Source organism: Hordeum vulgare, chromosome 3H, assembly GCF_904849725.1.
Source record: "Hordeum vulgare subsp. vulgare chromosome 3H, MorexV3_pseudomolecules_assembly, whole genome shotgun sequence".
NCBI classification, from domain to species: domain Eukaryota; kingdom Viridiplantae; phylum Streptophyta; class Magnoliopsida; order Poales; family Poaceae; genus Hordeum; species Hordeum vulgare.
The window spans coordinates 77559318-77631406 of record NC_058520.1 but is presented as its reverse complement, the minus strand read 5'-3'; the positions used below and the strand labels follow the sequence as shown (position 1 = coordinate 77631406).

The window sequence follows — 72089 nt, the reverse complement described above, 5'->3', positions numbered from 1 at the left end:
TTATTGAGAGATCACCTCATAATGCTACCGTCGTTCTAAGCAAAATAAGGTGCATAAAAGGATTAACATCACATGCAATTCATAAGTGACATGATATGGCCATCATCACGTGCTTCTTGATCTCCATCACCAAAGCACCGGCATGATATTCTTTGTCACCGGCGCCACACCATGATCTCCATCAACGTGTCGCCATCGGGGTTGTCGTGCTACTCATGCTATTACTACTAAAGCTACATCCTAGCAATATAGTAAACGCATCTGCAAGCACAAACGTTAGTTTAAAGACAACCCTATGGCTCCTGCCGGTTGCCGTACCATCAACGTGCAAGTCGATATTATCTATTACAACATGATCATCTCATACATCCAATATATCACATCACATCGTTGGCCATATCACATCACAAGCATACCCTGCAAAAACAAGTTAGACGTCCTCTAATTTGTTGTTGCATGTTTTACGTGGTGACCATGGGTATCTAGTAGGATCGCATCTTACTTACGCAAACACCACAATGGATATATATGAATTGCTATTTAACCTTATCCAAGGACCTCCTCGGTCAAATCCGATTCAACTAAAGTTGGAGAAACCGACACTTGCCAGTCATCTTTGAGGAACGCAGTTACTCGTAGAGATGAAACCAGTCTCTCGTAAGCGTACGAGTAATGTCGGTCCAAGCCGCTTCAATCCAACAATACCGCGGAATCAAGAAAAGACTAAGGAGGGCAGCAAGACGCACATCACCGCCCACAAAAACTTTTGTGTTCTACTCGAGATTACATCTATGCATGAACCTAGCTCATGATTCCACTGTTGGGGAACGTCGTATGGGAAAGAAAAAATTTCCTACGCGCACGAAGACCTATCATGGTGATGTCCATCTACGAGAAGGGATTTCCGATCTATGTACCCTTGTAGATCGCACATCAGAAGGGTTAGTGAACGCGGTTGATGTAGTGGAACATCCTCACGTCCCTCGATCCGCCCCGCGAACCGTCCCACGAACCGTCCCGCGATCCGTCCCACGATCTAGTGCCGAACGGACGGCACCTCCGCGTTCAGCACACGTACAGCTCGATGATGATCTCGGCCTTCTTGATCTAGCAAGAGAGACGGAGAGGTAGATGAGTTCTCCGGCAGCGTGACGGTGCTCCGGAGGTTGGTGGTGATCTAATCTCAGCAGGGCTCCGCCCGACCTCCGCAGAAACGCGATCTAGAGGTAAAACCGTGGAGGTAAGTGGTCGGGCTGCCTTGAAAAAGTTGTCTCAAATCAGCCCTAATAGCTCCATATATATAGGAGGAGGGAGGGGAGGCTTGCCTTGAGGCTCAAGGAGCCCCAAGGGCTGCGCACCAAGGGGAGGAGGAGTCCTCCTCCAATCCTAGTCCAACTAGGATTGGAAGGTGGAGTCCTTCTCTCCCTTCCCACCACATTTTTTTATTTTCTCTTTGATTTTCTATCTATGGCGCATAGGGCCTTCTTGGGCTGTCCCACCAGCCCACCAAGGGCTGGTGCGCCACCCCCAAGGCCTATGGGCTTCCCCGGGGTGGGCTGCCCCCCCCGGTGAACACCCGGAACCCATTCGTCATTCCCGATACATTCCCGATAACTCCAAAAACCTTCCGGTAATCAAATGAGGTCATCCTATATATCAATCTTTGTTTCGGGACCATTCCGGAAACCCTCGTGACGTCCGTGATCTCATCTGGGACTCCGAACAACATTCGTAACCAACCATATAACTCAAATACGCATAAAACAACGTCGAACCTTAAGTGTGCAGACCCTGCGGATTCAAGAACTATGTAGACATGACCCGAGTGACTCCTCGGTCAATATCCAATAGCGGGACCTGGATGCCCATATTGGATCCCACATATTCTACGAAGATCTTATCGTTTGAATCTCAGTGCCAGGGATTCATACAATCCCGTATGTCATTCCCTTTGTCCTTCGGTATGTTACTTGCCCGAGATTCGATCGTCAGTATCCGCATACCTATTTCAATCTCGTTTACCGGCAAGTCTCTTTACTCGTTCCGTAATACAAGATCCCGCAACTTACACTAAGTTAGATTGCTTGCAAGGCTTGTGTGTGATGTTGTATTACCGAGTGGGCCCCAAGATACCTCTCCGTCACACGGAGTGACAAATCCCAGTCTCGATCCATACTTACTCAACGAACACCTTCGGAGATACCTGTAGAGCATCTTTATAGTCACCCAGTTACGTTGTGACGTTTGATACACACAAAGCATTCCTCCGGTGTCAGTGAGTTATATGATCTCATGGTCATAGGAACAAATACTTGACACGCAGAAAACAGTAGCAACAAAATGACACGATCAACATGCTACGTCTATTAGTTTGGGTCTAGTCCATCACGTGATTCTCCTAATGACGTGATCCAGATATCAAGCAACAACACCTTGTACATAGTCAGAAGAACCTGACTATCTTTGATCAACTGGCTAGCCAACTAGAGGCTTGCTAGGGACAGTGTTTTGTCTATGTATCCACACATGTATATATGTCTTCATTCAATACAATTATAGCACGGATAATAAACAATTATCTTGATACAGGAATTATAATAATAACTATATTTATTATTGCCTCTAGGGCATAATTCCAACACTACCATGGAGTGAACGGAATGGAGCGGTCTGGCTTTGAATCATGCTTCGAGGTGTGAGCATCAATTCCCCTATGAAAATTTTGTGGCATTTCAATCGGTTGATATTGGTAGGAGGTTTCTAGGTTGTCCAAAAAGTCAATGAGTAGTGTAATTAGGTATTATAGTATACAAATTATATTGCTTTGTTTTTTGGGTGATTTTGTGAAATCTATGATTTTTTTAGTACTTACTTGTCTGTAGAATTATTCTGCTCTCGTATAATGCTCTAGCATAACCATAAGTCTTGATATAAATTAGTGGTCATTGTAGTAATTGTCAAAAAGTTATTATTTATCACTATTATTTCTCTGTATTTTTATGTTTTTGGTATTATAATAGTAGTAGCCAATGTAGTATTGTTGCTATGTTCCAATTATTTACAAAAAAATTGTATAAATATAATAGTAGCACAATTAAATTGGTTAAGTGGGTTTTCATATTTTTCATTTAAGCGGTTATGGATTGGTTTGAATGCAATTTGTTCCACTTTGTTTGTTATGCATTGGTTTGAATGTAATTTTCTTATTTTGTTGTCTTCATAGGATGGACCCAGGTGTAACTATGTGGAGTGGGTTGACCTTGAGTGGCCAATCCCATTGAAGCAACGTCTAGATATGATCTAGACTATGTATGAGGAGGAGGTCGCCATGTGGTTGAGACAGAATGTAGTTAATGCTAACAGGAGCGGAATCAGGATTTCACCATGGGGGCGAAGAATACGTTGAAACACACAAGAGACATAACACAAAAATATTTGAAGTCTTCAATATTGTAGCGATATCAAACATGTAATGGTATAAAATTTACAAAAAACTACATTTCTACTAGTTTGAATGAAGATCTACGCCCCCAGCTGGTTGATCGAACAAATCAATAATATCATTAATATTGAACTTTGCAGCTATTTCCTTCCTGATGTATACAACCATGTTATTAGAGCATATTTCTCCATATGTCGTTTTGGTAATTGATGACAATCCCTATGAACTAATGGTTGCCTTAAGTTATATTCGAAGGATTTGTCCATAGGCACTTCTGGAAGTCCATCTGTTGGTTTCAAGGAGTTTATATGATGACCAAAGTGGTATTCAAAGTATTATCCAAAGATTGGTCATAAATACACAAGGTTGATCAAGACTAAGCAGAGAGTAAATCAAGATGATCAACACACAAAGTGTACAAGATGTACCGAGAAGGATCAAGTGATCCCATGGTATGGTAAGCATTGTCCATAACGCTTTTGTGTACTAACACATGGTCTTCATGAGAGTTCTATGTGGGGTCAGGTATGTTTCCATAGGTTTGGGTCAAGAGGGAGATCTCATTCAATCCATGAAGGATGAAATCAAGTGGTGATCGCCATCAAGATTGCGGTGTGCAAGTTCAAGTGGAGCATCACGAAGATATCATGCTTAAAGCTTGCCGTCCATTGTGGTGGCAATGGACTTGTGAAGATGTGTTGAAGAGTGGCTCATCCATAGTGAGTATGGGGAGCAATCAACTAGTCTTCATCAAACCAACGCAATCAAGAAAGGTGATCCATCTTGAGTAAGCCAAGATCATCGTCATCTAGCTCAAGAGGACTAGGTGCAAGGTACACGTTTTCCCTTGATAAGTTTCTCTATTTTAGGATAGATTATCGTACTGTCAAGGGGGGTCTCAAGTGAGTAGCTTGATCGTATCATTCATTGAGAGCTCAAACCATTTTCATCCTTGCATCATATTTCTTCGTTCTTGTTTGGTGTTTCTCTTTGTGACTTTTAGAGCTTATGGTCATCTTCATGACAAGCTCGAGTTCATCGAAAACCGAGTCCATATGCATCTCCTATGATGTTTTTGATGTTGGAAGTTTTTGTCGGTTCCTCATTCATAGAGTTCTCACATCTCTATATCATTGGCATTTTCACAGCTGCATTGATAGCTCTTGTCGTCGTGAATCCAACAAGCTTGAGTTTGCTCGATTCGGAGCTCGTATGCGAAAGTTATGGCACTTTTAGTGTCCAGCGGTAGTACCGCTCCTAGAGCGGTAGTAGTTTTTTTTACTACCGCTCTCTGGCGGTAGTAACTTTTTACTACCGCTCCCTCGGACTTTCTTCGCATCTATAGCCTCAGCGGTGGTAGTCACGGTAGTAACTTTTTACTACCATGGTTGGTGAGCCTACCGTGTGGTAGCACCGCTCCTAGCAGCGGTAGTACCACTCCTCACAGCGGTAGTACCGCTCCGCTTGGGCTATGAGTGGGGGTAATGGTTGTATTCTTTCCCCCACTATATGAAGGGGGCCTTCTTCCCCATTGGATCTAATCCATCCGTTGAGCTTGTGTTCTTCCCCCATTGTTGACCTTCTTAGAGCTTCCTAACTCTCCATCCCTCCAATGATTCTTGCTAGTTCTTTCGGGAAAAGAGAGAGGAGATCAAGATCCACATCTCCACTAATCACTTTCTCCTCTATGTGAGGGGAACCCCTTGGATCTTGATCTTGGAGTTCTTTGTGAGCTCCTTGTTCTTCCTCTCATATTTCTCCATAGCTTTTGTTGTTGTGGAGGGATTTCAGTGTGAGGGACTTGACCACTTCGTGTGTTCTTTCCATTGCATTAGTTGCATCGGTTTGAGTTCCCCATGGTGATACGTGGAAGTGAGAAGTTGAGAAGCTTATTACCCTTGGATTGTTGGTACCCCTAGAGATTGTTCTACGTGGATGCTTTGGCATCCTAGAAGCTTGGTGGTGCCTTGGAGCTTGCTACTGCAACAAAAGACCTTCCAACGGCGCCAGAAACAGGTGTGTTGACGGCACCAGGAATCCTTCTGCTACGGCTACGCCTTAAGGGACTTCCTAGGCAAATATGCAAAGGATTTCCCCCGTGGCCTTGGAGCCTTGTGTTGGTGTTCCCTCGAAGCGGAAAGGATGATGTAGCGCAGCGGTGGTAAGTATTTCCCTCAGTTTGAGAGCCAAGGTATCGATCCAGTGAAGGAGTATCTCAAGTGCGTGCACAAACACAAAAAGCTTGCTCCCAACGCAATAAAGGGGTTGTCAATCCCTTATAGATTGTTCGCCAAGTGAGAACTGAAAGCAACAAAGTAACAAAGCAAAGTAAAAGCGAAAGTGGAAACGATAGGTGTGAATAGACCCGGGGGCCGTAGTGTTTACTAGTGGCTTCTCTCATGAAAGCAAGTAGACGGTGGGTGAACAAATTACTGTCGAGCAATTGATAGAACCGCGCAAAGTCATGACGTCATCTATGGCAATGATTATATCTATAGGCATCACGTCCAAAACAACTAGACCGACACTTTCTGCATCTACTACTATTACTCCACACGTCGACCGCTATCCAGCATGCATCTAGTGTATTAAGTCCAAAAGAACAAAGTAACGCCTTAAGCAAGATGACATGATGTAGATGGACAATCTCATATCTACGACAGATCCCACCTTGTTACCCTTGATGGCAACTACACGATGTGTGCCTTGCTGCCCCTACTCTCACCGAGGAAGGTCACCACACGGTAAGAACCCAAAACCAAGCACTTCTCCCATTGCAAGAATCATAGATCTAGTTGGCCAAACAAAACCCAAGACTCAGAGAGACTTACAAGGATATCAAATCATGCATATAAGAAATCAGCAAAGACTCAAATATAAATCATAGATAATCTGATCACAAATCCACAATTCATCGGATCTCGACAAACACACCGCCAAAGAGAATTACATCGGATAGATCTCCATGAAGATCATGGAGAACTTTGTATTGAAGATCCAAAAGAGAGAAGAAGCCATCTAGCTACTAACTACGGACCCGTAGGTCTGAAGTGAACTACTCACGAGTCATTGGAGGGGCGATGATGTTGATGTAGAAGCCCTCCAACTCCAAAGTCCCCTCCGACAGGGCACCGGGAAGGGTCTCGAGATGAGATCTCGCAGAAACGGAAGCTTGCGGCGGCGGAAAAGTATTGTCGTGGATCCCTTGATTTTTTTTCTGTATTTTAGGGAATATATAGGCGAAAGATCTAGGCCAGGGGGGCGCCAGGGAGGCCACAAGCCTGCCCACCGCCCCCCTGGTGGCGGATGTGTGGCTTGTGGGCTCCCTGTAGCCCTCCTGGCTTGGCCCACAAGCCCCCTGATCTTCTTCCGTTCGGGAAAAATCATTTCGGGGATTTTATTCTGTTTGGACTTCGTTCCAAAAGCAGATCTGAACAGATCCAAAAACACAGAAAAAACAGGAACTGGCACTTGGCACTGAATTAATAAGTTAGTCCCAAAAAAGATATAAAAGGTACATAAAACATCCAAATATGACAAGATAACAGCATGAAACCATCAAAAATTATAGATATGTTTGAGACGTATCAAGCATCCCCAAGCTTAAATCCTGCTCGTCCTCGAGTAGGGAAGTGATAAAGAATGAATTTTTGATGCTTTCATGCTACCTAGCATAGATGTCCTTTGTAACTCCTCTTATGTGACGTGAATGTTCAGATCCATTAGATTCAAAACAATAGTTTTCTATTGACGTGGAAACAATAATAATTCAAGCAAACTAGCAAGGTAATCATGAACTTTCAAAATAACAAGGCCAAAAGAAAGTTATCCCTACAAAAGCGTATAGTCTGGCTATGCTCTATCATCATTGCACAACGAATTTAAATCATGCACAACCCCGGTATTGGCCAAGTAATTGTTTCACACTTTTACTTTCTCAATCCTTTTCAACTCTCACGCAATACATGAGCATGAGCCATGGTTTTAGCACTATAAGTGGTGTGGAGTGTGGTGGAGGTTGCAATACAAAATAAGGAGAAGATGATCACATTAACTAGGCATATCAATGAGCTATGGAGATGCTCCTCAATAGATATCAATGTGAATGAGTAGGGATTGCCATACAAATGATGCACTAGAGCTAAGAGTATGTGAATGCTCTTAAAGAAAACTAGTGGGTGTGCATCCAACTTGCTTGCTCACGAAGACCTAAGGAAATTTTGAGGAAGCCTATCATTGGAATATACAAGCCAAGTTATATAATGAAATTTTCCCACTAGCTATATGGTGGTGAAGATCATGGTGCTTAATATGCACAAGTGTGGAAAAGTGGTAGCATTGTCCCTTCTCTCTTTTTCTCTCATAATTTTTTTGGTGGGCTCTTTGTCCTCTTTTTTTTGGTGGGCATCTTTGGCATCTTTTATCTCCTCACATGGGACAATGCTCCATCAATGATTATCATCACACTTTCAACTAAAAACTTAGAACAACGATGACTCTATATGGAATGCCTTCGGTAGTGTACCGTGGCAATGATCTAGCATGGCATAGACATTAATGGAAACATCATGCTAGCTATCTTACGATCATACAATGGCAATGTAGACGTGGTGTCACATGTCATGGTGGTAGTTGCATGGCAATATATCTCGGAATGACTTTGAAAAAGCCATAGTAGGTAGGTATGGTGACTGTTTTGAGGGAGGCTAATGGTGGGTTTTGTGCACCGGCGAAAGTTGCACGGCACTAAGAAGATAGTGATGGTGGAAGGTGAAAGTGTGTCTAAACCATGGACTCAACATTAGTCATGAAGAACTCATATACTTGTTGCAAAAGTTTTATTAGTAATCGAAACAAAGCATTCAACGCATACTCCTAGGGGAAGGGTTGGTAGGTATAAACCATCGCGTGATCCCGACCGCCACGCAAAGGATGACAATCAATAGACTAATCATGCTCAGATTTCATCACATAGCGGTTCACCATACGTGCATGCTACGGGAATCACTAACTTCAACACAAGTATTTCTAGATCCACAACACCTTACTAGCATAACTTCAATATTACCATAACCACAACTCAAAACTAATTGAGATGAATCAAACTTCTCTAACTATTCAATGCACATGAAGGTGGAAGTTTTCGTATCCCTTTGGATAACTACCCCTTTTGAGACTACTTTCAAGGCATAGATCAACTACCGAGCCACGCACCGGTGCGCTCTAAAAGATATAAGTGAAGTACATAGAGGAAAAGTATATAGCTCAAAAGATATAAGTGAAGCACATGTGAGCTGAACTGTCTACCAAAGGATATAAGTGAAGCTCGACAAAATCACGGTGAGTGCATGTCTCTCTCTCTAGGTGTGAAGCAAGGATGATTGTGACACAACAACAAAAAAGACTCCTACGATACAAGACGCTCCAAGCAAAAACACATAACATGTGGTGAATAAAAATATAGCCCCAAGTAACGTTACCGATGGATTGAAGACGAGAGAGGGGATGCCTTCCCGGGGCATCCCCAAGCTTAGGCTTTTACGTCATCCTTGAATCTCTTGGGGTGCCTTGGGCAAACCCAATCTTGAGATCTTGCCACTCTTTATCTCTTTGTCCATAAGACCTTCACCCAAAACTTGAAAACTTCACAACACGAAACTTAAACAGAAACTCGTGATAACATTAGTATGAGAAAGCAAACCACCACTTCCTTAGGTACTGTAGCAAACTGAAATTCTACTTACGCTGATGTTGGGTTACTGTAATTTCAATCTTCCATGGCTAATACCCCCCGATACTATCCATAGTTTCATCAAAATAAGCAACCAACACAACAAAAACAGAATCTGTTAACAGCAGACCAGTCTGTAGCAATTTGTATACTTCGTATACTTCTGGTACTTCAAAAAATCTGAAAAATTACGACAGTCTGAAGAATTTTCGTAACAATCAGCAGCAAAAAGAATCAACTCAAAAGCTCTTTACATAAAAAAAATGTAAATTCTTTTCGTGAGTAGAAAGTTTATGTCTTTTCCAGCATGACCAAACATCCAAAGATGACAAGATAACAGCATGAAACCATCAAAAAATTTAGATACATTTGAGACGTATCAGAGATCAATCATTGTGGTGTAAAGCTCCGAGCAAGCGTCAGGGTCTCCAATTAAGTTGTGGAGATTGCCCCGAGAATTTCTGGTCACCTCGAAGCCCTATGTCATTGTGGTGAAGCTTCGTGGTGTTGTTAGGAGCCTCCAATTAAGTTGTGGAGATTTCCCCAACCTTGTTTGTACGGGTTCGGTGACCGCCCTCAAGGGTCCCTTAGTGGAATCACGACATCTTGCATTGTGCGAGGGCGTGAGGAGATTACGGTGGCCTTAGTGGCATCTTGGGGAGCATTGTGCCTCCACACCACTCCAAACGGAGATTAGCATCCACAAGGGTGTGAACTTCGGGATACATCGTCATCTCAGCGTGCCTCGGTTATCTCTTATCCGAACCCTTTACTTATGCACTTTACTTTGTGATAGCCATATTGTTTCTTGTTATATATCTTGTAATCACTTAGTTGGTTATCTTGCTTAGCATAAGTTGTTGGTGCACATAGGTGAGCCTACTTCGGAGACGCGTCTTGATAACATTAATTGCTAAAAAATCTCTCTTTGCAGGTGCAGTTGACACCGGGAGAGTGATGACCAATCGCAATAATCTATCAACCATTGGATACATAGAAGCTTTACCTATTTTATGTAATGCAATAGTCAAATCAACAAGTGATGATGAAGATTTCAATTCTGGATGGTTGCGAACGCCTAACTGATAGTGTGGAAGTTGGGACTCGAGGTGAGCCTACTCTTAACTACAAAAAATCGCTGGATAGAATTTGTCCACAAGCCTGCAAATCTTTGGCATATCAAATTACTCATCCATTGGATCTAAGGATGCGCAAAGTGTCATAAGCTTTGTAGTCCGAATGCTAAAACTATCATTTATCTCAACCAATTATTGATTGATTGCCACACTAAAAACATCTGCTTTGTAGTGGTGAAGCACTGTGATGTTATTATGTTTATTCCAAGACTTGGTCACATTAACGTACCTGCAAATTACAAATAGAATATATGTGTTAGAGTAAATTCTTTGTGATTAGCATATTATTCTATTATACAAATAGAGGAAAGGGACATACTTGCGACTATTATCGGGGATCTCAACTTCGTGCTTCATACAAAAGATCTTAACCCCCTCTATGAAAGGTTCCCATCCTTTTTATCTTAGATAAGTGATGAGCGCCATAGTGTTCGATAGTGTATCTAATGCATTCAAAATTTCCAAAGATTTATTTTGGAGTGTTTAGCACAAGACATCTTTAATTTTGATAATCATCTCCATGAGGTGCAAAATGAACACAAAATCATAAGAAAAAATTATCATCAGGGCGCCTCCAGCATCTCCACTGGAATATTGTGTGACTGAATGATCATTCGCTATACTTCGTAGGACTGTAACTATAGCACCAAACATCTTCCTTAAGCTCTGAATAGACTTGAAGTGTGAACTCCATCTAGTGTCTGCTGGTCTCTGCAAAGAGCCTATATGAATTGCTCCTTTTCCCGTATCAAGATCCCCCAGTTGAGTTTCACATGCAATCTCGGCGGCTTGATTTTCTAGTAACTCGTCATTGCATTTATATGAAGCACTAACATCATTTATTACAAAATTGACATGTTGAAAAAAATTATGCACTTCATGTACCTCTCGAGATGCTGCAACAAGGGCTAGTTGAAGTTGATGCACCATACGATGAATGTAATGTGCATAAGGGCACACCTTCATAATTAAAGCCTTCAATCCATTCCACTCCCCTGGCATATTTCTAGCCCCATCATAGGCTTGACCTCTGATATCTTCCACATTTAAATTGTTATCTACTAGGATAGTGCAAGTTGTCTCCTTGAGAGTCAATGCAAGAGTGTCATTCACATGAATGACATCAACGGAATGCTCAAACGATGTGCTTCTAATGTATACCCAAAAACCGATGAATCTAAGAGTGTCATTCACTATTCCATATAATGCCATACATGAGAGAGTATCCATATAATGACATCACTAGAAAAACCAATGATGTTTAGGTGAATAATCATTATATGGATACTCTCTCATGTATGGCATGTATCAATCTTCAGAATTGTCGAAATGTCTTGCTTCATTTTGCTTCTCAAGAGGGAGTTCCCAAATATGTTCGCGCTTTCTAGGATCTTGCTCAAACGATGTGCTTCTAATTCTTTGTTGTTCTAGAACTTCCACAGATGCCTCAATATTTTATTCAAGGGTGGCATATCAACTGAACTCTGATTGGGGGCATTATGACCAGTGGGTTGCTCTGTGACATCTACCTCTGCAGTTGCATTTGCATTTGCATTTTCAACAATAGAGTTAGAGTTTGTAGCAATTGGCTTGAAAAAATTACTTATCGATGGTTTCTTCCTCTTCCTCATGGCCTATGCGGCTCTTACATTAGTAATTGATCTCACAAGTGCCAAAATATACTAACTACTAAGTACTAAGAGTTGATTAATTGATTTGTTGAATCAAACCGACGAGTGACAACTACAAAACTGCAATAGTATGAACATGTAGACATACTATACATTATACATTAAGTACCTACTTATCTGATCATAGGACATGATCGGTTAGTTGGGAATTAGATGTGGGGTTGTGATGGAGTCGTCCGGCTACCTGTACTCGATTAATGTGTGGTCGACGGCTGCTTCATGAATCACCAATCGATGATGGGCGGAGCACGGTGGCGCGATGTTCAGTAGCTGGCATCAAGTAAACCCTAGCCGCTAGCACGTCATAGAGGAAATAGTCGAGAAGGTAAGTCACATCAACTGTGTTAGTGCATGCGTAACGTTGAATCGTTGATCCTGATTCATGGATTTGTGGATCGATTGCCAAGTATGAGTGGATCGATGTGTACGTGGTGAGAACATGCAGCCTTGGCAGCTTGGCCCTTGTTGAGTTTTGGGCTTGACAGTCATTAAGCCCATACATATATTATTGGGTTCTATCGTAGGTCCATCGCATGCAAATTAAAAAAATCCAACGCGCAGAACAACCAAGAACATCCTACGGAGATGGATCATAGATCGTTACCACTAGACGCGCAGTGTCGTGCAGAGGAAGTAGAGTTGTGGCAGCGCGTCCGCGTGGTCCATCTCCTTCTCTTCCGATCTCCCTCGAACAGTCGGTAGCCGGATCCTCTCCCTCGATTAACCGGTCGCCGGATCCCACGTACAGGTTCGCTGGAGCGACACAAGTGCACCGCCTCGAATGGTATCCGCATGTGTAGGAGGAACACCGTGCGGCGGAATGGTAGGTCTGGATCACAGAGTCGGAAACAAGTGGAGGTCGCTAGTTGCAACACATGCAAAGCCCTAATGACGGCGCCGAAGCGACCAACTCAATAAGTGTGCTACACCTCCACTATATATAAGCATCCGTCACGGGCTAAACTCTTGGGCTTCGCATGGATCCTAAAGCCCATGTGTTCCTTCCCTTAATCGTGTGACCCCTTAGGTTCTCGTTCACTTAGTCGTGAGTGAGATAACATCTAACTTGGCTAGTCCGTAGCGACCTCTAGCAATGGGTGGACTCCAAGTGTTTGATGAGGCTGGTTAGGCAAACCTGTACTTCATACTTATGTCCCCTTTACCACAGGATATATGTTGTCATGCACAAGGCGACATGGTCATCCTTGTTGTAGCATGACCTTTTTCGTGTTCCGGTGAATCTGGCCAACATTTTGGATTATCTCATAATCCTTGTCGCATAGCCATGCTTATCCACGTAAGATCACCCGAGGGGGCCAGAGTATATCTCTCCTGATCGGAGGGGAAAATCCCATCTTGCTCGACTATGTCTTGGAGCATGGGTCTGGACAAGCCCGAAACCTACCTTTGTAACTACCCAGTCATGGAGTAGCGTTTGGTCGGTCCAAGGCAAGTTTGTCACCACCCCGAGTAAATGCGCCAGCTCACGTCTTAGGACATAGAACGTATGATGTACTAGAGACTCACAGATGACCTATCGTTGCGTCTCATAGTTGGTTCTGTCCAACTCAGACCTTATCTCGACTCGGATCCGACAAGATCTTTCTGAGTCCATATTATTTGGGTCGCATCCAATGCTACATGCTCAGTGAGACGAACCATTTGTCGAGTCATACGTTAATATGAATAGTTGCGCATCCACATAATCCTTTCGATTAGGGACCATTTAGGACAGTCATTATACAACGCATAGTCTACAAACAAGTCACGTACTTGTTGATACACATCATTGACAATGTCCAAGGACTATCGTTATTCATAAACACATAGGAACTATCATCATACATGGTTGCCTCTAGGGAATGTCTCCAACATATATTTTGTCCATATAATTAAGCATGTATTATTACTACTAGCCCCCATTGAAGTTTGTTGGGGGGGTGGGGATCTGGCCCTCGCTCCCCCACTGCCTCTGCCTCTAGAGTCCAAGGCTACATCAATGATATGAGCAACCCCACTGAGTCCCTTCGAGACATGTTGCCTACATGAGTTCAAGCTTCTCCAAGTGGAGCCAAGGATGGGCTACTGACCAACCACCCCCAAAGATCCTGCCGGTTTGGGCTTGCAAAAGCTTAAGCTTGGGGGAGGTCACCACCACGTCTCCATCAAGATGTGGCAGTATTTGAATAAATTGTAATGAGGTTGTACTTCAGCTCAAGGATCTTCAAAACACTCGTGTTGGTTTGTTCCAACACTTTTCTTTTTATTTGATTTCATTTTTTTCCTTTATGATTTTTCATTTGCAAGTTAGTTTTCAAAAACCAAAATAAAGAATAAGATTTGATTTGTTCTTATCCTTTTACCCCTTGGAGTTCGGTTGCATTTTGTTTTTAGATGATTTTATCTATGCTAGACAACAAGGAATGCATGAATAAGGAAGAGAATTGTGTAAATTCACAATCTTGAATGTATGTCCTACAACTCCTATCTTTTGCACTTGAAATACTTAGATTAGATGTAGTAGTAGTATGTGTGATGCGTGTAAGGGGGAGTAAGTCTTAATAATTAAAACAAAGGTTTTGTTCTAGTAGTTGAAATAATTTTCTAGTCTTTGTTCTGTTTAATCTAGATAACCGAGACTTACGTGAGACTATTTTTAAATGAAATGATTTTAACTAAGAATAATCATTCACAAGAGAAAGTCTTCAAAGACTTGAGAGTTGAGATAATTGTAGAGAAGATGATGTTTGAAATGCTCAGCCCCATGTTGTTAATTTTAGTAGACTTAATAACACATGTGGATTAAGTTGTCTAGAGGAACTTAGTTGAAGGGTGAATGAGATTATGCTAAAAATCTGTGTTTTATCTCTTACATGGCGTTACACCTTCTCGTTGGTACCATGGCTCTCTCTATTACATGCACGTGTGTGTGTAAATGTGGCTTCGTCACCTTTCTTGATTTTATGTTGATTACTCTGCTAGGCAATGAACGGTCCACCATAGCTACAATTGTAATTTATGTTCTGATTTTATTACCATATGTGGTGGTAACACTACAAACGAATGTTATTTTAATTTCTCATGAATATGTATGTATGCGATAAATACCCAGAACTAATCATAAGAGTTCGAAAGAGACATTTATCAAAGATCCATAGTTTCTAATATTAAGCCATAATGAATCTCTATTCTTGATCATTTATTTGGCATAACCCCCTTCACATGACAACCAAGGTTCCAGAAAACAATGATTGAAATGAAGTGCTTGATAGCCTTGAGGAGGAGATAATTGTGGGTATGTCTATGAGCACTAAAGCATCATGTTTTCTACATTCCTTTTACTCCCTAACCTATATTTTTATGGTTCTATCAAAGAAAACTCTTTCGTGCATTCCCGACAAGTAAGTGTTGTCTAAAACAAATAGAACTGAGTATTGAAAAGTCATTTATCTATTTGATCAAGAGCTTCGTGTTGATTTTTTTCCTTCACTAACACTTGCATAATAAACCATGCCACTGCTACAACTATGCTAACTTTTTAAGTCAAGGAACACAAGGCTATGTGTGACATCCTCAGCTTTTGCTACAGTGTTGAATGTAATTAAGCTACAGTGATCCCACACTAATGATGCCACGTCACCGATTTCTATCGTTGTTCTCGTGTTAGTTCGAAACCGACTCAAATTCGAAATTTAAAAATAAGTCGAACGAGAAAAGTTTTCGAATCTTAAAATAAAAATGTCGGAGGAGTTATAAAAATTCCCTAATAAATTATAAAAGTGAATCAGGCATTTTTGAAGTTATTTAAAACCCCTATATATAAAACAGAAACTATATAAAAAAAACAAACAAATAAAAAAACAAAAGGCCTGGAACTTTTCCATCATTTTCAGTCTGACCGGTAGTAGGCATAGACCCGAAAAATACCGTCAGATATTCTTCCGACCCGTCTATGACGGATGTTACTACGTTAGCTCATGCCTAGCCCGCATATTGCCATGTCATGCTTAGTGTTGCATCTGTGCTTGGTATTTATTGTTTCTTCCCCCTCTTCTTACCTGTAGACCCCGAGACTGACACTGCTACCGGGTACATCTACCCTCCCGACGACGAGCCCTTTGCCGCAGAGTGATACGTCTCCAACGTATCTATAATTTTTGATGGTTTCATGCTATTATCTTGTCAAACTTTGGATGTTTTGCATGCCTTTTATATATTTTTTGGGACTAACTTATTAACTCAGTGCCAAGTGTCAGTTCCTGTTTTTTCCATGTTTTTGACAACTTTCAGAGGAGATTTTGAAACGGAGTCCAAACGGAAGAAAATCCCCGAAAAGATTTTTTCCGGAACGGAAGAAGATCGGGAAGCTTGGGATCCAAGGCAGGGGAGCCCCAGGGGCCCCATAAGCCCCCACCCCATGGCCAAGGGGTAGGCCGCGCCACCTAGGCTTGTGGGCCCCCTGAGCGCCCCATGACCTAGGGGTTGCGCCTATAAATTCCCGAAAAATCCCAAAAAAATCAGGAGATCATCGAAATCACTTTTCCGCCGCCGCAAGCTTCTGTATCTGGAAGATCCCATCTGGGGCACGTTCTGGTGCCCTGCCGGAGGGGGCATTCGGACACGGAGGGCTTCTCCATCAACACCATGACCTCTCCGATGATGCGTGAGTAGTTCACCATAGACCTACGGGTCCATAGCTAGTAACTAGATGGCTTCTTCTCTCTCTTGGATCTTCAATACAAAGTTCTCCATGATCTTCATGGAGATCTATCCGATGTAATCTTCTTTTGCGGTGTGTTTGTCGAGACCCGATGAATTGTGGATTTATGATCAGATTATCTATGAATCTTATTTCAGTTTCTTCTGATCTCTCTTATGCATGATTTCATATCCTTGAATTCTCTTCGAGTTGTGGGTTTTGTTTGGCCAACAAGATCTATGATTCTTGCAATGGGAGAAGTGCTTGGTTTTGGGTTCATACCGTCCGGTGACCTCACCTAGTGACAGAAGGGGTAGCGAGGCACGCATCGTGTTGTTGCCATCAAGGGTAAAAAGATGGAGTTTTCATCATTGGTTTGAGATTATCGCTCTACATCATGTCATCTTGCTTAAGGCGTTACTCTGTTCGTCATGAACTCAATACACTAGATGCATGCTGGATAGCGGTCGATGTGTGGAGTAATAGTAGTAGATGTAGAAAGTATCGGTCTACTTGTCTCGGACGTGATGCCTATATGTATGATCATTGCCTTACATATCGTCATGACTTTGCGCGGTTCTATCAATTGCTCGACAGTAATTTGTTCACCCACCGTGATATTTGCTATTATGAGAGAAGCCTCTAGTGAACACTATGGCCCTGAGGGTCTACTCCACACCATATTTTCAGCCTTAAACTTTTTACTTCGTTGCACTTTCCGCCTTCAGATCTCACTTTGCAAACAATCTTGAAGGGATTTACAACCCCTTTGAAGCGTTGGGTGCAAGCATGTTTTTGTTTGCGGAGGTACTCTGGACTTAACGAGTCCCTCCTTATGGATCGATACCTTGGTTCTCAAACTGAGGGAAATACTTACTGCTCGTGTGCTGCATCACCCTTTCCTCTTCAAGGTAAAAACCGACGCAAACCAGAGAAGTAACAAGAAGAATTCCTAGCGCCAAGGAAGGACTTTTGTTGCCGCAGCAGAAGAATTTCTGGCGCCGTTGCCGGGGATGAAGATCAAGTCAAGAACTCATCCAAGTAGGTGTCGCAAACTCATCTCTTGCATTTACTTTGTTTGCCAGTTGCCTCTTGTTTTCCTCTCCCCCACTTCACCAATTCGCCCTTTTTCTCGCCTGCTCTTTGTTTGCTCGTGTGCTTGCTTGCTTGTTGAAGTCACCATGAACAAAAGCACCAAACTTTGTGACTTCTCGAATACTAATAATAATGATTTTATTAGTACTCCGATTGCTCTGGCCACTAGTGCGGAGTCATACGAAATCAATGCCGCTTTGCTGAATCTTGTTATGAAAGAGCAATTCTTTGGCCTCCCTAGTGAAGATGTCGCATCCCATCTCAATACCTTCATTGAGCTTTGCGATATGCAAAATAAAAAAGATGTGGATAATGACGTGATTAAATTAAAGCTTTTTCCTTTCTAGTTGCGAGATCGTGCAAAAACTTGGTTTTCTTCTTTGCCCAAAAATAGTATCGATTCTTGGGATAAGTGCAAAGATGCTTATATATCCAAGTATTTTCCGCTGGCTAAGATCATCTCTCTCCGTAATGATATCATGAATTTCAAGCAACTTGATCATGAACATGTTGCACAAGCTTGGGAGAGAATGAAATTAATGATTATAAATTGTCCCGCTCATGGCTTGAGCCTTTGGATGATTATTCAAATCTTTTACGCTGGCTTGAATTTCGCTTCTAGAAATATCTTGGACTCCGCCTCAGGTGGAACGTTCATGGAAATCACGTTAGGAGAAGCCACAAAGCTATTAGACAACATCATGACGAACTACTCTCAGTGGCACACTGAAAGGTCACCTACTAGTAAGAAGGTACGCGCTATAGAGGAAATTAACTCGTTGAGTGCTAAGATGGACGAGTTAATGAATTTGGTTTCTAGTAGAAGTGCTCCTTTGGATCCTAATGATATGCCTTTCTCTTCTTTGATTGAGAGTAGCAACGCTAGCTTGGACGTTAATTTTGTTGGTAGGAATAACTTTGGCAACAACAATGCTTTTGGAGGAAACTATGTTCCTAGGCCTTTTCCTGGTAACTCCTCTAATAACTTTGGCAACTCCTACAACAATACCCATGGGAATTACAATAGATTACCCTCTGATCTAGAGAGTAATATAAAAGAGTTCATCAACTCTCAAAAGATTTTCAATGCGTCCATAGAGGAAAAGCTACTCAAAATTGACGATTTAGCTAAGAGCATTGATAGAATGTCTAGTGATGTTGATGCTTTGAAAGTTAGATGTGCTCCTCCAAAATCAACATGGATGAAACTTTGAAAGCTGTGCGTGTTTCCATGATTGAGAGCCAAGAAAGAACCGCCAAAATTCGTGTTTAAAGCTATGCACTTTCCGCCTTCAGATCTCACTTTGCAAACAATCTTGAAGGGATTGACAACCCCTTTGAAGCGTCTGGTGCAAGCTTGTTTGTGTTTGCGCAGGTACTCTGGACTTGACGAGGCCCTCCTTCCGGATCGATACCCTGGTTCTCAAACTGAGGGAAATACTTACTACTCTTGTGCTGCATCACCCTTTCCTCTTCAAGGGAAAAACCGACGCAAACCAGATAAGTAACAAGAAGAATTCCTAGCGCCAAGGAAGGACTTTTGTTGCCGTAGCACAGAGCAACAAGGCAAGCAACCCCCCCTTGATCATTCCTATATCACCTATTCTTTCTCCCTCAGGCTTGCATTAGAATTTTGCTACTGTTGTAGTTAACTCCTATATCTGATGCATAGCCTAATTTTGATGAACTGCTATTTTTAGTACTGTACTTTTAATCTGCTTAGTATAGGTGGAGCAGTCATCCCTCTGACCCCTTAGTCCAGTTGCCCCGCTTAAATGTTAACTCTTGATTCCTGATCGACGAGCCAGATCTGACACAGCACTCACACCCCCTTAGTTGTGCGGTGCTACAGAGCTACTATCGGGTACCGAGGGTGACACCTCACGAAGTTCTCCTGATGATATCTGTCTAGTACAACTAGTCGGTCGTGGTTATCGAGGGTGATTCCTCTTTCACCACTCCCGATGATGTCTCTGTCGTGCAACCCCTCAAGTGTGGGACCCTCGAGGGTGATTTCTCTAGGTCCACCTTGACGGTTACATCGTTCGGGATCCAACGAGGGTGATGCCTCGGATCCCCCTGATGTTACAACCACACAGTTACTTGACCATGTTACTGGGATCTTTGATGAATAGATGTTAGGCGGGTGGATTCCCGCGTGGTTGTGTCGATGACTTAATTAAAATGATAATGGATTTGGGTATTTGATCTGGGTTGGTCGGAAGGCCTTATTACACACTAATCGTCTGCGTGGGAAGAATTATGGGTACTCGACGTCGCGGTATCAGCCGAAGCTCTTCAGACGTCAGCATTGTAGCGGCGCGCGCCAGAGTGGTCCCAAGAAGCATCGCTCTTGTATTAAGGGGTGCTAGGACTGACATCGGCCGCCCTTGCATCATGCAGGAGCGTAGAGGGTAAGTGGTCCCACGGTCCGTGTGTGCTTAGGAGTTAGACCGGTGGGTTGGCCTCTTTGTTGAGCTTAGGTGGGGTTGCGACGTGTCGATATTCCGAGGCCGTGCATGACCCAGAAAAGTGTGTCCGGCCAAAGTGTTATCGAGCGCGTCGGGGAATATGTTGTGCACCCCTACAGGGAAGAACTTATCTATTCGAATAGCCGTGTCCATGGTTACAGGACGACTTGGAGTTGTGCCCTGATCTTATACAACTACAACTGATACTTAACTGGATTTAGTTGCCCTGGGATTGCTTCCTCACAGGGAGTCGAGGGAGGATCTCTGGGCGTGACCTCATTTTAATATTGCTGCAACAATATGACTATTATTTGTGTTACTTATTCTACTCTCGTGTTTGGCTGCAAGACCCTGAAGATGCTAGTCTTCGATAGGACTAGGCCTTCTCTCTCTATTCTCGCATTGCTGCAGTCAGTCCACATATAAACCCCCCTTCTTTGATATTGTTGCATACTTAGCATAGTTCTGATATAAGCCTTACGAGTACCTTAGATGAGTATTCATCGTTCCTTTGCTCCCCCTTTGCCCGCTTGATCCGTTGCTGCGACCAGATGATGGAGCCCAGGAGATGGAGTATCCCGCCGCCGTCGACTGCTACCCCGACGGTGCCTACTACTACATGGAGGCCGCTGAAGACCAGGAGTAGTTAGGAGGTTCCTGATGTTAGCTATGCTAATGCACAAAAGTCCTTCTAATGGCGCCAGAAACAGGTGTGTCGATGGCGCCACGAATCCTTCAGCTGCGGCTACGCCTTAAGGGACTTCCTAGGCAAGTATGCAAAGGATTTCCCCCGTGGCCTTGGAGCCATGCGTTGGTGTTCCCTTGAAGCGGAAAGGGTGATGTAGCACAGTGATGGTAAGTATTTCCCTCAGTTAGAGAACCAAGGTATCAATCTGGTGGAGGAGTATCTCAAGATCCTGCACAAACACAAAAGCTTGTTCCCAACGCTGTGAAGGGGTTGTCAATCCCTTATAGATTGGTTGCCAAGTGAGAACTGAAAGCAACAAAGTAACAAAGCAAAGTAAAAGCGGAGGTGTAAACGATGGATGTGAATAGACCCGGGGGCTGTAGTGTTTACTAGTGGCTTCTCTCATGAAAGTAAGTAGACGGTGGGTGAACAAATTACTGTCGAGCAATTGATAGAACCGCGCAAAGTCGTGACGATATCTATGCAATGATTATATCTATAGGCATCACATCCAAAACAAGTAGACCGATACTTTCTGCATCTACTACTATTACTCCACACGTCGACCGCTATCCATCATGCATCTAGTGTATTAAGTCCATAAGAACAGAGTAACGCCCTAAGCAAGATGACATGATGTAGAGGGATAATCTCAAACCAATGATAAAAACCCCATCTTTTTACCCTTGATGGCAACTAATTGATGTGTGCCTTGCTGCCCCTACTGTCACTAGGAAAGGTCACCACATGGCAGAACCCAAAACCAAGCACTTCTCCCATTGCAAGAATCATAGATCTAGTTGGCCAAACAAAACCCAAGACTCGGAGAGACTTACAATGATATCAAATCATGCATATAAGAAATCAACAAAGACTCAAATATATATCATAGATAATCTGATCACAAATCCACAATTCATCGGATCTCGACAAACACACCGCCAAAGAAGATTACATCGGATAGATCTCCATGAAGATCATGGAGAACTTTGTATTGAAGATCCAAGAGAGAGAAGAAGCCATCTAGCTACTAACTACGGACCCGTAGGTCTGAAGTGAACTACGCACGAGTCATTGGAGGGGCGATGATGATGATGAAGAAGCCCTCCAACTCCAAAGTCCCCTCCGGCAGGGCGCCGGGAAGGGTCTCCAGATGAGATCTCGCGGAAACGGAAGCTTGCGGCGGCGGAAAAGTATTTTCGAGGCTCCCCTGATTTTTTCCGGAATATTTGGGAATTTATAGGCCAAAGACCTAGGTCACGGGGAGGCCAGGGAGGCCAGAAGCCTGCCCACCGGCGCCTCCCCCTGGTGGCGGAGTGGGGGCTTGTGGGCTTCATGGAGCCCACCTGGCCTGGCCCAAAGGCCCCGTGATCTTCTTCCGTTCAGGAAAAAATCATTTCGGGGTTTTTCTTCCGTTTGGACTCCGTTCCAAAATCAGATCTGAAAAGAGTCAAAAACATAGAAAAAACAGGAACTGGCACTTGGCACTGAATTAATAAGTTAGTCCCAAAAAAGATATAAAAGGTACATAAAACAACCAAAGAAGACAAGATAACAGCGTGAAACCATCAAAAATTATAGATACGTTTGAGACGTATCAAGCATCCCCAAGCTTAACTCCTGCTCGTCCTCGAGTAGGGAAGTGATAAGAATGAATTTTTGATGCTTTCATGCTACCTAGCATAGGTGTCGTTTGTAATTCCTCTTATGTGACGTGAATGTTCAGATCCATGAGATTCAAAACAATAGTCTTCTATTGACGTGGAAACAATAATAATTCAAGCAAACTAGCAAGGTAATCATGAACTTTCAAAATAACAAGGCCAAAAGAAAGTTATCCCTACAAAACCATATAGTCTGGCTATGCTCTATCATCATTGCACAACGAATTTAAATCATGCACAACCCCGGTATTGGCCAAGTAATTGTTTCACAACTTTACTTTCTCAAACCTTTTCAACTCTCACGCAATGCATGAGCGTGAGCCACGGTTATAGCACTATAGATGGTGTGGAATGTAGTGGAGGTTGCGAGACAAAAAAGAAGAAGATAGTCACATTAACTAGGCATATCAATGAGCTGTCGAGATGCTCATCAATAGATATCAATTTGAATGAGTAGGGATTGCCATACAAATGATGCACTAGAGCTACGAGTATGTGAAAGCTCTTAAAGAAAACTAGTGGGTGTGCATCCAACTTGCTTGTTCATGAAGACCTAAGGCAATTTTGAGGAAGCCTATCATTGGAATATACAAGCCAAGTTATATAATGAAAATTTCCCACTAGCTATATGGTGGTGACAAAACGAGAGACTCTCAATCATGAAGATCATGGTGCTTAATATGCACAAGTGTGGAAAAAGTGGTAGCATTGTCCCTTCTCTCTTTTTGTCTCATTTTTTTATTTGGTGGGCTCTTTGGCCTCTTTTTTATTTTTATTTTTTATTTTGGTGGGCTTCTTTGGCCTCTTTTATTTCCTCACATGGGACAATGTTCCATTAATGATGATCATCACACTTTCAACTCAAAACTTAGAGCAACTATGACTCTATATGGAATGCCTTCGGTAGTGTACCGTGGCAATGATCTAGCATGGCATAGACATCAATGGAAACATCATGCTAGCTATCTTACGATCATGCAATGGCAATGTAGACGTGGTGTCACATGTCATGGTGGTAGTTGCATGGCAATATATCTCGGAATGACTTTGAAAAAACCATAGTAGGTAGGTATGGTGGCTGTTTTGAGGGAGGCTAATGGTGGGTTTTGTGCACCGGCGAAAGTTGCACGACACTAAGAAGATAGTGATGGTGGAAGGTGAAAGTGCATCTAAACCATGGACTCAACATTAGTCATGAAGAACTCATATTCTTGTTGCAAAAGTTTTATTAGTAATCGAAACAAAGCATTCAACGCATACTCCTAGGGGAAGGGTTGGTAGGTATAAACCATCGCACGATCCCGACCGCCACGCAAAGGATGACAATCAATATACTAATCATGCACAGATTTCATCACATAGCGGTTCACCATACGTGCATGCTACGGGAATCACTAACTTCAACACAAGTATTTCTAGATCCACAACACCTTACTAGCATGACTTCAATATTACCATAACCACAACTCAAAACTAATTGATATGAACCAAACTTCTCTAACTATTCAATGCACATGAAGGTGGAAGTTTCCGTATCCCTTTGGATAACTACCCCTTTTGAGACTACTTTCAAAGCATAGATCAACTACCAAGCCACGCACCGTTGTGCTCTAAAAGATATAAGTGAAGCACATAGAGCAAAAGTATCTAGCTCAAAATATATAAGTGAAGCACATGTGAGCTGAATTGTCTACCAAAAGATATAAGTGAAGCTCGACAAAATCACGGTGTGTGCATGTCTCTCTCTCTAGGTGTGCAGCAAGGATGATTGTGACACAACAAAAATAAAAGATTCCTACGATACAAGACGCTCCAAGCAAAAACACATAACATGTGGTGAATAAAAATATAGCCCCAAGTAACGTTACCGATGGATGGAAGACGAGAGAGGGGATGCCTTCCCGGGGCATCCCCAAGCTTAGGCTTTTAAGACATCCTTGAATCTCTTGGGGTGCCTTGGGCATCCCCAATCTTGAGCTCTTGCCACTCTTTATCTCTTTGTCCATAAGAACTTCACCCAAAACTGGAAAACTTCACAACACGAAACTTAAACAGAAACTCGTGATAACGTTAGTACGAGAAAGCAAACCACCACTTCCTTAGGTACTGTAGAAAACTTAAATTCTACTTGTGCTGATGTTGGGTTACTCTACTTTCAATCTTCCATGGCTAAACACCTCGATACTATCCATAGTTTCATCAAAATAAGCAACCAACACAACAAAAACATAATTTGTTAACAGCAGACCAGTCTGTAGCAATCTGTATATTTCGTATACCTCTGTACTTCACAAATTCTTAAAAATTACGACAGTCTGAAGAATTTGCATAGCAAGCAGCAGCAAAAAGAATCAACTCAAAAGCTCTTACATAAAAAAATGAAAATTCTTTTCGTGAGCAGAAAGTTTCTGTCTTTTCCAGCATGACCAAACGATCATCCCCAAGACTAATCATAACGGTTTTGCTTGGCACAAACGCAAAAAAGAAACACAAAAACACAATCATAACAGAATTATGAAAGTGTGGAAAACACAAAACAAAAAAAAGGATAGATTCGTTGGGTTGCCTCCCAACAAGCTCTTTTGTTTAATGCCCTTAGCTAGGCGAAAGGTGATGAAATCACGTATAGTCATCTTTGGTGCTCAAACCATAGGTAGCCCTCATCATAGATTCATAAGGCAATCTTATTTTCTTTCTAGGAAAGTGCTCCATGCCCTTCTTTAAAGGAAATTGAAATGTAATATTCCCTTCCTTCATATCGATGATAGCACCAATAGTCCTTAGGAAAGTTCTACCAAGAATAATGGGACATGAAGGATTGCAATCTATGTCAAGTACAATGAAATCCACGGGTACACATTTCTTATGTGCAACAATAAGAACATCATCGATCCTCCCCATGGGTTTCTTGACAGTAGCATCCGCAAGATGCAAATTAAGAGAACACTCTTCAATCTCATGAAAACCAAGAATATCACATAAAGACTTTGGAATCGCGGAAACACTAGCACCCAAATCACACAAAGCATTGCACTCATAGTTTTTGATCTTGATTTTGATAGTAGGTTCCCACTCATCATGAAGTTTTCTAGGTATAGAGACTTCTAGTTCGAGCTTCTCTTCAAGAGATTTCATCATAGCATCTACGATATGCGCGATAAAGGCTTTATTTGGCTATAAGCATGTGGAGAGTTTGCAATGGATTGCATCAAAGAAATGCATTCAAACAAGGAGCAATTATCATAATTGAATTCCTTGAAATCCAAAGTGGGAGTTTCATTACTACCCAAAAATTTTACTTCTTCTACTCCACTCTCCACACCTTTATCATCAAGATAGGTGGACTCCGAATCATATGGGGCGTTTTTGAACCAAAGTGGATTCATATCCAGCCCCTCCATAAGTAGGTTTGACACGCGAAAACAAAGATTCAAGAGGAGACACACCAAGCACTTTAAGATCTTCGTGATTTGCATCACTAGAACGCACCCTTTTAAACCATTCATGTCTAGCACGAATTTGGGCGGTTTTTTCTTTGCTCTCATTCATGAAGATACGCATAGCTTTCAAAGTTTCATGCAAGTTGACCTTGGGAGGAGCGCATCTAACTTTCAAAGCATCATTATCACAAGACATCCTATTAACGCTCTTAGCCAAATCGTCTATTTTGAGTAGTTTTTCCTCTATGGACGCATTGAAAATCTTTTGAAAGTTGATGAACTCTTTGATATTACTCTCTAGATCAGAGGGTAATTTGTTGTGATTTCCATAAGTGTTGCCGTAGGAATTGCCATAATTGTTAGAGGAGTTACTAGGAAAAGGCCTAGGAACATAGTTTCCCCTAAAAGCATTGTTGTTGCCAAAATTGTTCCTACCAACAAAAGTCACGTCCAAACTAGCGTTGCTACTCTCAATCAAAGAAGATAGTGGCATGTCATTAGGATCTACGGTAGCGTTTCTACTAGCAACCAAATTCATCAACTCGTCCATCTTAGCACTAAGCGAGTTAATCTCTTCTATAGCGTGCACCTTTTTGCTAGCAGGCGACCTTTCAGTGTGCCACTGAGAGTAGTCGGTCATGATATTGTCTAGGAGTTTTGTAGCATCTCCTAACGTGATTTCTATGAACGTTCCGCCTAAGGTGGAGTCTAAGATATTGCAAGAAGCGAAATTCAAGCCAGCGTAAAAGATTTGTATAATCATCCACAAACTCAAGCCATGAGCGGGACAATTTCTAATCATAAGCTTCATCCTCTCCCAAGATTGTGCAACGTGTTCATGATCAAGTTGCTTGAAATTCATGATATTGTTACGTAAGGAGATGATCTTAGCCGGCGGAAAATACTTGGATATGTAAGCATCTTTGCACTTATCCCAAGAATCGATTCTATTTTTAGGCAAAGAAGAAAACCAAGTTTTTGCACGATCTCGCAACGAGAAAGGAAAAAGTTTCAACTTAATCAATTCATTATCCACATCTCTTTTATTTTGCATATCACAAAGCTCAATGAAGGTATTGATATGGGATGCGGCATCTTCACTAGGAAGGCCAGAGAATTGCTCTTTCATAACAAGATTCAGCAAAGCTGCGTTGATTTCATACGATTCCGCACTAGTGGCGGGATCAATCGGAGTACTAATAAAATCATTATTATTAGTGCTCAAGAAGTCGCAAAGTTTGGTGTTTTCAGACATGATGACTTCAACAAACAAACAAGCACACAAGCAAGCAAGAGAACCGGCAAAGGAAAACGGCAAGGGAAAAATAAAACGGCGAAGGAGAAAGGCAAATGAAAACGGCAAATGTGAAGTGGGGGAGAGGAAAACGAGAGGCAACTGGAAAAAAGTAAATGCAGGAGATGAGTTTGTGAGACCTACTTGGATAGATCTTGATCTCTCCTCCCCGGCAACGACGCCAGAAATGCTTCTAATGTCAGCTATGCTAATGCACAAAATTCCTTCCAATGGCGCCAGAAACAGGTGTGTCGACGGCACCAGGAATCCTTGAGCTGCGGCTACGCCTTAAGGGACTTCCTAGGCAAGTATGCAAAGTATTTCCCCCGTGGCCTTGGAGCCTTGCGTTGGTGTTCCCTTGAAGCAGAAAGGGTGATGTAGCATAGTGACGGTAAGTATTTCCCTCAGTTTGAGAACCAAGGTATCAATCCGGTGGAGGAGTATCTCAAGATCCTGCACAGACACAAAATCTTGCTCCCAACGCTATGAAGGGGTTGTCAATCCCTTATAGATTGTTTGCCAAGTGAGAACTGAAAGCAACAAAGTATCAAAGCAAAGTAAAAGCGGAGGTGTAAACGATGCATGTGAATAGACCCGGGGGGCGTAGTGTTTACTAGTGGCTTCTCTCAGGAAAGCAAGTAGACGGTGGGTGAACAAATTACTGTCGAGCAATTGATAGAACCGCGCAAAGTCGTGACGATGTCTTTGCAATGATTATATCTAAAGGCATCACGTCCAAAACAAGTAGACCGATACTTTCTGCATCTACTACTATTACTCCACACGTCGACCGCTATCCAGCATGCATCTAGTGTATTAAGTCCATAAGAACAGATTAACGCCTTAAGCAAGATGACATGATGTAGAGGGATAATCTCAAACCAATGATAAAAAAACCCATCTTTTTACCCTTGATGGCAACTACTTGATGTGTGCCTTGCTGCCCCTACTGTCACTGGGAAAGGTCACCACATGGCAGAACCCAAAACCAAGCACTTCTCCCATTGCAAGAATCATAGATCTAGTTGGCCAAACAAAACCCAAGACTCGGAGAGACTTACAAGGATATCAAATCATGCATATAAGAAATCAGAAAAGACTCAAATATATATCATAGATAATCTGATCACAAATCCACAATTCATCGGATCTCGACAAACACACCGCCAAAGAAGATTACATCGGATAGATCTCCATGAAGATCATGGAGAACTTTGTATTGAAGATCCAAGAGAGAGAAGAAGCCATCTAGCTACTAACTACGGACCCGTAGGTCTTTGGCCTATAACTCACGAGTCATTGGAGGGGCGATGATGATGATGATGAAGCCCTCCAACTCCAAAGTGCCCTCCGACAGGGCGCTGGGAAGGGTCTCCAGATGAGATCTCGCGGAAACGGAAGGTTGCGGCGGTGGAAAAGTATTTTCGAGGCTCCCCTGATTTTTTGCGGAATATTTGGGAATTTATAGGCCAAAGACCTAGGCCAGGGGCGGCCAGGGAGGCCACAAGCCTGCCCACCGCCGCCTCCTCCCTGGTGGCAGAGTGGGGGCTTGTGGGCTCCCTAGAGCCCACCTGGCATGGCCCAAAGGCCCCCTGATCTTCTTTCGTTAGGGAAAAAATCATTTCGGGGTTTTTCTTCTGTTTCGACTGCGTTACAAAATCAGATCTGAAAAGGGTCAAAAACACGGAAAAAACAGGAACTGGCACTTGGTACTGAATTAATAAGTTAGTCCCAAAAAATATATAAAAGGTATATAAAACAACCAAAGAAGACAAGATAACAGCGTGAAACCATCAAAAATTATAGATACGTTTGAGACGTATCAGTTCCCGGGCAGGAGGCCTTGCCTCGTTCGATCGTTGTATCTTTTGTGCTAGCATTCTCTAAGGCACCCCATGTTTAATGTCTGTACTCAGATATTGTTGCTTCCGATGACTCGTGTGTTTATCGAGCTTCCGTATTCTAGCCCTCTAGGCCCCTGGCTTGTAATATGAAGCTTGGATGTTTTATTTGTGTCTTTGGTTGTGTTGTGATATCTTCCCGTGAGTCCCTGAGTTTGATCGTACACATTTGCGTGTATGATTAGCATATGATTAAATCGAGGGCGTCACACTATCTAATCATACCAAACGTAAGTGAAACAAAACCTTCTCATTATTTTGGTTTAAACAACAAAGTTCCATATCATTTGGATTTATCTTTATGTTTCTCGAGGATGATCAAGTTTAAGATTAGGGGAGTTCATGAGTGATATTTTTTACACTCATCCACCGTTTTTTAAAATCGAGGTATTTAATTAAAACCAAGGTATTCACTTTGATATTGGTACTGATGCATGCAAAGGATTCCACAAATCCTCTCTTTGATGTATTTCAATGGGAAATGGGCTCAAAGGTAAGAAACTACATGGAAACATGGAAATGGGTAAAACTAGAGACAAAGGAAATCAAGAGGCGCACCAAAAGAGACAGATCAAAAGATGGTGTTCCATACGACCGTGACCGCTTGCATGAGCGGTTGTATGGCGTGGAATGTGAGGCTCCTCATCCACCTGCATAACTTTTATAAAGGGGACCCATCCAAAATGTAAACATAACGTCCGCGAGCGAAGCCAGAACACAACCATCTTCATCCCCTTCCATCAACCCTAGCCACCGTCATTTCCATCTCCATAGTTGCTATCACCACCATAGTTCATCTTCCTCTAGTCATACTTGTAATCGTGCATTACACACAGCAACCACTGTAAGAAATATTGTCAATCAATCGATCTTCAAGGTACATTCTTTAATGTTTTCTTCATGTGATCCTGCCTCTGTGTGAGTAGTTCGGTAATGTATGGGTTGAGGCATAGGCCTTGAAACTCTATATTTGTTGTGGGGATAAATGGAAGAGATTTGAATTAACGTCTCGTATGTGTGAAACAAAATTGTTTCATAGATGTTTTTATCTTTTCCACATTCTTCATCCCTGCAAGTACCCAAGGTCATGGAGAGCGAGCCACAAAGAGGCTAGGGGCATTGAAAACGTGAAGTGTTATTCTGAACACCGGTGACAAAAAGGTTTAGTACGGTAACACAGATCAAATTTGTGGGTATTCATGAGGTGTAGTCATTAAAACCCCAAAGCTCTTGCTTGATTATTATAATCTTAATTATCGAGGCAACCCTGCGCAGCGGATGATGTCTACTACACAACTTGTTCTTGTAGACTCGTGTTGGGCCTCCAAGCGTAGAGTTTTGCAGGATAGTAGCAAATTTCCCTCAAGTTGATGACCTAAGGTTTAGAAATTCGTGGGAGGCGTAGGATGAAGATGGTATCTCTCAGACAACCCTGCAACCAAATAATAAAAAAATCTCTTGTGTCCCCAACACACCAAATACATGGTAAATTGTATAGGTGCACTAGTTCGGCGCAAAGATAGTAATACAAGTGCAGTAATGATAGTAGTTATAGTTTTTTTAATCTAAAAATAGAAAAAATAGCAAGGTAGCAAGTGTCAAACAGCGAGGAAAATGTTGTATAAATGCTTGGTAATAAGTCCTAGGGTCCATACTTTCGCTAGTGCAATCTCTCAACAATGCTGATATAATTGGATCACATGACAATCCCTCAACACGCGATGAAGAATCACTCCAAAGTTTCTAAGTAGTGGAGAACATAAGAATAAATTGTTTGTAGGGTACGAAACCACCTCAAAGTTATTCTTTCTGATCAATCTTTCCAAGAGTTCCTACTAAAATAACAAGTTAAGCTTTCCGATTGATCTATGCAAGAGTTCATACAAAAAATAACACCATTGATACATATCAATTAACCCTAATGTCACCTAGATACTCCAATGTCACCTCAAGTATTTGTGGCCTAATTATACGACATGCATCAAACAATTTAAAATTCTCCATATTCAATCCAACACAAAGAACTTAAAGGAGCACCCAAGATTTCTACCAGAGAACACAGTATGAAAAAGTGCATCAACCCCTATGCATAGATTACCCGAGTGTCACCTCGCGAATTCGTGAGTTGAGTACCAAAACATATATCAAGTGAATCACTTGAATACCCCAATGTCACTACTGGTATCCGCATGCAAGACATACATCAAGTGCTCTCAAACCTGAATATTCAATCCAACATAATGAGATCTTAAAGTGAAAGATTCAATTCATCACAAGAATAGCATGGGACAAACACCATATGATCCAACTATATTAACAAGTCTTGTGATATATCAAGATCATGATATCAAGAACACGAGAGAGAGAGAGAGAGAGAGAGAGATTAAACACATAGCTACTAGAACAAACCCTCATCCCTGAGGTGGACTACTCCATCCTCGTCATGGCCTCCGCCGGGATGATGAAGATGGTCACCGGAGATGATCTCCCCCTTCGGCAGGGTGCCGGAACGGGCTCTAGATTGGTTTTTCGTGGCTACAGAGGCTTGCAGTGGCGGAATTTCTCATCTAGGGTTATTTCTGGAGGTTTCTATACTTATAGGATTTTTGGGTGTTGGAATCACGCCAAGATGGGCCACGAGTGACCCACTTGGTACCACAGCGGGCCAAGGTCGATGGCGCGCCCTCGTGCCTAGTGGGCACCAAGGCCCCCCTCTCGTGGTTCTTTGCTCCAGTATTTCTCTTTTCTTCCAAAAAATAGTCAAAAAGTTTCGTCCAATTCCGAGAACTTTTATTTCTGCACGAAAAACAACACCACGGTAGTTGTGCTCAAAACATCGTCAGTCCGAGTTAGTTCTAAATAGATCATATAAAGTGCAGCAAAACCATATAAAAGTATTATAAACATAGGCAAACATGGCATGAATACTTCATAAATTATTGATACGTTGGAGACATATCAGCATCCCAACCTTAATTCCTACTCGTCCCCGAGTAGGTAAATGATAAAATAAATAACTTATGAAGTGTGAATGCTAGCATAGTGCATAAGCTTGATCAATGATAATTTCAATCGCTTTTCCTAGCATCATAACAACAACTCTTTCTTATAAAAATCATCATGATAAAGTAGCAACTAAAAATGTAATTTTTATGTGGAATGCTACCAATCATATTCATCATATACTATTTTCTTTATAGCATGGACATATGGACTTGTAGACGATTCAAAACAATAGTCTATAATTTGACATGTAAACTTTAATACTCAAGCATATCAACAAGCAACAAAGTCTTTCAAAATATCAATGCTAAAGAATGTTATCCCTAGCCAATCATGTTCAATCATTGATCCATTCATCCAACACACCAAAATATTAGCTACATCCAATACTCAAGTATGATAATAGTGTTTGCTACCTTTTGAGCTTGCGTTGGTTTTTCCCTTGAAGAGGAAAGGGTGATGCAGCAAAGTAGCAATAAGTATTTCCCTCAGTTTGAGAACCAAGGTATCAATCCAGTAGGAGTATCAAGATGAGGCACCAATGTACCTGCGCAAAAACAAACAAACTTGCACCCAACGCGAAAAAGGGGTTGTCAATCCCTTCACGGTTATTTGCAAGGTGAGATCTGAAGGTGAAAAGTGCAACAAAGTATTTTTGGTATTTTTGTAGACCTGAATATAGGATGTGAAGTAGACCCGGGGGCCATAGTGTTCACTAGAGGCTTCTCTCATGATAGCAAGTATTACGGTGGGTGAACGAATTACTGTCGAGCAATTGATAGAATCGCGCAAAGTTATGACGATATCTAAGGCAATTATCATACATATGGGCATCACGTCCGAGACAAGTAGACCGATACTTTCTGCATCTACTACTATTACTCCACACATCGACCGCTATCCAGCATGCATCTAGTGTATTGAGTTCATAACAAACAGAGTAACACCTTAAGCAAGATGACATGATGTAGAGGGATAAATTCATGCAACATGATATAAACCCCATCTTTTTACCCTTGATGGCAACAACACGATGCGTCCCTCGCTACCCTTTTTGTCACTGGGTGAGGACACCGCACGCTATGAACCCAAAACCAAGCACTTCTCCTATTGCAAGAATTATAGATCAAGTTGGCCAAACGAAACCCATAACTCGAAGAGAATTACAAGGATACGAAATCATGCACATAAGAGATCAGAGGAGACTCAAATAGTATTCATAGATAATCTGATCATAAATCCACAATTCATCGGATCTCGACAAACAGACCGCAAAAGAAAGTTACATCAGATAGATCTCCATGAATATCATGGAGAACTTTGTATTGAAGTTCCAAGAGAGAGAAGAAGCCATCTAGCTACTAGCTATGGACCCAAAGGTCTGTGGTGAACTACTCACGCATCATCGGAGAGGCAATGGTGTTGATGAAGAAGCCCTCCGTGTACGAATCCCCCTCCGACAGGGCACCAGAACGGTCCCCAAATGGGATCTTGCGGAGACAGAAGCTTGCGGCGGTGGAAAGGTATATCCGTGGCTCTCTTCTTTGGTTTCGGAATTTTTGAGAATTCATAGGCGAAAGAGGTAGGGCAAAGGAGCCACGTGGGGCCCACAAGCGTGCCAGGTGCGGCCCCCCTAGGCCGCGACTAGGGGGCTTGTGACCTCCCCCGAGGTCTCCTGCCTTGGTTCTCAAGTCCCCTGCGTATCTTATGTTATGGAAAAAAAATCATCCCGCACGTTTTATTCCGTTTGGACTCCTTTTAATATTCTTTTCTGAAAAAGGTCAAAAACACGGGAAAAAAACTGAAACTGGCACTTGGCACTGAATTAATAGGTTAGTCCCAAAAATGATATAAAATAGCATATTCATGCATATGAAACATCCAAAGTTGACAAGATAATAGCATGGAACCATCAAAAATTATAGATACGTTGGAGACGTATCAAGCATCCCCAAGCTTAACTCCTGCTCGTCCTCGAGTAGGGAAGTGATAAAGACCGAATTTTTGATGTGGAATGCTACCTAACATATTTGTCCTTTGTAACTTCTTTCTTGTGGCATGAATGTTCAGATCCATTAGATTCAAAACAATAGTTTACTATTGACATGAAAATAATAATACATCAAGCATACTAGCAAAGTAATCATGAACTTTTGAAATAACAAGGCGAAAGAAAGTTATCCCTACAAAATCATATAGTCTGGCTATGCTCCATCATCCCCACACAACGAATTTAAATCATGCACAAACCCGGTATTGGCCAAGTAATTGTTTTCGCACTCTTACTTTCTCAAACTTTTTCAACTCTCACGCAATACATGAGCGTGAGCCATGGATATAGCACTATAGGTCGAATAAAGTGTGGTGGAGGTTGTGAGGCAAAAAGGAGGAGATGGTCACATTGACTCGACGTATCAATGGGCTATGGAGATGCCCATCAATAGATATCAATGTGAATGAGTAGGGATTGCCATGCAACGGATGCACTAGAGCTATAAGTGTATGGAAGCTCAAAAAAGAAAACTAGTAGGTGTGCACCCAACTTGCTTGCTCACGAAGACCTAGGGCAATTTTGAGGAAGCCCGTCATTGGAATATACAAGCCAAGTTATAAAATGAAAATTCCCACTAGTATATGGACGTGACAAAACAAGAGACTCTCTATCATGAAGAACATGGTGCTATTTTGAAGCACAAGTGTGGAAAAAGATAGTAGCATTGTCCCTTCTCTCTTTTTCTCTCATTTTTTTGTTCGGGCTCTTTGGCCTCTTTTTTTTCTTTTTTTGGTGGGCATCTCTGGCCTCTCTTTTTCCCTCACATGGGACAATGCTCTAATAATGATGATCATCACACTTTTATTTACTTACAACTCAATACTTAGAACAATGATGACTCTATATGAAATGCCTCCGGGAGTGTACCGGGATGTGCAACGATCTAGCTTAGCGTATGACGTTGAAACATCTCGCTAGCTATCTTACAATCATGCAATGGCAATATGAAAGTGACGGCACATGTCATGAGACGGAACGGTGGGAGTTGCATGGCAATATATCTCGGAATGGCTATGAAAATGCCATAATAGGTAGGTATGGTGGTTGTTTTGAGGAAGGTATATGGTGGGTTTGTGCACCGGCGAAAGTTGCGCGGCACTAGAGAGGCTAGCAATGGTGGAAGGTGAAAGTGCATCTATACCATGGACTCACATTAGTCATGAAGAACTCATATACTTATTGTGGAAGTTTTTATTAGTAATCGAAACAAAGTGCTAAATGCATACTCCTAGGGGAAGGGTTGGTAGGTGTTAACCATCGCGCGATCCCGACGGCCACACAAAGGGTGACAATCAATAAATCAATTATGCTCCGACTTCCTAAAATAGCGGTTCACCATACGTGCATACTACGGGAATCTCTAACCTCAACACAAGTATTTCTAGATTCACAACACCCTACTAACATGACTCTAATATTACCATATCCATATCTCAAAACTAATTGTGAGGAATCAAACTTCCTTACTAATCAATGCACATGAATATGGAAGTTTTTATTATATCCTCTTTGGATGCCTATCATATTTAGGACTAATTTCATAGCACACGCCAATTACCAAGTTACTTAGAGAGAGCACTCTCAAAAATATATAAGTGAAGATCGAGAGTTTTTATTTCTTCAAAATATGACACCGCCGTACTCTACAAATATTTAAGTGAAGCACTAGAGCAAAATTATCTAGCTCAAAAGATATAAGTGAAGCACATGCGAGCTAAATTGCCTAACTCAAAAGATATAAGTTAAGCTCATTGAGCATTCTAACAAATTCACGATGAGTGCATGTCCCTCTCAAAAAGGTGTGCAGCAAGGATGATTGTGACAAAACAAAAAGCAAAGACTCCTATAATACACGACGCTCCAAGCAAAACACATATCATGTGGTGAATAAAAATATAGCTCCAAGTAACGTTACCGATGGATTGAAGACGAAAGAGGGGATGCCTTCCCGGGGCATCCCCAAGCTTAGGCTTTTTGGTGTCCTTGAATTTGGCTTGGGATTTCTTGGGCATCCCCAAGCTTAAGCTCTTTCCACTCTTTATTCCATTGTCCATGAGAACATCACCCAAAACTTGAAAACTTCACAACACAAAACTTAAACAGAAACTCGTGATATCATTAGCATAAGAAAACAAACCACCAACTCTTTTAGGTACTATAGTAAACTTGATTTCCATTTAGATTGATGTTATATTATTGTATTCTCACGTTTTCATGGCTAGTACACCCCCCCCCCCCCCCCGATACTAACCATAGTTTCATCAAAATAAGCAATCAACACAATAAAAACAGAATCTGTCAAAAACAAACCAGTCTGTATCAATCTGTGTACTTCGTATACCTCTAGTATCCCAAAAATTCTGAACAATTATGAAAATTAGGGCAATTCGCATATCAACCAGCAGAAAAAATAATCAACTCAAAAGCTCTTTCTGGATAGGAATTAAAAATAATTTCGTGAGCACAAATTTTCTGTCATTTTCAGCATGATCAAACAACTATCACCAAAACTAATCATAAAGGTTTTTCTTGGCACAAACACTAATTAAAACATAAAAATACAACCATAACAGAATCATGATGGTGTGGACTCAACAAAACAGAAAGTGAAAAGCAAAAATAAATTCATTGGGTTGCCTCCCAACAAGCGCTTTTCTTTAGAGCCTTTTAGCTAGGCATTGATAATTCAATGATGCTCACATAAAAGATAGCAATCAGACACGAAGAGAGCATCCTGAAACATGTGACAAATGTATCTAAGTCTAACATACTTCCTATGCATAGGCATTTTATAGGAAAATAAATTATCAAGACAAGCAATAACTACCATATGCAAGGAAGAAGAAAGAGACAATATCAATCTCAACATAACAAGAGGTAATTTAGTAACATGAAAGTTTCTACCACAATATTTTCCTCTCTCATAATAATTACATGTGGTATCATATTCAAATTCAACAATATAACTATCACATAGGATATTCTTTTCAAGATCCACATGTATGCAAAGTTGACACTCTTTATTATTGCAATCATTATTATAAATATCATATTCATCATGAGGCTTAAACAAATTTACAAGAACATAAGAAAAATCATCACCCCAATCATGATCATTGCAATAAGTAGTGGACATAGCAAAACTAGCATCCCCAAGCTTAGGGTTTTGCATATTTTCAGCATATTTGACATTCATAGAATTTATAATAAAATCATTGCAATCATGCTTTTCTTTAAAGGGGCTAGCAAGTGTGGATGCAAGAACAATAATTTCACGTTTAACATAAGGAACTATAGCAAGTTGATATCCATAGGAATCATTAATATTGACATCGTGGCCACAAGCATAGCAAGCATCATGTTTATCAAGGGGAGATATTTCAATCATATCAACGGAATCACAATTATCTATAGGTTCATGCATATCATTATTTTCCTCCAAAGAACCGTACATTCTCTCAATAAATTCAATAACATAGGCATTAGAAGCAAAGTTCTCACGGCAGTAATTAAGTATGTCAAGATTTTCATATTTGTAGAGATTAATATCATACTTTTCAATCAAAGAAGCAACTTCATGAGCACCCTTAAAAACAACAAATTTTTCAATTTGATCGATATCATAATAGCTATAAACACCCTTTTCATAAGAAGATAAGATTTCATTATCATTAAACTCACATAGGTAGGGAAGGTGTTTTTTAGGGTTTTTAGAGCAACAAGTATAATCATAAATTTCACATAGATTCAAAGCATAGCATAGCAAACTATTTATGTGATGCCATAAGAGTCTCCCCTTTCCAGACAAACGGTGACGCACAAAATGAGCATGCTCATCTAAAGATTTCCCATCAAACAAGCTAGTTGGGGTTTCAGCACGAGCACAAAGGGATCGAAGATGATCCAAGTAGAAAAATTTAAGTGGATCCATATCAATAGATACTTAGCAAGCAAAGATGCTTGCATAATGAAGGCACATAGCACACAAGCAAAGGAAAGGCAAACAAAAAAGGCAAATATTTTTGTCAATTTTGTTTTTTAGAAGTGAGGGAGAGGAAAACGAGAAGCAAATGGAAAATAATGTAAATGCAAGAGATGAGTTTCCGATAGGTTCTTGGTAGATATGCTTCACTTGAATACTCCCCGGCAACGGCGCCAGAAATCCTTCTTGCTACCTCTTGAGCTTGCGTTGGTTTTTCCCTGGAAGAGGAAAGGGTGATGCAGCAAAGTAGCGATAAGTATTTCCCTCAGTTTGAGAACCAAGGTATCAATCCAGTAGGAGTATCAAGATGAGGCACCAATGTACCTGCGCAAAAACAAACAAACTTGCACCCAACACGAAAAAGGGGTTGTCAATCCCTTCACGGTTATTTGCAAGGTGAGATATGAAGGTGAAAAGTGCAACAAAGTATTTTTGGTATTTTTGTAGACCTGAATATAGGATGTGAAGTAGACCCGGGGGCCATAGTGTTCACTAGAGGCTTCTCTCATGATAGCAGGTATTACGGTGGGTGAACGAATTATTGTCGAGCAATTGATAGAATCGCACAAAGTCATGACGATATCTAAGGCAATGATCATACATATAGGCATCACGTCCGAGACAAATAGACTGATACTTTCTGCATCTACTACTATTACTCCACACATCGACCGCTATCCAGCATGCATCTAGTGTATTGAGTTCATAACAAACAGAGTAACGCCTTAAGCAAGATGACATGATGTAGAGGGATAAATTCATGCAACATGATATAAACCCCATCTTTTTACCCTTGATGGCAACAACACGATGCGTGCCTCGCTACCCTTTCTGTCACTGGGTGAGGACACCGCACGGTATGAACCCAAAACCAAGCACTTCTCCTATTGCAAGAATTATAGATCAAGTTTGCCAAACGAAACTCATAACTCGAAGAGAATTACAAGGATACGAAATCATGCATATAAGAGATCAGAGGAGACTCAAATAATATTCATAGATAATCTGATCATAAATCCACAATTCATTGGATCTCGACAAACACACCACAAAAGAAAGTTACATCGGATAGATCTCCATGAAGATCATGGAGAACTTTGTATTGAAGATCCAAGAGAAAGAAGAAGCCATCTAGATACTAGCTAGGGACCCGAAGGTCTGTGGTGAACTACTCATGCATCATCGGAGAGGCAATGGTGTTGATGAAGAAGCCCTCCGTGTCCAAATCCCCCTCCGGCAGGGCACCAGAACGGTCCCCAGATGGGATCTTGCAGAGACAGAAGCTTGCGGCGGCGGAAATGTATTTCCGTGGCTCTCTTCTTTGGTTTCAGGATTTTAGCGAATTTATAGGCGAAAGAGGTAGGGCAAAGGAGCCACGTGGGGCCCACAAGCCTGCCAGGCGCGGGCCCCCCCAGGCCGCGGCTAGGGGGCTTGTGACCTCCCCCGAGGTCTCCTGCCTTGGTTCTCAAGTCCCGTGCGTATCTTCTGTTATGGAAAAAATCATCCCACGGGTTTTATTCCGTTTGGACTCCGTTTAATATTCTTTCCTGAAAAAGGTCTAAAACACGGAAAAAACAGAATCTCACACTTGGCACTGAGTTAATAGGTTAGTCCCAAAAATGATATAAAATAGCATATTCATGCATATAAAACATCCAAAGTTGACAAGATAATAGCATGGAACCATCAAAAATTATAGATACGTTGGAGACGTATGAGTGTTTTATAGTTGGTGCTTTATAAGAGAAGATGGAGACTCAAATAAAAATAAAAATTGCATAAAGTAAATAGATAGGCTCTTCGCACAGGGAAGTAAATATTTGTAGAGGTGCTACATCTCAAAGCTTAAATTGAGAGATAAAATTATTTTGGGTGGCATGCTTTTCCTGTCAACAAAACGACTAAGAGTTTCCAATATCTTCCATGCTAAACAAATCAGAGGCGGTTCCCAAACTAAAAATAAAGTTTATTCCTTTTTCCTCCATTGTTTCACACTCCACGGCTAGCCGCATCCACGGGTACCGTCCATACCAACACTTCTCAAGGAATTTATTATTTGGCAACATAAAATAAATTATCTTTGCATTTTGGGACTCGACATCCCTATTAGCGCCATACTCTCATGCAATGACAAGTGAATAAACACTCATTTTGTGAGTACCTATTTAACATGGAAGATATCGGGCACCCCTCGCCGCTTCATGAGCGTTACATGCACACATAATAGAAATTTATTTTGAACATTAGAGTTGGCACACACAAATTTCACTTGGAACGGCACTGAAATACTGTATATAGGTAGGTATGGTGGACCCATTTGGCACAAATTTGGGTTTAGGATTTGGATGCACAAGCAGTATTCCCGCTTAGTACAAATGAAGGCTAGCAAATAGATGGAGAAGCGCCCAACCAACGAACAAAAACCATCATCAGAGAACATTAAACATAACTAACAATGAATAATGCAACACAAGTAGGATGTAATTTCATAGCATAATTATTGACTTCATGTTCATGCATGGGGAATCACAAACCTTAACACCAATATTCTTACTAAAGCATAATTACTCATCAACACAACTCACGTATCACTATCTTCATATCGCAAAACTATTGCAAAGAATCAAGTTTAACATCCAATGATCTTCATGAAAAAATTCTATTATATCCTTCCTGGATATCTATCACTTTGGGACTAATTTCATCTAAGACAAATTTACATTGCTAATAACAAGCTCTCAAACAGATATAAGTGAAGAGCGAGAGCACAAGTTTCTTTCAAATTTTCAACTCCCAAAATAATATAAATGAAACAAGAGGGTACTTAATAAAAGTTTCTAATAGATCCCAAAATAATATAAGTGAAGCATGAGAGTATATTTCTTCAAAATAACACCACCACCGTGCTCAAAAATATATAAGTGAAGTACCAGAGCAATTCAATCAAACTACTCTCAAAAGATATAAGTGAAGATCAATGAGTAGTCAAACAATTAAGTAGCTATATGAGGACTCTCTCTCAATAAATATTTTCAGATATTATATTTTATTTCAAACAGAAAATAAAACAAAATACACTCCAAGAATAGCACATATCATGTGGACAAATAAAAATTTAGGCTCAACATAGGCTAACCGATAGGTGTTGATGAAGAAAGGTGGGATGCGTAGCATCCCCAAGCTTAGATGCCTAAGACTTCTTGAAATATTTACTTAGGGTGCATTGGTCATCCCCAAGCTTGAGATTTTATATATCTTTCAATCCTCTCATACCCCGGTTTCACCTAAGTCTCAAAAACTTCCTCCACACAATACTTGAAAAGAACTCGTGAGATATGTTAGTGCACAGAATCATAAATAAACTCTTTATGTACTGCCAAGACAAGTTTCATAATAATTTTCAAACATTATATACTATTTACTATCATTTCCACAATTTATATACCAATATAGGCTATGAAACTATAGGATAAGTAGATAACAAAACTATGACAACAATGTGTCTAAACAGGACAGTCTGTAGCAATATATTTGAAACGTGTACTTATGTATCTCCAAAACTTACGAAAATTTAGCATGCGATAAAAAAATTGTATGAAAATACTGTGTAAGAATTTCATAAAATTTCCACGTTCCAGTAAAATATGATAATTCAAATACTACATCATAAGTTTCTGTTTTTTACAGCACACATCTCACATGCAATTCAAGCATTATAAAGGCAATTCTTGGAACCTTTATTGGAAAACAAGATTATAAATAACATTTAATAGAGAAAAACAAAATAAAATGATGCTCCAATCAAAACACATATCATGTGATGAATAAAAATATAGCTCCAAGTAAGATATACCGATAATGTTGGAGATGAAAGAGAGGATGCCTACCGGGGCATCCCCAAGCTTAGATGCTTGAGTCTTCCTTGGATATTATCTTGCGGGTGCCTAGGGAATCCCCAAACTTAGATTATTGCTACTCCTTATCCTCCTCATATTGTCATGTCATCTGAAACTTGAAAACTTTAATCACACAAAACTTAATGGAACTTCGTGAGATGGGTTAGTATGATAAATATAGATCATTCACTTAGGTAATGTCAAGGCAAGATTCATAGTTGTTCTCACATGATGCCTACTTCATTACAACATTCCTGTAATTTATATCACGAAGTATAAGCTATGGAAACACTAAAACAAGCAAACTATGAATGAAAAACACAATCTTCAAAAATAGAACACTCTATGAAGATATGAATTAAAACCATACTTCCATAACTCTAAAAATTCTGAAACACTATAACGACGCAGAGAATTTGCATACAAAATCTTTATAAAAATTTCAGAATCTCATGTAAAATCAGAGAAATTATGCATTGGACGTAAAAGTTTCTGTTTCTGTACAGAATCAAACAAGCAAGTATCCAGACTATCCCAAAGGATTTACTTGGCGCTTTATGGAAATAAAAGCTATAAAACATGATTAATAAAGTAATTTAATCGTGTGAGCACTCAAAAACAGAAAGGATAAGTGTTGGGTTGTTTCCCACCAAGCGCTTTTTTGTAATGCCTTATAGCTAGGCATAATGATTTCAGTGATGCTCGTATAGGAATAATAATTGAAACATGCAACAGAGCATCATGAATCTTATGACAAGCACATTTAATTCTACACTTCCTATGCATAGGGATTTTGTGAGCAAAAAAATTATTGTAGCAAGAATCAATTTTCATAGGAAGGCAAAACAAGCATGACTTCAAAACTTTGAACACATAGGGAGGAAACTTGATATTATTGCAATTCCTAAAAGTGTATATTCCTCCCTCATAATAATTTTCAGTAGCATCATGAAGGAATTCAACAATATAACTATCACATACAACATTCTTTTCATGATGCACAAGCATAGAATTTTTATTACTACCCACACAAGCAAAATTCTTATCATTCATAGTAGTGGGAGCAAACTCAACAAAATAACTATCAAGAGATACTTGATTGATATAATCCATGTGAAAATTAAAATCATGATGGCAAGTTTCATGGTTTTTATTACTCTTTATAACATACATGTCATCACCATAATCATCATAGATAGAAACTTTGTTGTCATAGTCAACTGAAACCTCTTCCAAAATAGTGGACTCATTAGTACCTAGAATTGACACTCTTCCAAACCCACTTTCATCAATATAATCATCATAAATAGGAGGCATGCTTTCATCATAATAAATTTTCTCATCAAAACTTGGGGGATAAAAATATCATCTTCATCAAACATAGCATCCCCAAGCTTGTGGCTTTGCATATCATTAGCATCATGGATATTCAGAGAATTCATACTAACAATATTACTATCATGCTCATAATTCAAGGAATTCACATTAAGCATTTACATAAATTCTTCCTCTAGCATTGAGCACAGTTTTCCATTCCAACATTTTCAAGAAAGACATGATAGAGATGAACAATATGAGACCACCTCAATTCCATTTTTTGTAATTTTGTTTTTATAAAACCAAACTAGTGATAAACAAGAAACTACAAGATTTAATTGCAAGATCTAAAGATATACCTTCAAGCACTCACCTCCCCGACAATGGCGTCAGAAAAGAGCTTGGTGTCTACTACACAACTTGTTCATGTAGACTCGTGTTGGGCCTCCAAGCATAGAGTTTTGTAGAACAGTAGCAAATTTCCCTCAAGTGGATGACCTAAGGTTTATCAATCCGTGGGAGGTATAGGATGAAGATGGTCTCTCTCAAACAACCGTGCAACCAAATAATAAAAAGTCTCTTCTGTCCCCCAACACACCAAATACAATGGTAAATTGTATAGGTGCACTAGTTCGGCGAAGAGATGGTTATACAAGTGTAGTAACGACAGTAGATATAGTTTTTTGTAAATTGTAAATATAAAAACAGTAATGTAGCAACTGTAAAATAGTGACAAAAATGTTGTATAAATTCTTGCTACTAAGGCCTAGGGTCCATACTTTCACTAGTGCAATCTCTCAACAATGCTAATATAATTGGATCACATAACAATCCCTCGACGTGCGATGAAGAATCATTCCAAAGTTCCTATCTAGCAGAGAACATAAGAAGAAATTGTTTGTAGGGCACAAAACCACCTCAAAGTATTCTTTCCAATCAGTCTTTCCAAGAGTTCGTACTAAAATAACAAGTTATCCTTTCCGATCGATCTATCCAAGAGTTTGTACTAAAAATAACACCATTGATACATATCAATTAACCCTAATGTCACCTAGATACTCCAATGTCACCTCAAATATACATGGGCTAATTATACGACATGCATCAAACAATTTCAGATTCTTCATATTCAGTCCAACACAAAGAACTTCAAGGAGCACCCCAAGATTTCTATCGTAGAACATAGTATTAAAATGTGCATCAGCCCCTATGCATAGATTACCCGAGCGTCACCTCGGTAATCCGCGAGTTGAGTACCAAAACATATATCAAGTGAATCACTTGAATACCCCAATGTCACTACGAGTATCCGCATGCAAGTCATACATCAAGTGCTCTCAAACCTGAATATTCAATCCAACATAACGAGATATTAAAGTGAAAGATTTAAATCTTCAAAACAATACCATGGGACAAACACCATATGATCCAACTATATTAACAAGGCCCGTGGTATATAAAGATCACGACATCTTAAGAACACGAGAGAGAGAGAGAGAGAGATTAAATACATAGCTACTGGTACAAACCCTCAGCCCCGAGGGTGGACTACTCCCTCCTCGTCATGGCCTCCACCGGGATGACGAAGATGGCCACCGAAGATGATCTCCCCCTCCGTCAGGGTGCCGGAAGAGGCTCCCGATTGGTTTTTCACGGCTACAAAGGCTTGCGACGGAGGAATTTCTCATCTAGAGTTATTTCTAGAGGTTCCTATATTTATAGGATTTTTGGGCGTTGGAGTCATGCCAAGATGGGCCACGAGTGGCCCACTTGGTACCACGGCGGCCAGGGGGCTCGCGTGCCCTGGTACCTAGTGGGCACCAGGGGGGCCCTCTGGTGGTTCTTTGCTCCAGTATTTCTCTTTTCTTCCAAAAACGTCAAAAAGTTTTGTCTAATTCCGAGAACTTCTATTTCTACGCAAAAAACAACACCACGGTAGTTCTGCTCAAAACAGCTTCGGTCCGGGTTAGTTCTAAATAAATCATATAAAGTGTAGCAAAACCATCTAAAGGTATTGTAAACATAGGCGAACAAGGCATGAATACTTATGAATTATCGATACACTGGATATGTATCAGTGGACAGTATCTTTGGTACATGAATTGATTCTTGATGCAGGACTCGTGTTGGTCAAGATGTTATTTAGACACATCCCCCACTTGGTTTGTAACAAGCACATCTCGATGGGTGACTTCCAATGCACAAATTAAGACCATATCTGGTCCCAACACAAATAAATGGTTGTAAGCAATAAAATACCTCATATTTGTGCCTATTTTTATTATAAGTGCTTCATCACCATTAGCTTGATTGATCGTGCCAAAAGTTGGAATTAATCCTTTAACAATTTCTTTCTCAAGACCACCATTCCAAGGGAACCTTCCTCTCACGGATTCGATAACCCAGGGTCACTTCTTGGGGAAATAGGTGTGAGGTATTTTATGTTCCGTTAGGAAGTATGAGTGTAGCCTTCAGCCTATCTACCAAAGCTATTGCCTCTTGGATGATTTGGGCTAGTGATGGTTGTTACGTTGATTTTTCTCGTCTTGGGAGCCTCATGTTGGCCTCCCAGCACGCGGCTGCTTCGAGGGTCTGCTGATTCATGTGGTCGATAAGCTCCAAGTGGATCTCGGCATGCTTGTATGCAATGGTTTTAGAATATCTTGTTGGAGACGGACGTATTGCTTCAGCGAGCATATTATTTTTGCTTCCCTTGATAGTGTTCTAGGATTGTTTCCCTCAATGGGTGTCACGAGGAACTCCTTGATAGTGTTCTTGTGATCCTTTTAGAGACGATGTTGCTGCACAATAAAGCACGTGTATGGAATCCCCGGAGTAAGGAGTTCATGGATCACGTCTTCCGGGGGTGTGGGCGGTGACAACTCTGATTGTACTATTGGTGTTGTTGCTGTTGTGGTCAACCGTGGCATGCTCTCTCTTGCCTCAGACTCCGCCTCTATGGTCATCACTTTGTGTGTAATTGAAAGCACAAATGCTCCCTTGGTGGTTTTGATAATTAATGACAACATACATTATCTCTTGGACTAACAGTTTCATCTAGTATATTTCCAAAAAAGTCTAAAGAATGGATTGACTAGGAATGGTGGGAAGGATCCCCTAAGATGCAAAGAACACCTATTGGCAAAAGCTCCAAGGTTCCACATTTTTTATGTGAGGAATCACAATTGATTCCATAGGAAATCCAATACCATTAAAAGGTGATGAGGTACTGATGATGATCTAGTTGCTCAAGTGCTTAGAGATACGCCACCAAAAGCCTCAACCAAATTCTCGCAAAAAGATTATGTCAAAAACCCTAAACCACCCAAATCAGTGGAACCAGGTTTTTCTCTTTGCTCTCACCGAGTTAGCCCCAGACATAACATGTGCCAAACCCTAGCACCACCCTCTCTTTCATGGAGAGAGCACTCAGAACGAACCAACACTTCCACCATCTAACAAAACACAACCAACGACGAATGCATCCTTAAAATACATGTATTGAGATCAAGATATTACATTCCTACCATATGATTCTTGATTACTAGCCTCCCCAAGTTGCATTCCACCCTATCATTCTCTCCTACCAAGCCAAATTCTATGAGATAGTGATTGAGTGCTGAGGAGACTATCTTTTGAAGCACAAGAGCAAGAAGTTCATCATCTACACACCATCTGTTACCTTTTCGAGGGTGGTATCTCCTAGATTGGTTAGGTGTCACTTGGGAGCCTCGAAATCTTGTGAAGTTGAACCAAGAAGTTTGTAAGGGCAAGGAGATCACCTACTTCGTGAAGATCTACCCCGAGTGAGGCTAGTCCTTCGTGGACGTAAGCCATGGTGGAATAGACAAGGTTGCTTCTTCATGGACCCTTCGTGGGTGGATCCCTCCATGGACTCGCGCAAATGTTACCCTCGGTAGGCCACCTATCGGAACCACGCCAAAAACTCCATGTATTCATTGTGTTTGATCTTCCAAATCTACCATCCTTTATATTTCTTGCAAATGCATGATATTCACATTATGTTGCTTGATCTCTAAATATGCATGTGTGGGAACTATTGGATGCAACTTAACTTGTGCAAAAATCTGTCTATAACTCAAGAAAATTAAAAACCGCTCATATTTCCTTTTAAGTGCCTATTCACCCCCACCCTCACCCCCCTCTAGACACCACTTCTTGAGCCCGCAGTAATGCGTTCGGTTGTGAGACGTACTCGTCAATCTCACCTGTGACCTCTCGTAGGGGGTCTGTTTCTGTGGCGGACAAAGCTTTCTAGTCATGTAGGCCTTTCTTTAGCTAGTGAAGCCATGGTTTCCTCGGTATCAACGTGTTCCTAGGAGGCCACCTCTTCTGTACTATTTTCAAGATCGGAGAGCGAAAGTAGATCGGTTGTGTAGACGATGCAATCTGATATTGTTTCATCAAGGAAGTAGTCCTCTGGTTCATGGTCGATGTGGCAGTTTTCACAGACCATGTCAACGAACATATGTCTTTATGGAAGTGTTGATGTAGGTTCTCTTTGTACGCAGTCCCTGAGTTCCTTAGTGCGGACCAAAAAAATTGTTGAGGTTGAACGGTGGGGTCACCGAAGTTGTGATCATGTCACGTGCCTCGCGTTGATTTAGAGGTAAGCATAATCGAAGATCGACGCGAGCATTGTTGGTGAAGGTAACGCTGCCGACATAGATTGCACATATAGGGTGGACTGGTGGGTTGATGTCGACCCGTCCCTCCTTGTCCGTGGTGAACATGAAGGATCCAAAAGGCATGTTTTCCCACGGCGTAAGGCCACCGGAAACATATGAAGATTTGATCCAAGACCGGTCTCCACCCAGCGCCGCTCGTGCATGGCACGCCCACTGACGGTGCAAAATAACATCAGATCCCTTGGTAGTGGTCCAAACGTAGCTGGAAGTCTTATATTGGAGGTTGCACAGAGGGTTTATCCAGGTTCGGGCCTTTGGAGAGTAATACCCTACGTCATGCTTGCTTATGTTATTCATGGTGGATGGGTACCTCGTGCGAGGGGTTATAATGGTGTATGACATTGGTATTGAGAGTTGCTATATAAGATGAGATACCCTAGAGGGTTACCTAACCTTCCCTTATATAGGCGAGGAGGTCTAGGGTTTACATGATGACAAATGAGATCTCGGGCGCCCCCACCCTGAGCCTTGGAGGACACAAAGGTCTCTAATGTTCCTTTAGGGATTCTCCCCTACAACGGGTTGATCGGGCCCCTCGTCGACCTAAAGGTCAGGCTCCTTTAAGTGGTCCACCCCGGTACTTGGCACCGTCACGAATAGCCTAAAATAGATATGTGAAAAAAAATTAAAATGTGTGATGGGAAATGAGATTAAGTGGATGCTTACACCTGATGGAAAGTTTACAGTGAAGTCTTTGTATATGTTTCTAATTAAGATGAATTGTGGCTTTTCATAGAAATTTCAATAGAAAATTAAGGTGTCTACAAAAATTAATGTTTTCTTGTGGCTTTTGAATAAAAAGAGTATTTTAACTAGAGACAATCTGCTCATCAGAGGGTGAAAAGGTGACATGTGTTGTGTTTTCTATGGCCAGGATGAGAGCCTTAATCATCTATTTTTTGCTTGTTCAATGGATAGAGTGATATGGGGTCTTCTTAAGTGTGCTTATTTGAATTCCATTCTACTCAATGTGAATGATTGCTTTGATAGATGGATTGGAACTTTCCCGAAATTTGACAAGAGATTAGTTCTTTTTGGTGTTTCTACTCTTCTCTGGTCGACCTGAAAACGCCGAAACGACATTGTATTTAATAGAAAGAAATAATGTGATCTGATGACAACTATAAAACTAGTGTGCACTTAGATAAATGATTGGGTTGTGTTACGGATAAAAGACCCACATGCAAAACTTCTAACACTAGGGGCAAAAGTAGTGAGTAGCAAGTAAAGTTTACCCAGCATCGTAGGGCTGGAGACTGGGTGTTCTTCGCATTGGCGGTTGATTATCTTCACTGGTGGGTGCCGTGGGGATCTTTAGACTGCTCCCTCCCTATGTTTCTTGTTTCCTAGCTGAACTGGTGTGTGGTAATTTTTGTTTAGCAGTATGTGGCGGTCACACTACATTCTAGTTTGTTTCTTTGTGCCTTAGCACTGTGGTGATGTGATGTAATATAATTTTGTTAAACTTGACGGTGGTGGGTTGATTCCCCAGCTAAATTTGGGTATGTGCGTGTGTGGTTTGTAGTTCTTAAGACCATGTGGTTTCGTTATTAAGTACAATTTGCTATACTTGCGTTTTTCACTTAAAATTTACCGATACACAAAATAAATAAAAAACATACATGTCAAAAGAAAATCTTCCTTTTTACCGAAGAAACATAGGTTTTTCACCCAAGAGTGCAAGCTCGCAGGAATCGCTCTCAATATCCATATAGATTGGTCCCTTTTTAAAAGGTATTTTTTTGTATCTTCTAAGTATTGTAGCAAAAAAATTGAGTTTTCCTATATACCTAAATAGTTGGTTTTTACTTATTCTAATTCTATCGGCATGCAACTATGGCAATTCATGATAGCATATTGTTAAAACACCCACATTTAACGTGTAGTACTCATATTCAATTAAAAAAATGGTACTCATATTCAATAAATATTATATAACTAACTTATACTCACTTCTCTTTTATTTACTCTGCATATTAGTTTTGTCCTAAGTTAAACTTTCACTCAGTTTCTAGAAAAAAATATAACATCTACAATACCTGACCAATACCGTTAGATTCGTCATAAAATACATTTTCAGATCCATGCATATTTGTTACTATAAATGTATATTTTTCGTATAAACACGGTCAAAGGTTATAAAATTTAACTTAGGACAAACCTAATATACAAAGTAACTAAAAACAAAGAAAGTGTGTATTTTTGTTTTAATTATCATATTGTTATTTGAATATTAATGTTTCATATAATTAAGTATAATTGGAAAAAATACTGCAACAAATTTTCACAAATATTTTTATTTGAGAAGAACAAATTTTCACAACTTTTTTTTTGACAAATTTTCACAACTGGGCGCGAAGTTTTCATCTCTAGTTTTGCGAATGAGAAAGGCGTAAGGCCCATTGAGTAACCTAACCGGCAGGCCGTCGGTACGAAAGCCCATGTGAGGAAGTGTCCCGAACCTTTCCCAAAATAGAAAGGCTCGTCCTCGTCTTCCCCTCCTGCCCAGCCACCCCAGTGAGTCCACTCCACCGGATCCCACTAGCTCTGCACGGCGAGGGCGAGAGCGAGAGCTCGAGAGAGCGACCAAGCTTCTCCGGTGATACACAAGAGGCTCGCCATGTCCTCGGGCTCCTCCGCGATCGTGGCCGACACGGCGCGCGGGCACTACCACCTGAAGATCGACGGCTACTCGGTCACCAAGTTCGCCCTCCCCAGGGAGCAGTGCCTCAGGTCTCAGCCATTCTCCGTGGGAGGCCGCCTCTGGGTCATCGAGTACTACCCCAACGGCGACCAGCTCGTGGGCGTGAGGTACATTTCCCTCCACCTCGTCCTCGACGACGTCGTCGCCGGAGAAGTGCGTGCGCAAGTCCAGTTCGGCTTCAAGGCGGACGAGGAGGAGGAGATGCGCGCGCACTCCTTTCTCAAGAGGCGGGGACGGAAGCCCGCGCCGCTGAAGCTCGGCAAGGTGGAGGCCCGCGGCGCTGGTGTCTGGGAATGCCCCAAGTTCGTCAAGAAGAAGACCCTGGAGAATTCGAAGCACCTCAAGGACGATTCCTTCACCATCAAGTGCGACATCGTCGTCCTCAACGAGTTCCGCACCGAGGACGGGCCCGCTGCGCCAAGATCCATCGCTGCGCCCCCGTCCGACCTGGGCCGGCAGCTCGGCGACCTCCTCGCGGCCAAGAAGGGCGCCGACGTGGTCTTCGAGGTCGGCGGCGAGACGTTCGCGGCTCACCGGTGTCTGCTCGCGGCCCGGTCGCCGGTCTTGAGCGCGGAGCTCTTCGGCCCGATGACGATGAGGGAGAGCGGCGCCGCCGACCTGATCCGTGTGGCCGACGTGGAGGCGCGGGTCTTCAGGGCGCTGCTCCGCTTCGTGTACACGGACTCATGGCCGCCGGAGACAGCGGAAGAAGAGGAATTCGCCATGGCCCAGCATCTGCTCATGGCAGCGGACAAATACCGCATGGAGAGGCTCAAGCTGATCTGCCAGGAGAAGCTGTGCAAGAACATCGCGGCCGGCACGGCGGCGAGCATACTGGCATTGGCCGAGCTGCACCACTGCCATGAGCTCAAAGGCGCATGCTTCCATTTCCTCAGCTCTCCGAGGAACCTGACGGCAGCCATGGCCGCCGACGACTTCGAGAATCTGCGCACAAGCTTCCCCTTTCTTGTCAAGGAGGTGATTGCCAAGTGCTCGGTCGACGCCTAAGATCAGTGATGGTTGATTGATCGATCCCCTCATGTTCACTAATTATGCTTTGCTTGCTACCGGCAGTGCACGGATGGTTAATTAATTAGTACTACTAGTGCCTAGGTAGCGCTGGGAACCATTACACTACAACGTCTTTACTACTGTAATATGGTATGCATGCTAGTTCTCTTAGTCTTACTAGCAAAAGGGCTCATGCGTTGCAACGGAAGAAAGAAATACCACACGGCACACGCTCTTAATTTATAAAAAAATATCTATAATTTGAGAATTTATAGTTACGATACAAATAAAGAGGTCTTATCCTACAAAAATGCAGTTCAAAATTTCACAGGTCTTCTATTTTAACACGGCTTGCATATAGATTTTATACGTACAAAGAATCAGTCAAGTGACCTTCAGTTTCATCTCTAATCCTGATTTTGTTGACGTGTTCATTCCCAATCCGGATGAGTACCGGTATGAAAGAAAGACGAATAATGACTTATTTATTAAGATTGCACCCTAGATAGTATTTTTATTAAACGTTTAACAGATAAAATAATATCATATTTAAATTCTACATATTTTTCTAATCAAATTTCATGTATAATATGTTAAATTTGGAGTTACGGTTGAAAAGATATGAGTATTTAAAAAAATATTTAATATATACTACGAGTTTAATGTCATAAACAGTAAGGGCTTTTTTGTAAAATCACTTCGATGGGTTTTTCGACGAAAGCGATAGCCTCTTTATTATTAGGTAAAGATGTGTAATATTGTTTCAGAAATGGTACTCTGGTTTTTAGTTTGCTTGTCATGTTCAAAATGGCTACATCCACCATGTGTGCAAAACTTGCCAATTAATCAGTAATGAAGGGTATTGTGAGCATCAGGTGATATTGCTGGTTCGATCTCCACTTCTTCTGTAAAACAATCGAAATCGAGAAACATTTGTTCTGGAAATTCATTGGCTAACCCGTTATGTTCACCATTACACCCTCCTTTCCAAAATATAAGTTTTCTTAAAGATTTTACTAGGGACTACATACACCCTTCGTTTTAAAATATAAATCTTTTTTAAGATTTCACTACGGACTACATACAAATGTACATAGACATATTTTATAGTAGTTTTGCTAATCCAAAGTGCCCGTTGTATCCACGGAGGCCAATCACAGCATGCATCTTCCATCTATCACTGTCCACTACAACGTGCATATCGATTTTGAACTATCCGACGCTATGATTTTGTATGCAAAGGCCGCAGAGATCTCTTTCATTATCTAACAAAACACAACCAACGACGAATGCATCCTTAAAATACAGATAAAAATACTCGCTGAACGGGAAGAGTAAGTCATTAGATTCTGATAAAACAATCTCTGACCGGCAGGGTCTAAATTTAACCTGAAGCAGCAAATAGAAGAAACCCACTCATTGAGTGCAATGCTAGCTTGTGATCATGGCATGCTTGGCCTGTGCGAATCAAACTGTTACCTCATTCAATCCAGTATCGTAAAGAGAAAGGCCCGGTTAAAACAACACCAGCAACCAGGCAGCCTCAGGTTATTCAGGTGTCCATGCAACGAGGCGCACAGATGACAAAACGGAACCGAACCAAAATTCTTACAAAAAGATGCACCATACTGCTCTGAGTTTGGCACTAATTGCCGTGGCGCGATGAAAAAAAAAGGTTCAGCTGCGGTTTATTTTACTGCCATGGCATGTCAGCGTCCCCTACGTTTCCGGCGATCGACTAAAATTTGTATACCATCTGTGACGTGTACCCTAAATCTTTGAGAAGGCCAGTGACCTGCAAAAGAAACCCAAATTGGATTGATGAAACGACTAAAAGGGAGCAAATAAACGCTGTAAATATAGTGTGGAATCCCTTGTTAGCTCTTGACAGCTATATTAGATGGATATGCAAAGAAGGTCATTTGCCTATTCAGGGTTAAGAATCATAGTCCTGCCTTATTCCAATTGAGTATTACCGAATTGTAAGATTGTTAACTTGCAATCAAATGTACTGTTAATGACTAAATAACATTTGCATTACCTCGCCTTGTGAATAATCCTTTGCCTTATCTCCAGATATGTGATTCATCATTCCAGGAGGACCACAAACCTGACCAAATGAGAACCACGAAATTAAAAAGGTTTCTTAATAATCCAATTATAATATAACAATGAAGTTAATGATATCCATAAACAATGATTCATTGACACTGAGAGAGATAACAAACAAGCTACCATAGACAAAATTATTCAGATGATATGTTGCTAAAGGCACAGCATGTTAAGAAATGTCAGGAACTACTCACAAGAATAAGAGAATCCTCCCCTGGGCCTGGCAAACCTTTCAAAACCATGTCCTTTGATATGTAGCCAACACCACCCCTCCAGTCACTTGATGGTTTATCAACTGTATAAAATACCTAAAATTTTGCAAGGATGTCATGCTTAGCAGTAACTTCACACATGTGGCAATGGAGCAACCCCAGCAATACAACAATGCTAACCTTGAAATTAGGATAGCTGCTGGCAAGTCTATCTAACTCCCTTTTCAGCAAGATATCATCTGGTGACACATTGGCGTAAATCAAGGAAACCTAGACAACAAGAACAAAGAAAGAAAAAGATTAGAGTATACAGGGAACATTAACCTAATGATAGAACTACTGATGTTGTTCGTGAAAACTATATATAGAGACGTTAATCTGCCCTGCAGCATCGCTGATTATGGGATAGTGTTGCAATGTTCAGGACTTCAAGAACAGTATACTTCTCAACAAAAAACATATGCATCAAAGGAATGCATGAAATCAACGCAAAGAAGCAAAATTGTGATGACAGTTTACCTGAGTGTTATCATCAGGGTTTTTCAGGATGGCCCTAACAACTTGCAGCATTGGTGTTATGCCAGTACCACCAGCAATCTGGAAGCATAGGAGTAAATTGTATTTAGTATATTTGATACGGCTACAGCTATATGCTTTAATAGAAACAAAAAGGAAAAGAACAAACTGCTTGGAAGCTGTTAAACTAAAGTTATAAGTAAATAAATAACGTGAGTATTAGTTTCTCAGCATTGGCCTTGCTGAAATCAATTAAGAAGGTAAATGCTTTGCTAAACTCAAGTTTCTGCCTTACCATGCCAATTTGTCTTTTCATATTTGGGCTATATCTGAGCTTTTCAATGGGCCTATAAGGGAAAGACTTAGTCATAGAGAGGCGATAATATGTGAGGCCGCTAAATAAGATTTTCATTTCACTTTACCCTTTGACTTCGAGAACATCTCCTGGCTTCAAACTAGCAAAATGCTGACTCATTTTCCCATCAGGATAAACCTGTGCAATAGAGAAGATTTTCTCAGTATTTCGTGATTCCATTTTCAAAACAAGCTTGCAAATTGCAATATCATAATAAAAAGAACCATAAATATCCACAAGCAACTAGCAGCTTATGGAATGTAGACATCAATTTTTGGGATACCTTGATTAATAGGTCGAAGTGTCCTTTAGAATCTGGGTCAGAGATAGGCGTGTACCTGCAGACAACAGGATAAAAGTCTCATTTAAATTTAATTGATCGAAAGTAATATTATAAATTAGGTTATCGTATGCGAAAATGGAGAACAGCTTGTGTGTGTGCTTACGGGCGAATAACGTATTTTCTTCTTCCCTCCACTTCCTGACCTATGGGGGCCCTGAAATGATATAATTGTTTTTAATATTTAACATATGTGCAATAATGTGTTTGCTTAACAAAAATGGCATTATTCTTAAGCAATAATTATTATTATATTAGATAGAACAGAGATTTACGTTATGATTAACAGAACAGCTGTTTAAGTTAAGGTTATTAAAACATCATCAGGATCTATGGCATTTATTTATTCATTTTGCATGACTGCGTTTAAAGTTCAGTTAAAAAACCTCTTAGTAGAGATATCTTAGGACTTGGAGACATTAATAAATAGAAATACCTTGTTACGAGACATGAGGCAACATCCAGGCCCAGCTTAGTAGATGGGTCAAACGAAAATCTGCCAGATGAAATCACTTGCATAAGACTCAGAATATGAGAACATTACAGATGAACTTACAAGATAAAACACATGATAAAGAGCTTATATTTCAAAGAAACATTGATTTCCAAATGTAAGTTTGCGTCATTTTGGATTCTTTATGATCTACTCTACTAATAATTTAGATATGAAAATTGAGCGACAAAAAAAGAGAAGTTGTTAACATGAACAATGGAAATCGAAGGTCAATTCAGTAACCAATACGTACATGCATTGAATTGAAACATATAGATATGCTAGAAGATAATCTACACAGCACCAATATAACTGTGTATACTATCACGTAACACAACAAGCTATTTGATGCAATCATGTTATCACAACAGTAGAACTACGGTAGCCATTACCTGAATAGCTCTGAATCATGACTAACTGTTGCCTTCTCCTGGAGCTTGAATTCTAACCATTTCTCGGGGTTAAGAGCTGAAAAGAAGAAGATACAAAGCATTAGTTTACAACTAAGCACAACTGATATGTATTATTGCACACTGAAATAACTGAATTGTCTAACAAAAAGGACCGCTCTAAACTATCATAAGCTAGGAGCCTAAAACTAGAGTTTGGACTCAGGATAACAGGATTCACAGACTTTGAAGTTCGAAGATCATAGCACTGGATGTCATATCTGATTCTAAGCAACTAAATCTTGTAAAAAAAGCTACTAAGCAGTATATCACTTTGGAATAAGGCAAGGTAGTCAAATTAGGGCCATAAAGGCCACTATACTTAAATGGCTAGACATAATTCTTCACAGCACGGTTTCTATCCGCTCATGTCAAAATCCAGCATTCCAGCATCTGACAACATAAGTTCATGTACACTAAGTAACTGACAGAGGCACCAGACATGTCTCAAGTAACAGTGAGAGGCCTTGATCTATTGGTCATAACAAATGGATACTTGGCAATGCCACGCATTTAGGGTTTTGTCTTGTGTATTGTGGGATCAGCCTCCTGGCCGCTTGGATTGTACGACACATTTTTCACTCTCTACCAGTGCATCTATACACAAAGCTCTTGTGTTTTCTCAAAACAGAAAAACAAACAGATAATAGGACATTTTTTACTGCACTCCACCGATGTTCCTAACCCAACAACTTTATCTAGAAGTCGGTTCACCGCGAAACTAAAGTGTGGAGATCGACCCTTATGGGTGTACACATCCTTTGCGAGTTCAATTGCAGAAACACACATCAGGCATAAGATCATGTTCGTTCATTTGCTACCGATGAAATGGCATGACATGACAAACGAGATGCAGATTTACAAGCAGAATTGTGTAAACTGACAAACCCCTACACCCACTAAATCGAGAGGAACTTCAAATTTCAAAACGAACGGAGCTGGAGCTCACCAACTTTGGCGGCGGCGTCCTCCCCCTTCTCCTCCATGTGCGCCTGCAAATCATTCGGCGCCGTGAGGCAAACAGAAACCTCGCTTCTCCCCCCTACTAGCCACGACTAGATACGAAGAAGAAAAAAAACAAAGGGTAAACGGAGGGGAGGCGCAGGCAGGTCTCGTACGATGGTGGGGTTCGACGAGGCGTAGAAGAGCGCGGCCCCGCCCGCGGCGGCGGCGGCGGCCAGCGGCGCGCGGCCGCGGTAGGACCCGGCGAGCCTACGCATCAGCAGAGCCGCCATGTTCGAGGCGGGAAGGCCGCGTCGCGGCTGAGGGATCCGATCTGGCTAGGGGCTCCTTCGCCGGCGCGGCGTCGGCGGTGGCGGAAATGAAGCGGTGGGCGGTCCGTCTCGCAACGGAAGCCGATCTGGGGGAGTGTGGTGTGGTGTAGTGGGGTGACCTATCTGTGTGTACGTAGAGATTTTGTGTGGGCTTTTGGCGTTTGGCAGTGTTATCGAAAAAGGTTTTTGTCCCGTTTTCTATATAAAACAACGATTAATGACGTATCGATACAAATGTACGTTACTCCAACACACACCCAAGACGGGATACATTGGTGTTGATCGCAGCAACATCACTCTTAGCACTACAAGAGTAACCGGGGCTCAACCGAAAACACGCCACCGCGAAGAAATGAAGTCGCATACGACGAACGAGGGCTTCAAGACGGCGCCTTGAGAAAGGAGACGACATCGAAGTGTCGCCACCTTCCGATCCGAGGATCGGAGTTTCCCCTGAAGCAGCACGACACGCGATGAGAACTGCGACGACGCATTCAAGAAGGGAACGAGCTTCGCCGTCGCCGGTCCGTCCGAAGATGAAACTCGTTTTCACCCGGCCAAGACTCACCTCCATCGATCGCCACACCCCGGCTGCCACGCCGCCCACACGGCCATGGCTATCGGACATCACTAAGCCACGGGCTCTGTCCAAAAGCACCGCGCAACCACTTCTAGGGACGCCGCCCCGGCATTCAAAACCTTGACACCATCTCATCTGAGATCCGCCGCTACCTAAACCAAAAGGACAAGTGGAAAGGTCGTGCCTTTCCCACCCCTGGGCAGCCCCCAGCGCCAAGACCCAATAGGCAGGCCAAAAGTGGCCTCCATCACCCCGTCCTGCAGCAATGGGCGTGAGACGAGGTCGGTCCTACGACACCATGTGCGAGACGAGGTCGGTCCTGCTGCTCAAAGCACATATGCTCCCTTGGTGGTTTTGATAATTCATGACAACATACATTGTCTCGTGGACTAACACTTTTACCTAGTATATTTCAGATATAGTCTACAGAGAGGATTGGCTAAGGATTGTGAGGAGAAGCCCCAAGGAAGGAAAGGAATATGATTGGTCAAGCTTCAAACTACAAGACTCTATATTTTATATTTGTGAGAAATCACATTTGAGTCCGTAGGAAAGTCAATACTATTAAACGTGGGTGAGGTGTGATAGTCTCGCTTATTAGGGACGATAGACTACTCATATCAACAAGGAATTCCTTCTTTTCCGGGAGCCCATTCGAACAGAACTCCCAGGTTAAGCATGCTCGGCTTGGAGTAGTTCTAGGATGGGTGACCGACCGGGAAGTTGATCCCGGGTGCGCATGAGTGAGGACAAAGTGCGCAAAAAAGACTAGTATTGATATGTGGGACCAGTATAGATCCCGCCAGGAGTAACGACCGTCAGCGGGTGTGTCTGGGGCGTTACATGAGGTATCTATGATGAATTGGTTGCTCAAGTGCTTAAAGATAGCCACCAAAAATATTCAGACATTCTCCCACAAAATTCTATCTCCAAAAGCCTAAACATCAAAATCGGTGCCATAAATATTTTCCACTAGGCCCTACCGATTTTCCAAAGACAGAACCTTTGCCAAACCCTAGAATTTCGGTACCACCAACATTCCATTCGGTGCCACTGAAAATCAGTGACCAACTTCCTCGTTTATCGTTTTCAAGAATCGAAATTTCCGAGTCTTGGAATCAGCCTCACCGATATTTGGAAACCGCCCTAGGTCACCATATCAGTACCACCGAGATTTCTATATCGGTCTCACCGAGAATTCGAAAGTTGCCACATTTCATGCAAATCGGTGCCACCAAGATTCACTTTGGTTTCACCGAGTTGGGCAATAATGTTGTGACGGTTGGATTTTTAGAGATGCCTATATATATCCATCCACCACCTCTCATTCGCAGAGGAAGCACACAGAACACACACACACACTTGCCATATCCAAATTTCGGAGAGAGAGCCACCTACTCATGTGTTGAGATCAAGAAATTCCAATCCATCCATTTGAAACTTGATCTCTAGCCTCCCCAAGTTGCTTTCCATCCAATCAATCTCTTCTACCCATGCCAAATCTGTGAGAGAGTGATTAAGTGTTGAGGAGACTATCTTTTGAAGCACAAGAGTAAGGACTTCATCGTATTACCACATTTATTACCTTTTGGAGGGTGGTGCCTCCTAGATTGGTTAGGTTTTGCTTGGGAGCCTCCTACTTCGTGTTGTGGAGTTGAACCAAGAAGTTTGTATAAGCAAGGAGATCACCTACTTTGTGAAGATCTACCCCGAGTGAGGCTAGTCCTTCGTGGACGTAATCCATGGTGGAATAGACAAGGCCGCTTCTTCGTGGACCCCTTGTGGGTTGAGCCCTCCGTGACTCTCCCTTCATAGGTTGAAGTCTCCACTAACGAGGGCGTACAATAGCACCACCTATCGGAACCACACCAAAAATCACTGTGTCCATATTTGCATTTGATCTTCCTAAACTCTACTCCTTACTTACATGTGCTATGTCTTTACTTTCCGCTGCCATATATGTTTATTAGCATGTGTAGGGTGCACTAGACTTGTTAGAATTGATAAAATCAACCAACAATTAAATTTGGGAAAAGGCTAGGTTTTAATCTTTGCAAGTAGTCTATTCACCCCCCCTAGATATCCCTTCTAGTGATCCCACAATTGGTATCAGAGCTTTAGTCTCCATAGCCTTGGTTTAATCACCATTGGAGGAAGATGGATGTGTCTAGTTTAGGGAATCTTAGTTGTAGAGTTCATGTTCTCAGTGTAAAGATGAAATGCTTGATATCTTTGATGAATTCCATTTGAGAAAATATGTTAAATGTCCCTATGTGCCTCCCATTGACCCCTTACATCCTTCTCATGATGATGAAGTTCATATGCTTGGTAATCTTAAAACTGTTAATCTTAACAATTAGAGGACTACCAAGAAATGTGCTTAACCAAATGAATAACTTTGAGTGTACTTATACTTTGTGGAAAGATATGGAGAAAAGATATCTCGACTACTCCTTAAAAAATCTAGATATCATTTTCCAAAAATCTATTGCCTTTCACAAAATGAAGCCCAATGATCCAAATTATGATAAACGTCTATTTGAGCTTTGTGATCTCATGCGTTCTAAAGGAGATGTCATTACCATTAATAACATCATGGTTGAAGCCATTCGCCTCCATAAACATGAACATTGCCATAGTCGAAATTCTGACGAATCTCTTGATTCTTGTGACGAGGGTATTTCATCCGATGATGACGATGTGGAGCATAGCTACTATGATGAAGATGAAGAGCTTGAGTATGAGAAGACCATGAGGAGCCTTAGTCTTATGGCAAACCTTGGAGACTACATGGCCAGAGGGAAGGAGTGGTTACTCGACAGTGGATGCACCGATGACATGACCGGAGATAAAGACATGTTTCATGAGATCACACCAAACCATGGACCACGAAGGTATGTGACTTTTGGGGACAAGTCCAAGGGTAAGGTACTTGGTCTTGGTAAGGTTTCCATATCTCATGATAATTCCATTCAAAATGTCATGCTTGTTGAATCCCTTGGCTACAATCTTCTTTCCATATGCAGATTAGCGGACTTTGGTTTGAATTTGCTATTTACGAAAGTTGATTGCCAAGTGTTTCGTAGTGATAACCATAACATGGTATTTACTGGTTTTCGTAGAGGTGATCTATACATTATCGATTTCACTAAAAAATCCAAACATCATACATGTATTATTTCAAAATCTTCTAAAGGTTGGTTATGGCATAGAAGGCTAGGACATGTTGGTATGCATGATCTTGACAGACTTATCAAAGGTGATCATATTATTGGTGTTAAAGATGTTATCTTTGACAAAGATAGACTTTGTAGTGCTTGTCAAGCAAGAAACCAAGTCGGTGGAAGTCATCCCGTGAAGAACATCATGACTACAAGAAGGCCACTCGAGCTGCTTCACATGGATCTCTTTGGTCCCAATGCTTACAAGAGCCTCGGTGGAAAGTATTTTGGTCTAGTTATTGTTGTTGGAAATATGCCCTAGAGGCAACGATAAAATAGTTATTATTATATTTCCTATTTCAAGATAACCGTTTATTGTCCATGCTATAATTGTATTGAATGAAAACATAAATGCATGTGTGGATATATAGACAAAACAATGTCCCTAGCAAGCCTCTAGTTGACTAGCCAGTTGATCAAGGATGGTTAAGGTTTTCTGATCATATGCAAGTGTTGTCACTTGATAACTGGATCACATCATTAGGAGAATGATGTGATGGACAAGACCCAAACTATAAATGTAACATGTGATCGTGTCATTTTGTTGCCATTGTTTTCTGCGTGTCAAGTATTCATTCATATGACCATGAGGTCATGTAACTCACTGACACCGGAGGAATACCTTGTGTGTATCAAACGTCGCAACGTTACTGGGTGACTATAAAGGTGCTCTACAGGTATCTCCGAAGGTGTCCGTTGAGTTAGCATGGATCAAGACTGGGATTTGTCACTCCGTGTGACGGAGAGGTATCTCGGGGCCCACTCGGTAATACAACATCACATATAAGCCTTGCAAGCAATGTGGCTAACGTGTTAGTCACGTGATCTTGTATTACGGAACGAGTAAAGAGACTTGCCGGTAACGAGATTGAAATAGGTATCGGCATAACGACAATCAAATCTCAGGCAAGTAACATACCGAAGGACAAAGGGAATGGTATATGGGATTATATGAATGCTTGGCACAGAGGTTCTGTTGGAAATATGCCCTAGAGGCAATAATAATTAGTTATTATTATATTTCTTTGTTCATGATAATCGTTTGTTATCCATGCTATAATTGTATTGATTGGAAACACAATACTTGTGTGGATACATAGACAAAACACTGTCCCTAGTAAGCCTCTAGTTGACTAGCTCGTTGATCAAAGATGGTCAAGGTTTCCTGGCCATAGGCAAGTGTTGTTACTTGATAACGGGATCACATCATTAGGAGAATCATGTGATGGACTAGACCCAAACTAATAGACGTAGCATGTTGATCGTCTCATTTTGTTGCTACTGTTTTCTGCGTGTCAAGTATTTGTTCCTATGACCATGAGATCATATAACTCACTGACACCGGAGGAATGCTTTGTGTGTATCAAACGTCGCAACGTAACTAGGTGACTATAAAGATGCTCTACAGGTATCTCCGAAGGTGTTCGTTGAGTTAGTATGGATCGAGACTGGGATTTGTCACTCCGTGTGACGGAGAGGTATCTCGGGGCCCACTCGGTAATACAACATCACACACAAGACTTGCAAGCAATGTGACTTAGTGTAAGTTGCGGGATCTTGTATTACGGAACGAGTAAAGAGACTTGCCGGTAAACGAGATTGAAATAGGTATGCGGATACTGACGATCGAATCTCGGGCAAGTAACATACTGAATGACAAAGGGAATGACATACGGGATTATATGAATCCTTGGCACTGAGGTTCAAACGATAAGATCTTCGTAGAATATGTAGGATCCAATATGGGCATCCAGGTCCCGCTATTGGATATTGACCGAGGAGTCACCCGGGTCATGTCTACATAGTTCTCGAACACGCAGGGTCTGCACACTTAAGGTTCGACGTTGTTTTGTGCGTATTTGAGTTATATGGTTGGTTACCGAATGTTGTTCGGAGTCCCGGATGAGATCACGGACATCACGAGGGTTTCTGGAATGGTCCGGGAACGAAGATTGATATATAGGATGACCTCGTTTGATTACCGAAAGGTTTTCGGAGTTACCGGGAATGTACCGGGAATGACGAATGGGTTTCGGGTGTTCACCGGGGGGGGGGGGGGCAACCCACCCCGGGGAAGCCCATAGGCCTTGGGGGTGGCGCACCAGCCTTTAGTGGGCTGGTGGGACAGCCCAAGAAGGCCCTATGCGCCATAGGAAGAAAATCAAAGAGAAAAGAAAAAAAAGAGGAGGTGGGAAAAGGGGGAAGGACTCCTCCTTCCAAACCTAGTTGGATTCGGTTTGGAAGGGGAGGACTCCCCCCCTTGGCTCGGCCGACCCCCTTGGGGCCCCTTGAGCCCCAAGGCAAGGCTCCCCCTCTTCCCCCTATATATACAGAGGTTTTAGTGCTGATTTGAGACAACTTTGCCACGGCAGCCCGACCACATACCTCCACGGTTTTACCTCTAGATCGCGTTTCTGCGGAGCTCGGGCGGAGCCCTGCTGAGATTAGATCACCACCAACCTCTGGAGCGCCATCATGCTGCCGGAGAACTCATCTACCTCTCCGTCTCTCTTGCTGGATCAAGAAGGTCGAGATCATCGTCGAGCTGTACGTGTGATGAACGCGGAGGTGCCGTCCATTCGGCACTAGATCGTGGGACGAATCGCGGGACGGTTCGCGGGGCGGATCGAGGGACGTGAGGACGTTCCACTACATCAACCGCGTTTCTTAACGCTTCTGCTGTGCGATCTACAAGGGTACGTAGATCGAATATCCCCTCTCGTAGATGGACATCACCATGATAGGTCTTCGTGCGCGTAGGAAATTTTTTGTTTCCCATGTGACGTTCCCCAACAGGTTCAACCGATAAGATCTTCATAGAATATGTAGGATCCAATATGGACATCCAGGTCCCGCTGTTGGATATTGACCGGGGAGTGTATCAGGTCATGTGTGCATAGTTCTCGAACCCGCAGGGTCTGCACACTTAAGGCTCGGTGACGTTTCGGTATAGTTGAGTTATAGGCGTTGGTGACCGAAGGTTGTTCGAAGTCCCGGATGAGATCACGGATGTCACGAGGGTTTCTGAAATGGTCCAGAAACGAAGATTGATATATAGGATTGTTTCATTTGGCCTCCAGAAAGATTTTGGGCATTACCGGCAGTGTACCGGGAGTGACGAATGGGTTCCGGGTTTTTACCGGGAGAGGGCCACCCACACGAGAGAGAACCCAATAGCCCATGGGTGGCGCACCAGTCCTTGATGGGTTGGTGAGGCCAGCCCAATGGGGCTATGTCGGCTAGAAGAAAAATCAAAGGAGAAAATGAAAAAAAAGGAGGTGGGAAGGAAGGAAGGGACTCCTCGTTCCCCAAACCGAATTGGAGTTGGAGTCCCCTCCTCCTCCACTCGGCCGATGCCGTAGGGGCTCTCTTGAGCCCCAAGTCTAGCCCCTCCCCTCCTCCTATATATACTAGAGGTTTTAGGGTTTTTGAGACACAACTTTAGCCACGTGCAACCCCAAACCTCTACTTCGTAGTTCTTCCTCTAGATCGGTTTTCTACGGAGCTCGTGCGGAGCCCTGCAGGAATAGATCATCACCATCACCGGCGCGCCGTCACGCTGTCGGAGAACTCATCTACTTCCCTGTCTCTCTTGTTGGATCAAGAAGGCGGAGATCATCATCGAGTTGTACGTGTGCTGAACGCGGAGGTGCCGTCCGTAAGGGATCGTGGGACGACGGTGATTTGTATCACGAAGCTGTTCCACTACATCAACCACATTTCTTAATGCTTCCCGCTTAGCGATCTAGAAGGGTATGTGGATCCGATCTCCCTCTCGTAGATGAACATCACCATGATAGATCTTCGTGTGCGTAGGAAATTTTTTGTTTCCCATGCAACGTTTTCCAATAATGGTATCAGAGCTAGGTTCATGCATAGATGTAATCTCAAGTAGAACACAAAAGTTTTTGTGGGCGTTGATGTTAGATTTGCTGCCCTCCTTAGTCATTTCTTGATTCGGCGGTATTGTTGGATTGAAGCGGCCCGGACCAACATTACTCGTACGCTTACGAGAGACCGGTTTCATCGACTAACATGCAACTTGTTGCATAAAGATGACTGGCGGGTGCATGTTTCTTCAACTTTAGTTGAATTGGATTTGACTGAGGCGGTCCTTGGAGAGAGGTTAAATAGCAATTTGCACATCTCCTTGTGGTTTTGCGTACGTAAGGTGCGATCATACTAGATACCCATAGCAGCCACATAAAACATGCAACAACAAATTAGAGGACGTCTAACTTGTTTTTGCGGGGTATGCATGTGATGTGATATGGCCAAAGTCATGATGTGATATATTGGATGTATGAGATGATCATGTTGTAATAGTTAAATATCGACTTGCACGTCGATGCTACGGCAACCAGCAGGAGCCATAGGGTTGTCTTTAAACTAACATTTGTGTTTGTAGATGCGTTTACTATATTGCTAGGTTTTAGATTTAGTAGTAATAGCATAGATAGCACGACAACCTCGATGGCGTCACGATGATGGAGATCATGGTGTGGCGCCGGTGACGATGAAGATCATGCCGGTGCTTTGGTGATGGCTATCAATAAGCACAAGATCATGGTCATATCATGTCACTTATGAATTGCATGGGATGTTAATCCTTTTATGAACCTTATCTTGCTTAGAACGACGGTAGCATTATAAGGTGATCCCTCACTAAATTTCAAGATAAAATTGTATTCTCCCCGACTGTGCACCATTGTGACAGTTCGTCGTTTCGAGACACCACGTGATGATCGGGTGTGATAGACTCAACGTTCACATACAACGGGTGCAAAACAGTTGCACACGCGGAACACTCGGGTTAAACTTGACGAGCCTAGCATGTGCAGACATGGCCTCGGAACACAAGAGACCGAAAGTTCGAGCATGAATCGTATAGTTGATATGATTAGCATAGAGATGTTTACCACTGAAACTACACTTAACTCACGTGATGATCTGACTTGAGTTAGTGAATTTGGATCATGTCACACTCAAGTAACTAGAGGGATGTCTATTTGAGTGGGAGTTTATTAGTAATTTGATTAGCAGAACTCTAATTGTCTTGAACATAGTCTAAGTCCACTTTGCAATATTTTATGTTGTAGATCAATGGCTCACGCAGCAGCAACCCGGACTTTGTAGACTGGGCTCGTAATCTGAGGCTCATCCTACAAGCTGGGAAAAAGAATTATGTCCTTGATGCAGCCCTAGGAGATGAACCACCCGCTACGTCTGATCAAGATGTTTTGAACGCTTGGCAAACACGTAAGCAGGACTACTCAGTAGTTCAATGTGCAGTCTTGTATGGTTTAGAACCGGGACTTCAACGATGATTTGAACGTCATGGAGCATATGAGGTCTTCCAGGAGTTGAAGTTTATCTTTTAGAAGAATGCCCGGACCGAGAGGTATGAGACCTCTGATAAATTCTATGCTTGCAAAATGGAGGAGAATTCGTCTGTTAGTGAAAATGTGCTCAAAATGTCTGGGTACTCAAACTATCTAGCTGAGCCGGGAGTTGAACTTCCGCCACAGGCTATCACTGATAGAATTCTTCAATCACTGCCACCTAGCTACAAGAGCTTTGTGTTGAACTATAACATGCAAGGGATGAACAAGTCACCCGACGAGTTATTCGTGATGTTGAAAGTCGTAGAGTCAGAACTCCGGAAAGAACATCAAGTGTTGATGGTCAATAAGACCACTTGTTTCAAGAGAAACGACAATGGCAAGAAGGGTAACTCTAAGAAGAGCGGCAAAACTGTTGCCACTCCGACGAAGAAACCCAAGGCTGGACCTAAGCCGGAAACAGAGTGCTATTATGGCAAGGGGATGGGTCACTGGAAGCGCAACTGCCCCAAGTATTTGGCTGATAAGAAGGCGGCCAACACCAAACGAGGTATATGTGATATACATGTTATTGATGTGTACCTAACCAACTCTCGTAGTAGTGCCTGGGTATTTGATACCGGTTATGTTGCTCACATTTGCAACTCGAAGCAGGAACTGCGGAATAAACGAAGGCTGGCGAAGGATGAAGTGATGATGCGCGTGGGAAATGGTTCCAAGGTTGATGCAATCGCTGTCGGCACAGTCTCGCTTCAATCACCATTGGGATTAGTTATGAACTTAAATAATTGTTACTTAGTGCCTGCGTTAAGCATGAACATTATATCTGGATCTTGTTTATTGCGAGACGGTTACTGATGTCTACTATGCAACCTTCTCCTTGTAGACGTTGTTGGGCCTCCAAGTGTAGAGGTTTGTAGGACAGTAGCAATTTTCCCTCAAGTGGGTGACCTAAGGTTTATCAATCCGTGGGAGGCGTAGGATGAATATGGTCTCTCTCAAGCAACCCTGCAACCAAATAACAAAGAGTCTCTCGTGTCCCCAACACACCCAATACAATGGTCAATTGTATAGGTGCACTAGTTCGGCGAAGAGATGGTGAAACAAGTGCAATAAGGATGGTAGATATAGGTTTTTGTAATCTGAAATTACAAAAACAGCAAGGTAACTAGTAACAAAAGTGAGCACGAACGGTATTGCAATGCGTGGAAACAAGGCCTAGGGTTCATACTTTCACTAGTGAAGTTCTCTCAACAATGATAACATAATTGGATCATATAAATAGCCCTCAACATGAAACAAAGAGTCAATCCAAAGTCACTAATAGTGGGGAACAAACGAAGAGATTATTGTCGGGTACGAAACCACCACAAAGTTATTCTTTCTGATCGATCTATCATAAGTTCATACTAGAATAACACCTTAAGATACATATCAACCAAGACCCTAATGTCACCTAGATACTCCATTGTCACCTCAAGTATCCGTGGGCATGATTATACGATATGGATCACACAATCTCATAATCATCTATTCAACCAACACATAGAACTTCAAAGAGTGCCCCAAAGTTTCTACCAGAGAGTCAAAACGTGTGCTAACCCCTGTGCATAGGTTCCCAATGTCACGAACCCGCAAGTTGATCACCAAAACATACATCAAGTACTCACATGAATCCACGTGTGCCAACCCATATGCATAGGTTCCCAATTGTCACAAAACCCGCAAGTTGATCACAGCAGATAGACACGTGCAAGACATACATCAAGTGTTCTCAAAGACTCAATCCGATAAGATAACTCCAAAGGGGAAACTCAATTCATTACAAGAGGGAGAGGGGGAAGAACATCATAAGATCCAACTATAGTAGCAAAGCCCATGGTACATCGAGATCAAGACATCTCAAGCACACGAGAGAGAGATCAAACACATAGCTACTGGTACATACCCTCAGCCCCGAGGGAGAACTACTCCCTCCTCGTCATGGAGATCGCCTGGATGATGAAGATGGCCACCGGAGATGGAATCCCCCTCCAGCACGGTGCCGGAACGGGCTCCAGATTGGTTTTTGGTGGCTACAGAGGCTTGCGGCGGCGGAACTCCCGATCTAGGTTTCTTTCTGGGGGTTTCTGAATTTATAGGAATTTATGGCGGTGGAATTACGTCGGTTGGGCCCATGAGGAGGTCACAAGCCTGCTCGCCACCACCTAGGGGGGTGGTGGCGGCGTCAGGGCTTGTGACTCCCTCGTGGCTCTTCTCGCCTTCTTCCAATGCTTCAGGGGTCTCTTTTGGTCCAAAAAAATCATCGTAAAGTTTCATTCCATTTGGACTCCGTCTGAAAATGGGCCAAAACACGGAAAAAACAGAAACTGGCACTTGGCACTGAGTTAATAGGTTAGTCCCAGAAAATATATAAAATAGCATATTCATGCATATAAAACATCCAAAGTTGACAAGATAATAGCATGGAACCATCAAAAATTATAGATACGTTGGAGACGTATGAGTTACTCATTTAAGTCAGAGAATAATGGTTGTTTTATTTTTATGAGTTATATCTTTTATGGCCATGCACCCAATGTGAGGGATTTGTTCATATTGAATCTTGATTGTGATGACACACATATAAATAACATTTAGACCAAAAGATGTAGAGTTAACAATGATAGCACCACCTTTTTGTGCCACTGCCGCTTAGGTCATATTGGTGTAAAGCACATGAAGAAACTCCATGCTGATGGGCTTTTGGAGTCACTTTATTTCAAATCACTTGACACGCGCGAACCATGCCTTATGGGCAAGATGACTAAGACTCTGTTCTCCGGAACAATGGAGTGTGCAAGTGACTTGTTGGAGATCATACATACTGATGTGTGTGGTCCAATGAGTGTGGAGGCGCGCGGAGGATATCGTTATTTTCTCACCTTCACTGATGATTTGAGTAGGTATGGATATATCTACTTGATGAACCACAAGTCTGAAACGTTTGAAAAGTTCAAGCAATTTCAGAGTGAAGTTGAAAATCATTGTAACAAGAAGATCAAGTTCCTACGATCTGATCGAGGGGGCGAATATCTGAGTTTCGAGTTTGGTGCTCACTTAAGACAATGTGGAATCGTTTCACAGTTGACACCACCTGGAACACCACAGCGTAATGGTGTGTCCGAATGTCGTAATTGTACTTTGTTAGATATGGTGTGATCCATGATGTCTCTTACCGATTTGCCATTATCGTTTTGGGGTTATGCATTAGAGACAGTTGCATTCACTTCAAATAGGGCACCATCAAAATCCGTTGAGACGACACCATATGAGCTATGACATGGCAAGAAGCCAAAGTTGTCGTTTCTTAAAGTTTGGGGATGCGATGCTTATGTCAAAAAGCTTCAGCCTGAAAAGCTGGAACCCAAAGCGGAAAAGTGCGTCTTCATAGGTTACCCAAAAGAGACAGTTGGGTACACCTTCTATCTTAGATCCGAGGGCAAAGTGTTTGTTGCTAAGAATGGAGCTTTTCTTGAGAAGGAGTTTCTCTCAAAAGAATTAAGTGGGAGGAAGATAGAACTTGATGAGGTTGTGGAACCTCTGCTCCAACAGGATGGTGGCGCAGGGTAGAGAGAAATCTCTGTCGAGGCAACACAAGTTGAGGAGGAAGCTAATGATGATGATCATGAAGCTTCGGATCAAGTTACTATGGGACCTCGCAGGTCGACAAGATCATGTACTGCTCCTGAGTGGTACGGGAATACTGTCTTATCTATCACGTTGTTAGACAACAATGAGCGTGCGAATTATGAAGAAGTAATGGTGGCCCAGATTCCAACAAATGGTTAGAGGCCATGAAGTTTGAGATAGGATCTGTGTATGAAAACAAAGTATGGAATTTGGAAGTATTACCTGAAGGTCGCAAGTCTATTCAGAACAAATGGATCTTTAAGAAGAAGACGGACGCGGACGGTAATGTGACCGTTTATAAAGCTCGACTTGTGGCAAAGGGTTTTTCATAAGTTCAAGGAGTTGACTACGATGAGACATTCTCACCGGTAGCGATGCTTAAGTCCGTCCGAATCATGTTAGCAATAACTGCATTTTTCGATTATGAAATATGGCAGATGGATGTCAAAACGACGTTCCTTAACGGTTTTCTTAAGGAAGAGTTGTATATGATGTAACCCGAAGGTTTTGTCGATCCAAAGAATGCTAACAAAGTATGCAAGCTCCAGCGATCCATTTATGGACTCGTGTAAGCATCTCGGAGTTGGAATAAGCGCTTTGATGAGGTGATCAAGGCGTTTGGGTTTATACAAGTTGTTGGAGAATCTTGTATATACAAGAAAGTGAGTGGGAGCTCTGTAGCGTTTCTAATATTATATGTGGATGACATATTGTTGATTGAAACAATGTGGAGTTTTTAGAGAGCGTAAAGGATTACTTGAACAAATGTTTTCCAATGAAAGACCTAGGAGAAGCTGCTTACATATTAGGTATTAAGATCTATAGAGATAGATCGAGGCGCCTATTCGGACTTTCACAAAGCACATACCTTGATAAAGTTTTGAAGAAGTTCAAAATGGAGCAATCCAAGAAGGGGTTCTTTCCAGTGTTACAAGGTATAAACTTGAGTAAGACTCAGTGTCCAGTAACTGCGGAAGATAGAGAAAAGATGAGTACCGTCCCCTATGCTTCAGCCATAGGCTCTATCATGTATGTAATGATGTGCACAAGACCGGACGTCAGCCTTGCCATAAGTATGGCAGGCGGGTTTCAAAGTGATCCAAGAGTGGAACATTGGGCGGCGGTCAAGAATATTCTGAAGTACTTGAAAATGACTAAGGAAGTGTTTCTCGTTTATGGAGGTGACGAAGATCTCGTCGTAAAGGGTTACGTCGATGCAAGTTTTGACACTGATCCGGATGACTCTAAGTCTCAAACCGGATACGTATTTATTCTCAATGGGGGTGCGGTAAGCTGGTGCAGTTCCAAGCAAAGCGTCGTAGCAGATTCTACATGTGAAGCGGAGTACATGGCTGCCTCGGAGGCAGCTAAGGAGGGTGTCTGGATGAAGCAGTTCATGACAGATCTTGGAGTTGTGCTGAGCGCACTAAATCCAATAACTCTGTTGTGTGACAACTCTGGTGCCATTGCTCTAGCAAAGGAACCAAGGTTTCACAAGAACACTAGACACATCAAATGACGCTTCAACCTCATCCGCGACTATGTCGAAGGAGAGGATGTAAATTTTTGCAAAGTGCACATGGATCTGAATGTTGC

General features: G+C 41.9%; 2 protein-coding genes across 2 annotated transcripts; one reads left to right on the top strand and one right to left on the bottom strand.

The window, feature by feature from the left end:
• Positions 1-50705: 50705 nt before the first annotated feature.
• Positions 50706-52098, top strand: LOC123439562 (BTB/POZ and MATH domain-containing protein 2-like). The gene has a single exon (XM_045116258.1). It carries the CDS (start codon positions 50833-50835, stop codon positions 51922-51924), a length of 1092 nt encoding a protein of 363 aa, XP_044972193.1. The 5' UTR covers positions 50706-50832; the 3' UTR covers positions 51925-52098.
• A 1248-nt stretch (positions 52099-53346) lies between these two features.
• LOC123443042 (NADH-cytochrome b5 reductase-like protein) lies at positions 53347-57793 on the bottom strand. The gene is made up of 13 exons (XM_045119269.1): positions 57523-57793; positions 57354-57396; positions 56348-56423; positions 55899-55958; positions 55569-55619; positions 55406-55460; positions 55190-55260; positions 55063-55114; positions 54771-54848; positions 54432-54521; positions 54234-54347; positions 53969-54037; positions 53347-53722 (listed from the first exon to the last, which is right to left on the bottom strand). Exons 1-13 carry the CDS (start codon positions 57637-57639, stop codon positions 53666-53668), a joined length of 933 nt encoding a protein of 310 aa, XP_044975204.1. The 5' UTR covers positions 57640-57793; the 3' UTR covers positions 53347-53665.
• Positions 57794-72089: the final 14296 nt, after the last annotated feature.

Excerpts from the sequence above, each read along its gene's own strand:
- LOC123439562 (XM_045116258.1), top strand. The coding sequence starts at position 50,833 with ATGTCCTCGGGCTCCTCCGCGATCGTGGCCGACACGGCGCGCGGGCAC.
- LOC123443042 (XM_045119269.1), bottom strand. The coding sequence starts at position 57,639 with ATGGCGGCTCTGCTGATGCGTAGGCTCGCCGGGTCCTACCGCGGCCGC. Across the intron at positions 57,397-57,522 it reads CCTCGTCGAACCCCACCATC|GCGCACATGGAGGAGAAGGG; the intron begins GTACGAGACCTG and ends AATGATTTGCAG. Across the intron at positions 55,959-56,347 it reads CATGATTCAGAGCTATTCAG|ATTTTCGTTTGACCCATCTA; the intron begins GTAATGGCTACC and ends TTCATCTGGCAG.